The 72,089-nt window shown below is 47.0% G+C and overlaps 3 protein-coding genes across 3 annotated transcripts in view; all 3 read left to right on the plus strand.

Moving 5' to 3' along the window:
* The first annotated feature begins 695 nt into the window (after positions 1-695).
* On the plus strand, positions 696-4,250 carry LOC149456008 (oocyte zinc finger protein XlCOF29-like). Its single transcript, XM_089685636.1, has 2 exons — positions 696-990; positions 3,987-4,250. Exons 1-2 carry the CDS (start codon positions 913-915, stop codon positions 4,248-4,250), a joined length of 342 nt encoding a protein of 113 aa, XP_089541762.1. The 5' UTR covers positions 696-912.
* Positions 4,251-4,276: 26 nt separating this feature from the next.
* Positions 4,277-24,626, plus strand: LOC149456009 (uncharacterized). The gene is made up of 5 exons (XM_089685653.1): positions 4,277-4,364; positions 4,481-4,782; positions 4,890-5,042; positions 5,167-6,426; positions 22,217-24,626. Exons 1-5 carry the CDS (start codon positions 4,280-4,282, stop codon positions 22,994-22,996), a joined length of 2,580 nt encoding a protein of 859 aa, XP_089541779.1. The 5' UTR covers positions 4,277-4,279; the 3' UTR covers positions 22,997-24,626.
* Positions 24,627-51,563: 26,937 nt separating this feature from the next.
* The window catches only part of LOC149456010 (uncharacterized), a 31,957-nt gene continuing 11,431 nt past the window's right edge, over positions 51,564-72,089 (plus strand). The window contains exons 1-11 of the mRNA XM_089685655.1: positions 51,564-51,628; positions 52,389-52,493; positions 54,986-55,135; positions 55,222-55,395; positions 57,749-57,981; positions 58,132-58,335; positions 60,196-60,226; positions 65,193-65,409; positions 65,526-65,623; positions 65,712-65,915; positions 65,998-66,198. Of these exons, the coding sequence (XP_089541781.1) occupies positions 52,416-52,493; positions 54,986-55,135; positions 55,222-55,395; positions 57,749-57,981; positions 58,132-58,335; positions 60,196-60,226; positions 65,193-65,409; positions 65,526-65,623; positions 65,712-65,915; positions 65,998-66,198 (1,590 nt within the window). The 5' untranslated portion in view covers positions 51,564-51,628; positions 52,389-52,415. The remainder of the gene's footprint in view (positions 51,629-52,388; positions 52,494-54,985; positions 55,136-55,221; positions 55,396-57,748; positions 57,982-58,131; positions 58,336-60,195; positions 60,227-65,192; positions 65,410-65,525; positions 65,624-65,711; positions 65,916-65,997; positions 66,199-72,089) is intronic.

The raw sequence follows: 72,089 nt of genomic DNA on the forward strand, positions 1-72,089 counted from the left end.
GTGCAAGACAGGAAGTGATGTCAGCAACAAACAGGAAGTGATGTCAGCAACAAACAGGAAGTGATGTCAGCCACAGACAGGAGGTTTTTTGTAGTACAAAGTATAGAGGAGACATTGCTGGAAGTGGCAGCAGAGGAGGTAATAAGATCTGATTTTTATATTTACACCCAGTAACCCCCATCATGTCCGTCCTCTTCCTCCACCGTCTTGCCCGTCCTCTCCCTCCACCGTCACGTCCGTCCTCTCCCTCCACCGTCACGCCCGTCCTCTCCCTCCACCGTCTCGCCCGTCCTCTCCCTCCACCGTCTCGCCCGTCCTCTCCCTCCACCGTCTCGCCCGTCCTCTCCCTCCACCGTCTCGCCCGTCCTCTCCCTCCACCGTCACGTCCGTCCTCTCCCTCCACCGTCTCGCCCGTCCTCTCCCTCCACCGTCTCGCCCGTCCTCTCCCTCCACCGTCTCGCCCGTCCTCTCCCTCCACCGTCACGTCTGTACTCTCCCTCCACCATCCTGTCCGTCCTCTTCCTCCACCGTCGCGCCCGTCCTCTTCCTCCACCGTCGCGCCCGTCCTCTTCCTCCACCGTCGCGCCCGTCCTCTTCCTCCACCGTCGCGCCCGTCCTCTCCCTCCACCGTCGCGCCCGTCCTCTCCCTCCACCGTCGCGCCCGTCCTCTTCCATAGTTACTGTGACGTCTTTTATCTCCAGCAGATGATGATACACACATATATAGTGTGGGAACCCAGATTAACCCCTTCAGGGGCAGAACATTCTCCTCATTGTGGAGATGTCACCTTTCCCACCAATCACCTCAGCTCCTCAGTCTATACTGACCCATTATATGACTTGTATCATCACTACTTATAGTTACCTGTCGAGGCCGAAACCTGTATAGACCACATAGCTGCCCAGAGGAGGATGGAGGAGGACCGGAGTCACATGACTGAGAAGATACTAAACCTCACCCTGGAGATCATCTACCTGCTGACCGGAGAGGTGAGGAGCATTCTGTGAGGTCACATGACATCACACAGACCTGACCGGAGAGGTGAGGGGGATTCTGGGAGGTCACATGACATCACTCTCATCTCTATTACTAAAACACAGACCTGACCGGAGAGGTGAGGAGGATTCTGGGAGGTCACATGACGTCACTCTCATCTCTATTAATAAAACACAGACCTGACCGGAGAGGCGAGGAGGATTCTGGGAGGTCACATGATGTCACTCTCATCTCTATTAATAAAACACAGACCTGACCGGAGAGTTGAGGAGGATTCTGGGAGGTCACATGACATCATACAGACCTGACCGGAGAGGTGAAGGGGATTCAGGGAAATCACATGACATCATTCTTATCTCTATTAATAAAACACAGATCTGACCGGAGAGGCAAGGAGGATTCTGGGAGGTCACATGACATCACTCATCTCTATTAACCACTTCCAGTCCGGACACTTTTACCCCCTTCCCGACCAGGGCAATTTTCAGCTTTCAGCGCTATCACACTTTGAATGACAATTGCGCGGTCATGCAACACTGTACCCATATGAATTTTTTACCATTTTTTTGAGACAGATAAAACTTTATTTTGGTGGTATTTATTCACCGCTGGGATTTTTATTTTTTTTGCTATGTAAATGAAAATGTCCAAAAAATTTGAATTGAATTTTGAAATTTTGCAAATAAATACCGTATTTTTCGTTCCATAAGACGCACCAGACCATAAGACGCACCTAGGTTTTAGAGGAGAAAAACAAGAAAAAAAATATTCTGAACCAATGGACTGCAGACACAGTACAGGAGATCACCAGAGACTGCAGACACAGTACAGGAGATGACAAGCGACTGCGGACATAGTACAGGAGATGACCAGAGACTGCGGACACAGTACAAAAGATGACCAGAGACTGCAGACACAGTACAGGGAATGACCAGAGACTGAGGACACAGTACAAGGAATGACCAGAGACTGCAGACAGTACAGGAGTTGACCAGAGACTGCAGACATAGTACAGGAGATGACCAGTGACTGCGGACACAGTACAGGGGATGACCAGAGACTGCAGACATAGTACAAGGAATGACCAGAGACTGCGGACACAGTACAGGGGATGACCAGAGACTGCGGACACAGTACAGGGGATGACCAGAGACTGCGGACACAGTACAGGGGATGACCAGAGACTGCGGACACAGTACAGGGGATGACCAAAGACTGCGGACACAGTACAGGGGATGACCAGAGACTGCGGACACAGTACAGGGGATGACCAGAGACTGCGGACACAGTACAGGGGATGACCAGAGACTGCGCACACAGTACAGGGGATGACCAGAGACTGCGGACACAGTACAGGGGATGACCAGAGACTGCGGACACAGTACAGGGGATGACCAGAGACTGCGGACACAGTACAGGAGATGACCAGAGACTGCGGACACAGTACAGGAGATGACCAGAGACTGCGGACACAGTACAGGAGATGACCAGAGACTGCGGACACAGTACAGGGAATGACCAGAGACTGCAGACACAGTACAGGAGATGACCAGAGACTGCAGATACAGTACAGGGATGACCAGAGACTGCGGACACAGTACAGGGGATGACCAGAGACTGGGGACACAGTACAGGAGATGACCAGAGACTGCGGACACAGTACAGGGATGACCAGAGACTGCGGACACAGTACAGGGGATGACCAGAGACTGCGGACACAGTACAGGGAATGACTAGAGACTGCGGACAGTGCAGAGGATGAGCAGAGACTGCAGACAGTAAAGGAGATTACCAGAGACTGCAGACCTTTGGGGAGGGAGGGGGAACGGGTACCTGAATTTAACAGGTACCCCCTCCCACTTCCGCAGTATTGTCCTTCCTTCTTCCCGCGGTGGCTTCTGTGACAGCTGGGTGCCCACTGCGCATGCGTGAGAAGCGCTGCACTTTGTGAATGGCCCGGAGCCTTCTGGGACCTGTCATGCGCAATGGGCACCCGGCTGTCACAGAAGCCGCTGCGGGAAGACTGCAGCGCTGGAGCGAGGAACAGGTAAGGTCCTGTAGGAGAGAAGAATTGAGCGGCCGGCCTGGTATTCTGACATGGTGGTGGTAGAAATACCGGACCTTTTTTGGGGGGAAAAAAGTGCGTCTTATGGAGCGAAAAATACGGTAATATTTCATCATAAATCATGGCCAAAATTTAATCCGTTATCTTTTTAGTTAAAAAAAAAAAAAAAAAAAGCAAAATTAGTTTATAACCAAAAATTATAATTTTTAAATTGTACTACTGTTGGGGGGTGATGAAGATTTTTTTTTTTTTTTTTTTTTTTTTTTACACTGATTGCTTTTACGCCCATATAGGATGTAAAAGCAAACATTTCTTTTTCTCTCTGTCTGCATTCTTGCAGCCATTGTGAAATACTGACTGAGCTGTGATTGGTCACAGCTTGTCACATGGTACAAGGCTGTTGTGACCTTTGTGATCATTCACAGATTTCACACGTAGTAAGCAATGATGTCACAAGTGACATCTTGCTTACTACTTTGCATGTGATCACTGATTGGCCAATCAGTGATCACATGATTGGGACCTCGTACAGAGGTCCCGTCCGACGATCGGTGTTTCACTGTGTCCGGAGGAAACAGTGGGCACCGGTTCGCGGTGCTGCGTGCTCCGGGGGAGCGCGCACAAGCAGGGTGCGGGGAGGCCGTTTATAAACGGCCATCCGACCCTGCAGTGCCACCGTCCGGCCGTTTATATACAACGGACGGTCGGGAAGTGGTTAATAAAACACAGACCTGACCGGAGAGGTGAGGAGGATCCTGGGAGGTCACATGACATCACACAGACCTGATTGGAGAGGTGAGGAGGATTCTGGGAGGTCACATGACATTACTCTGGTCTAGTCTGGCCAATAGACCATGTTCTTCTTGTAGACATGTAGATGATGTCAGATGATTGATATCGGTTTCTCTTTCTCCTGATCTGTAGGATTATGTTGTAGTGAAGAAGTCTAGTGGGGAGCCAATCTCAGGAGGATGGAGCAGGACCCAGAGCCCCACCATGGTGCCTCCCCCTCGTTCTCCCATACCTGAGAGGAACAAAGAGCAGAAAATCCTGGAACTGACCACCATGATGGTCCATCTGCTGACAGGAGAGGTGAGCGGTGCCGGGAATTCTGGGACATTCTCCAGTAACAGACAAGGGATGTGTCTGGATGGTGACTGTATCATTGTGTGTGTCAGGTTCCTATAAGGTGTCAGGGTGTCACTGTCTATTTCTCCATGGAGGAGTGGGAGTATTTAGAAGGACACAAGGACCTCTACAAGGACGTCATGATGGACAATCAGCCGCCCCTCACATCACCGGGTAAGAGGAGACTTTATTGGAAAGGAGAGAGCAGTACGGAGGCTCCACCTAGATCCCCCATCATCTGATAAGCACATAGAAACAATGGATTCAGTCAGTGTGTGTGTTTCCTACAGATGGATCCAGTCATGGGAACCCACCAGAGAGATGTCCCCGTCCTCTGTATTCCCGGGATTCCACACAGGAAGGTCACACCATCCCTAACCATCATCAGGCAGATGGATCCAGTCATGGGAACCCAACAGAGAGATGTCCCCGTCCTCTGTATTCCTGGGATTCCACACAGGAAGGTCACACCATCCCTCACCATCATCAGGCAGATGGATCCAGTTATGGGAACCCACCAGAGAGATGTCCCCATCCTCTGTATTCCCGGGATTCCACGCAGGAAGGTTACACCATCCCTCACCATCATCAGGTAGGTGGGACATCTAGAACATGGACTTGTGGAAGTGATGTGTTGGCTCTCACATTATTGTAGCTTCTACTTTACAGATGATATTTTTTCTCCTTCTCTTGATGTAGAGTGGAAATCCAATCGATATAGAAATCAGATGGTCAGAAATCGAGGTGAAATCAGAAGAAGAAGAAGAGGCGTATGTGAGGGATGATCAGCAGTCTATGGAGGAGGATGGAATAACGGGGACATTTATAGAGGAGGACACTCCTACAGAGATCAGCACAGGTGGGTCATGAACACTAAATCCATTCCTCCTCCCATACTGCTCACTGATTGGTCCAGATGATAAAGTTCTCATTGGATCTCTCTCTGTCTTTCTGGTTTGGGGGAACCAATCAGCTCCTGTCTAGTAATCCTCTTTGTCTTTGTATTTTAGTCCATGGCCGGGAGATGAGGAAAACCTCAGAGGATTGTCTCACTTTGTCTCCAGACTGGAAAGTAGAAGATGAGGACATCACACAGTATAGTCCAGGAGAAAACCCGGCTCCCTCCGTTGTCCATCCCGCACCACCCAGTGTAGATAGACCATCGGATTCCTCGTATCCTGAGGAACCTCAGACTGTGTGGGACCGGGCCGGCCTTCCAACATATAGGAGGTTCTCCTGTCCTGAGTGCGGGAAGAGTTTTTCAAATAAGTCCAATCTTTCCATACATCAGAAATCTCACATAATTGAGAAGCCATGTTTCTGTGGTGAGTGTGGGAAACGTTTTTGTGTGAAGTCCAACCTTTCTGTACATGAGATATGCCACAAAGCCAAGAAGTCGTATTCCTGTTCTGAGTGCGGGAAATATTATTCACAAAAATCAGAACTTGTCATACATCAAAAAACTCACACGGGGGAGAAGCCGTATTCCTGTGCTGAGTGCGGGAAATGTTTTTCAGCTAAGTCACATCTTTGTAGACATCAGAGATTACACACTGGTGAGAAGCCGCATTCCTGTCCTGAGTGCGGGAAGTGTTTTTCTCGGAAGTCCCATCTTACTGGACATCAAATGTGCCACACCGGTGAGAAGCCGCATGCCTGCCCTGAGTGCGGGAAATGTTATCAACGGAAAGCAGACCTTGTTACACATCAACGCTATCACACGGGGGAAAAGCCATATTCCTGCCCTGAGTGCGGACAATGTTTTGTACGTAAACCGATTCTTGATAGACATCGAGGTTGTCATGTTGGTCAGAAGCCATATTCCTGTCCTGAGTGCGGGAAATGTTTTATACGTAAACCACTTCTTGATTTACACCTCAGATGTCACACAGGGGAGAGGCCGTATTCCTGTTCTGAGTGCGGGAAATGTTTTTCACGGAAGTCCCATCTTAGTGGACATCAAATATGTCACAGGGGCGAGAAGCCGCATTCCTGCCCCGAGTGCGGGAAATGTTATCAACGGAAATCAGACCTTGTAATACATTGCAGATCTCACACGGGAGAGAAGCCATATCCCTGTCCTGAGTGCGGGAGATGTTTTGTACGTAAACCACATCTTGATGCACATCGAAGATGCCACACGGGGGAGAAGCCGTATTCCTGCCCAGAGTGCGGAAAATGTTTTTCACAGAAGTCCAATCTTTCCAGACATCAGAGATCTCACACAACCCTTGAGGTGCATTAGTCTCCCGAGTGCGGGAAATGTCTTCAGTATGAATCACATTTTGCCGTACATCAGAGATCTCACACTGGGAAGAAGCACACCTTGATATACACCTCAGGGAACACACACCTCAGTTAGGAGGCTTTAACCTCCATGTGGAGAAGATTACCAGGGGGCCCCCCACTCACCCATTGTGTGTGCCACCATAGGACCTGTAGAGAGCGAAGGTCAGTCCCCCAACTCATGGAATCTTTTAGCTTTAAGAACAAGAAGTCAGTCCCAGGATGACCCCTGTGTCTCTTCGCCAGAGTCGCCAGGTGGACAGGTCCCAAAACTTTATAGGCAAAAGAGAGGAGCGGGTCCAGGCAAGGAACCCTAGAGGGGCCACATTATTATTATTATTATTATACAGGACTTATGGCGCTGACAGTTTGCTCAGCGCTGTACATTATAGTGGGAGACAATACAGTAACAATACAGTTCAATACAAGAGGGTTAGGAGGGCCTGATCTTGGGAGCTTACAATCTAGGAGGGAGGGGCTAGTGGTACAAAAGGTAATAACTGTGGGGGATGGAGTGGTAGGAGGAATAGAAGATTCCATTATTAGCTGAGGGCAGGATAGGCTTCCCTGAAGAGAGAGGTTTTCAGTGATCGCTAAAGGTAAGCAGAGTAGGCGATAGTCTGATAGACGGGTAGGGAGTTCCAGAGGATTGGGGAAGCTCTTGAGAAATCCTGGAGACGAGCATGGGAGGAGGAGACAAGGGAGCTAGAGAGCAGGAGGTCGAGGGAGGAGCGGAGAGGACGGTTTGAGTGATATTTAGAGACAAGATCAGTGTTGTAATTTGGGGCAGTGTTATGAACGGCTTTATACGTCAGTGTTAGTGTTTCGAATTTTATCCGTCGGGCAATTGGGAGCCAGTAGAGGGATTGGCAGAGAGGGGTGGAGGACACTGAGTGGAGGCTAGTGGAGAGATTGGCAGAGAGGGGTGGAGGACACTGAATGGAGGCCAGTGGAGTGATTGGCAGAGAGGGGTGGAGGACACTGAGTGGAGGCCAGTGGAGGGATTGGCAGAGAGGGGTGGAGGACACTAAGTGGAAGTCAGTGGAAGGATTAGCAGAGAGGGGTGGAGGACACTAAATGGAGGCCAGTGGAGGGATTGGCAGAGAGGGGTGGAGGACACTGAGTGGAGGCCAGTGTTGGGATTGGCAGAGAGAGATGTAGGGCACTGAATGGAGGCCAGTGGAGGTATGGGCAGAGAGGGATGGAGGGCACTGAATGGAGGTCAGTGGAGGAATTGGCAGAGAGGGGTGGAGGACACTGAATGGAGGCCAGTGGAGTGATTGGCAGAGAGGGGTGGAGGACACTGAGTGGAGGCCAGTGGAGGGATTGGCAGAGAGGGGTGGAGGACACTGAGTGGAAGTCAGTGGAAGGATTAGCAGAGAGGGGTGGAGGACACTGAATGGAGGCCAGTGGAGGGATTGGCAGAGAGGGGTGGAGGACACTGAGTGGAGGCCAGTGGAGGGATTGGCAGAGAGGGGTGGAGGACACTGAGTGGAGGCCAGTGGAGGGATTGACAGAGAGGGGTGGAGGACACTGAGTGGAGGCCAGTGGAGGGATTGGCAGAGAGGGGTGGAGGACACTGAGTGGAGGCCAGTGTTGGGATTGGCAGAGAGAGATGGAGGGCACTGAATGGAGGTATGGGCAGAGAGGGATGGAGGGCACTGAATGGAGGCCAGTGGAGGGATTGGCAGAGAGAGATGGAGGACGCTGAATGGAGGTCAGTGGAGGAATTGGCAGAGAGGGGTGGAGGACACTGAATGGAGGCCAGTGGAGTGATTGGCAGAGAGGGGTGGAGGACACTGAGTGGAGGCCAGTGGAGGGATTGGCAGAGTGGGGTGGAGGACACTGAATGGAATCCAGTGGAGGGATTGGCAGAGAGGGGTGGCAGAACGGTTAGTAAGGTGGATGAGTCTGGCAGCAGCATTCATGATGGACTGTAGTGGGGATAGCCTGTGATGTCAGCCAGTGAGGAGGGAGTTACAATAGTTGAGGCGTGATATAATAAGGGAGTGCATGAGTTGTTTAGTAGTTTCTGGGGTTAGGAACGGACGTATCTTGGAGATGTTGCGGAGGTGAAGTCTACATGAGTTTGTCAGTGATTGGATCTGGGGCTGGAAGGAAATACTGGAGTCCAGGATTACACCTAGTACCCTGGCGTGAGGGGTGGGACTGATGGTAGTGTTGTTGATCGTGATGAAGAAGTCAGGGAAGGGGGCACAGACTGGGGGGAATACTAGGAGCTCAGTTTTGGAAAGGTTGAGTTTGAGGAAGTGGAATGACATCCAAGCCGATATGTCACTTAGTAGTCAGGTGATGTGATTGGAGACTGAAGGGGTGAGGTGAAGAGGAGACTGAAGGGGTGAGGTGAGGGGTAGAGAGGTAGATTTGTGTGTCGTCAGCATAGAGATGGTAGTTGAAGCCGTGGGAGTTTATCAATTGGCCAAGGGAGGAGGCGTAGATGGAGAAGAGAAGGGGTCCAAGAACCTTGAGGGACCCCAACAGAGAGAAGGAGTGGAGAGGAGGCGGCAGCATTGTAGGTAACACTGAAGGAGCGCTGTGATAGATAGGAGGAGAACCAGGAGAGAGCGGAGTCTCTGAGGCCAAGAGAGTGGCGTTTTTTGAGGAGGAGGGGGTGGTCAACCGTGTCAAAAGCCGCAGAGAGGTCGAGTAGTAGGAGTAGAGTATAGTGGCCATTGGTTTTGGCGGTTAGCAGGTCGTTGGTGAGTTTGAGTAGGGCAGTTTCGGTGGAGTGTAGGGGGCGAAAGCCAGACTGTAAAGGGTGAAGAAGGTTGTTGTCGGTGAGGTGGGAGCTCAGGCAATTGTAGAATAAGTGTTCTAGGAGTTTAGAGGTAAATTGCAGCAGGGAGATGGGTCTTAAGTTATTCAGGTTGGTGGGGTCCAGGGAGGGTTTCTTAAGTATGGGAGTGATGTGTGCATGCTTTAGAGGAGAGGGGAAGGTAGCAGTGGTGAGGGAAAGATTGAAGATGTGAGTGAGGGAGCATAGGATGGAAGAGGAGGGGGACCGCAGGAGTTGTGAGGGGGCAGGTGGTGATGCAGGCTTCGGAGATAATCATCCATATGTGGCACATCTCAACTGCTGGCCATTCCATACAACCTCTCCCAGATGGACCAGGGTGCCCCCCAACTGACAAGAATGTAGAACATGGAGCTGGCGTCATGAAGTCCATCATACCGCTAACACTGGGGCCACAGGCTTGAGGTCTTCCCCATTCCTGAAGGCATCTGAGCAGCAGATTGTAAAGCCATTAAATGAGATATGAACCGCCTCCAGCCGCCCTGACTACACATTCAAAAAGAGGGCCGCATAGCAGAAGGGGCATCCCGTGGGGGTGGGTGACTGTGTGGCCGGAAAGGTTGCCAACTGGCCGGGTAGACTTAGTAGGTCAGGCGTGTCTGGATATTGAAAGAGTCAGTGGGTCAGGAAATGGGAGCCCTGAGGGAGGCATTCAGACCGGGCAGGGTGGCTTCACTGTATTGTCAACTCAATGGTAACCTATGGATCACTAGGTAACATTCTAGGGTCCATTGGACTACAGGATGATTGAAGCCTCGGACTCGAGTTTCTTTCTAGTAGATGCAGCCGGTCAGGAAAAGAGACTTCTTCCATATGGAGAAAGGCAAAAAGATCTGAGAGATTGGCAGGGTTTTGCAACATGAAAGAAGTAGAATTCTTCTGAACCATCAAGTGGAAGGGAAGTTGCAACCTGTAGGCCATCCCAGCTTGAAGTAGCCTGCCCTGGTAGCAGCCTCCATAGTGCTGTCCTCTGCAGTGTAGGCAAATTGGGCAGCAGACCAGAATCATGTCCCTGAGATCCAACTTTTCTACGTAAGTTTTTTTTTTTCTAGCATAGCATTGGACGCTGCAGATAACTGCCCATGGTCTGGCTGGGTCTGATGACTTGGGGCCTAGAGCTCTGTGGGAGGGCCTCAGAGCCACAACTTGTCGTGGTGGCTCCAATCTTCAAGATTCTCCATGTGAAGTTGGAGAGAGATGACACGAGAGGCTTGCTCTGTCTGTGCCCAATCCAAAGCTGTAAGGTGTGAGTCTGAAGCCTAGGTGGTGGACTCCTCTTTCTTGATGTACTCCATCATCTGCTGTAGGTTGGTCAGCATCCCCCTGTAGCTCTTGTTGGTGTTTTTTATCAGGGCCGCTATGCCAGTCTTAGTTGGAAGGGCATGGAAAAGACCCTTAGGTCTTCGAGTTCGTCCTCCATGTTGTGTACTGAGCTGCACCACCTTAGCAGGTCCAAGCTGTGGGAACGCTGAAGCCTTCATCAGTGTAGACCGAACTCCGAACATGGTGGAGGGGACAAACATGGAGGATGGTTCATGAGTCTCCATTGTGGCCAGTGAGTGGGAGTCAGCCATCTTAGGTCAACTGAGAGCCAGGACAGCTCATAAAGATGCTGAAAAAAGATCATCTTCGTTATAGTAGCCAGTTTCTGTGATTGGCGTTTAAGCACTTGGTAATGGGACAAACATGGAGGATGGTTCATGAGTCTCCATTGTGGCCAGTGAGCAGGAGTCAGCCATCTTAGGTCAACTGAGAGCCAGGACAGCTCATAAAGATGCTGAAAAAAGATCTTCATCTCCGTTATAGTAGCTAGTTTCTGTGATTGGCGTGTAAGCACCCGGTAATGGGACAAACATGGAGGATGGTTCATGAGTCCCCGTTGTGTGCAGTAGTCAGCCATCTTAGGTCAACTGAGAGCCAGGACAGCTCATAAAGATGCTGAAAAAAGATCTTAATCTCCGTTATAGTAGCCAGTTTCTGTGATTGGCGTGTAAGCACCCGGTAACGGGCAGAAGTACGGGAGCTAAGAATAGGTCTTCACTATGCCAGGTCTAGACCATGCCCATCCTACAGGAAATATTTGTAAGCAGGACGTTGGATATACATCCTAAAAACATTATCTGTGTCTCTGGACATACGTCGTACGCTCTGGTGCTCCTTCCCTGCCTTCACCATCCTTCCGCTATCATGGGTGACATCCGTCTGTCCTTTGTGTACACGATGCCCATACACCATATTTCCCCTGGGGTTGGATAGCACTTGCCCTTGTACATACCAGCAACCTGGAGGGCTCCACTCCAAAGTACCTCCCGAATCCGCTGCCTGAGCTCCAGGTACTGATCCGCAGACACTGTCCTGGGGTATGTTGCAAGAACGATTCGCAGTAGCCCTGGGAACTCTGATGCCAGGTCCATATCTCCACTGGGGTGACCGACAGCTCCTTTCCTGATCTTGAATCCCGGTGGTGGTTTGGACGTGTTCACAGCTTGGAAGCACAATCCCACTGCTTGCCACCAATGTAACAGAACCGGACCCTGACTGCACTTGGGTATTTCCGTTAGACTCTCGCTTCCCTGTCCGAACACCGACCATGGAGAAGTCCAAAGAAAACTATTGCTGTAATGTATTTACCCTCCTTCTTTGGTGTTCAGGTCAAAAGACTTCCATGTGAACTGCATATGGTGTCAATTAAAGATGTTTCATACGGGTGGGGGGATATTTTTATTCAAAATTGTGTCCACTTACCTAACCCCTTGTTCTAATAAACCTTCAATTATGAGAAAGTTGTGTTTATAGTTTTATTACATATTACTATTGATTGTGTCAATAATAAAATATGTTTTCTGGACAGTGCTACCATAATAAAGCTGTGTCTGCCTGAAAATAAATAAATATATAACATTGAAGAACATAGACGCAGTGGTCGGGTAATGTTGAGGAGTGTAGACGCAGTGGTCGGGTAATGTTGAGGAGTGTAGACGCAGTAGTTGGATAACGTTGAGAACTATAGACGCAGTGGTTGGATAATGTTGAGAACCATAGACGCAGTGGTTGGGTAACGTTGAGAACCATAGACGCAGTGGTCAGATAACGTTGAGAACCATAGACGCAGTGGTCGGATAACGTTGAGAACCATAGACGCAGTGGTCGGATACCGTTGAGAACCATAGACGCAGTGGTCAGATAATGTTGAGAACCATAGACGCAGTGGTCGGGTAAGGTTGAGAACCATAGACGCAGTGGTCGGGTAAGGCTGAGAACCATAGACGCAGTGGTCAGATAACGTTGAGAACCATAGACGCAGTGGTTGGATAAGGTTGAGAACCGTAGATGCAGTGGTCAGATAACATTGAGAACCATAGACGCAGTGGTCGGATAATGTTGAGAACCATAGACGCAGTGGTCGGGTAAGGTTGAGAACCATAGACGCAGTGGTCGGGTAAGGTTGAGAACCATAGACGCAGTGGTCAGATAACGTTGAGAACCATAGACGCAGTGGTCGGATAACGTTGAGAACCTTAGACGCAGTGGTTGGGTAACATTGAGAATCATAGACGCAGTGGTCGGGTAAGGTTGAGAACCATAGACGCAGTGGTTGGGTAAGGTTGAGAACCATAGATGCAGTGGTCGGATAAGGTTGAGAAACATAGACGCAGTGGTCAAATAACGTTGAGAACCATAGGTGCATTTGTTAAGTAACGTTGAGCATATGTAGTTGTCGGGTAATGTTGAGAGTAGATGTAGTTGTCGAGTACCGTTGAGCGTAGATGTAGTTGTCGGGTAACGTTGAGAAGCATAGAGGCAGTGGTCGGCCAAGAAAACAATGCAGCAGATGAAAGACACACCATGCTTACTTCCCTTCCACATCGGAAGATGTCCAGCAGTGCCATCAGAATGACAGAAACCAGTGGGACCCAGGTACACCCTTCTACTGTCCGGAGAAGTCTGGCCAGAAGTGGTCTTCATGAAAGATTTGCACCCAAAAAGCCATACCTCCGACATGAAAACAAGGCTAAGTGACTCAACTATGCAGGAAAACCTTGGAACTGGGGTGCAGGGTCTAGCAGACCATATTAAGGATGAACTAGCTGGAAGAACCATACCCACCACCCTGGGTGACTTGATTGCTCTTAGCATCCAGATCGATATCCACTTCCAGGAGCAAGATCTGGAAAGGGTTTATCCACTTCGCCCTCCAGTGGGTTCTTTTGCTCCTGTTTTCCAGAAAGTCCCTGATCAACTTTACTCTGCAACCGTACTGACATCTGAAGAGCCCTTGCAGTTAGGCCGAACACACCTTACTCCACAAGAGCGATCGCGTCGCCTAAGATTTGGTCTATGCCTTTACTGTGGGGCTGAAGGTCATCTAATTAAGTCATGTTCTGTCCGCCCACCTCGCACTGTACCCGTGGCTGAGGCCACCACCTCTTCGATGCTCCTTCAACATTGCCAGACCTTACAAGATGTTTCTTGTGGTAAAGCTTCTCCCCTGCCTACTCCTTCCAGTGCTGTCCGCCTCTAGTTCCTTACCCTCTTTGCTGCCCAAATCTTCGGTCCCTTTACATACTTTGCAGCTCAGAGCTCCTATGTCGCTACCTTCTGGGTGGGTGGAGGTCCCAACATCTGTGACCTCTGTACCTTCTGAGTTCCCAGATTCATGTGCCCTGCATGCTGAGACCCCAAAACACCCTTCAGCTGCTTTGGACCCAGCCGTGGTTTCCACATTAGTAGCTACTGTACCCTCTGGCCCCTGTCCTGCCCCCCTACACCCTACAGTGCCTTCTGTCCCCTGTCCTGCCCCCCTACAACCTACAGTGCCCTCTGTTCCTTGTATTACCCCAGGTTCCTGTTCTGCACAGCCTGTTTTGCCCACTGTACAAATCAAAGCCTTCACACCTACTCCTGTGTCCTCCCTGGCAGCCTCCTCACCAGACCCTTCATCCTGGTTATTGGGGTCTGCTCCAGCCCAGCGTCCTGTCGTATGTTCTCCTAGTCTTACTCCTTCTGAGGCAAATATTTCCAAGAGCTTACATCTGTCAGCTTCTAAGTACAAAGTAGCTGCAGATTGTCATCACCAGGTGAGTCCCAAATATTTCCCGGGTGACAAGGTTTGGCTCCCTACCAAAAGTATCCGTCTACTGGTACCCTTTATGAAATTTGCTCCTCAGTTCATTGGTCCCTTTACCATCCTTCGCCAGGTCAATCCTGTTGCTTTTAAACTTCGCCTCCCTTCACATCTGAGAATCCCTAATGTTTTCCATGTTTCTCTTCTGAGACCGTATATCATCAACAGATTTTCCCATCCTCATCGTCACCCTTCCCCAATAGCGAGTACCTCAGATCAGTATGAAGTCAAACAAATCTTGGATTCATCAGAAGGAAGCTCTTGTATCTTATTGACTGGAAGGGATATGGTCCTGAGGAGAGGTGTTGAATTCCTTCTACTGATGTTTCTGCACCCCGTCTGGTGGAATTATTTCATCAGAAGTTTCCCTTTAAGCCTGGTCCTAAAAAAGTGGGGAGACCTCATAAGAGGGGGAGATGTACTGTCACAAGTTAGCCTGCAGCCTCTTGTGTGTTTACTCTTACCTCCTTGCTGCTCCTGATTCCTTCACATGGGTTTGTCTGTGCTCTTCTATGGGTGTCGTCTGCTGTCTTCTGGGTTTTATGTCCTTCCCTTCCATCACTTCCTGTCCCGCCTCATTGTCTGCCTGTCTATATAAGATGTGCTCAGACTAGGCCACATGGCCTGAGCAACTTTGTGTTGTTGGAGTGCCTGTGTGGTTTTGTGTGACCTGGTCCCAGCCTGCTGCAAGTCCATCCCCAACATCAGGGGCCCTGGTGAACAAGCAGGCTGGGGCTTAGACTCTGCGCCCTGGGGAACCCCAAGCTGTGGATCTATAGAGCTCACTACCATAGGTGTTGACACTTCCTATGATGTTTGCACAGTAATATATCTACAGTGTATGTCCTAAATGGGTGGGTGGCTCAATGGTCACCTGCTGAAGGTTCCTCCCACCAGTCCCTCTGTCATTACTGTGTACAGTGGGGGAGGTAACCATCAATTACCTTTCTTGCAGGGGACACGTGTTTGAGCATTATTATTTGACCAGAAGTCATGTATCTGGTGGAGACCAAGCTGATGAGGGGTGTGACGGGAGTGGCTTTTGGTGGGGGGTCCATGGAACACAGCTCACTTTGGAGAGGTGGGGAGACCCCTGTCTCAGCTCCCCATATCCCTCTTATGTGTAAGTCACCCTGTGCCTGTTCGGGGTACAGAGTAAAATGTCCTAATATTGGGGTGGTGTGGTGTAGTCTTGTTTGGTCGGGTGTGGTGTCCGTGGATCTGTGTTCGGACGGGGAAGCAGGAGTCTAACGGAAGTACCCAATCACAGTCTGGGGTCGGTTCTGCTACATTGGTGGCAAGCGGTGTGATTGTGCTTCCTGGCTGTGAACACATCCAAACCGTCACCGGGATTCAAGATGAGGAAAGGAGCCATCGGTCACCCCAGTGGAGATATGGACCTGGCATCAGAATTCCCAGGGCTGCTGCGGATCGTTCTTGCAACATGCCTCGGGACTGTCTATAGATGAGTACCTGGAGCTCAGGCAGCAGATTCAGGAGGTGCTTTGGAGTGGAGCCCTCCAGGTTGCTGGTATGTACAAGGGCAAGTGCTATCCAACCCCAAGGGAATGGGCCAGGGACCATCGGAAGTTTCGGATGCCATTCCTAGGAGAGCGACCCCAGGAGCAATGGGTGACTGAGTTGGACAGGCTGGTCCAGCAGGAGATAGAGCTGGACAACCGATATCGGGCTCTGCAATGGTACGCAGAGCAGAAATATTTCGGGGTGATAACAGAATGCTCTCCAGAGGGACATGACTTTGGTGGCCCTGGATTGCTGTGGGAGAGCCTTACAGATCATTTTGTGTTTGGCGATGAAGGAGAACCTACCCTGGAGGACCTGCAAGAAGGCAGAGAGGCTATGTTCGGTCTCACAGGGGTCTCAGAGCTTGAACCAGATCTGGAATACCTGCTGATGAAAGAACTGCATCTGGAAAGGGCATACAGGCAACTGCTAAAACATGTTCAGCAGCGTGCCCAAGAATTGGCAGTGGAAATTCCAGAGATTGTCGTCCCCAAACCTGAAGTGCTGACAAAAGGGCTGAGCTCTGCTAGCCTCTGCCTAGCACTGGTAACATCTTCTGGGTTCCACGGACAGGAGATGGTGAACCCCTATCCCCAGACACCAGTTCCAGAGACTGGGGATTTGATAGACTTCTCTGCTGAGGAAAAACAACCTGGTGAGCCTCCAGCAGAAGACCTGGCAACAGGGCCAAACATTGCTGAACTCTTCCCAGCACTGGTAACATCTTCTGGGTTCCACAGACAGGAGATGGTGAACCCCTATCCCCAGACATCAGTTCCAGAGACTGGGGATTTGATTGACTTTTCTGCTGAGGAGGAACCAGCCGGCGAGCCTCCAGCAGAAGAGCTGGCATAAGGGCATGGCGTGGTTGACCTCTGCCCACAACAATCAGCACCACAGGAGCAACAGGAAGAGGATGCAATCGGCACCTCACAACGGCAGCTTGAGCTGATGTCCGTGGATGGGACTTCGGTCTCCACTGACACAACCCCAGAAAAGGGCCTGGCATTGGGACAGGAGGATGTCAGCCTTACTTTTCAAACACTGGGGGATGTCCATCAAGTCAAAGTGGAGGAGACTACAGTCACCACCTGGATACCCCAGGGATGCTGGGCAGTCGGCCCAGATCCCCCACCGCATGATGGAGTCGGCCCAGCCACCCTGTCTTCTCTCCAGCGGCGGGTATGTTCTACGAGAGAGGCAGAGGTTGGCTGGGTGAGTAATGCTTTGTTTGGGACAATTTGGGGTACTGTGTTGGTGCTGGCATTGGGGGACTGGAAGTACAGACTAACTTCGGAGTCCACCCGTCTGGGGATTCCTCCTGCGTTAGTCTCCTGCCGAAAAGGGAGATATGTGATGGGAGTGACTTTGGGTGGGGGGCCCATGGAACACAGCTCACTTTGGGTGGGGGGCCCATGGAACACAGCTCACTTTGGAGGGGTGGGGAGACCCGTCTCAGCTCCCAATATCCCTCTTATGTGTAAGTCACCCTGTTAGGGGTGCAGGGTGATCTGCCCTAATATTGGGGTGGGGGGTTGTGGGTTGTTTGGTGTCATGTGGTTGCATCCCATTGCTCAATTGTGTGTCTGGCTTGGGAGCAAACTATTATGGGATGTATGTGTTTGTGTATTGGCTTGGTGGGGGGTGTCTCCAGCAGCCCTCCCTCCTGATGGGACTGTCTGCTGGTGTGAAGTTTGAATACCTGTGTGTCTCTTGTTATTAAATGTAGATTGCCCCGCCCTGTGTCATTATGCAGGGAGGGGAGATTGCCCCGCCTTGTGTCATTATGCAGGGAGGGGGGATTGCCCCGCTCTGTGTCATTATGCAGGGAGGGGGGATTGTCCTCTGAATGTATATATCTTGTATCTGTGTTCAAATAAACTAGTCTACCTCCTGGCTTACTTCCAAGACTGGTGTCGTCTAGTCTTGTATGGTCGGCTGTGGTGTCGGTTGTCGGTGTTCGGACGGGGAAGCGAGAGTCTAACGGAAATACCCAAGTGCAGTCGGGTCCGGTTCCCTTATAAGGGGGCTTCTCTTACACCTCCTATCCAACAACCCAAGAAGTGGTGACAGGGAAGGTGAGGGCACAGAGTGGCACCAGTTCTGCAGACAGAACTGAATCTGTTGTGACTTTCAGGTGCCATGGGCCTGACAACTAAAGAACAGCGGACAAGAAATAGATGCAAGAGAACCATGGTACCGGAGCAGGTGACAGGAAAAATGATTGGTCCAAACCAAGGTCCGGAACAGCTGGGCAGTAAGGTACCAATTCAGGAGACAGGAACAGTCACGGATCAAAGGTTAGGTCGGTAACGGCTGGCCAGCTGGGTACCAATTCAGGAGACAGGAACGGTCATGGATCGAAGGTTAGGTCGGTAATGGCTGGCCAGCTGGGTACCAATTCAGGAGACAGGAACGGTCACGGATCGAAGGTTAGGTCGGTAACGGCTGGCCAGCTGGGTACCAATTCAGGAGACAGGAACGGTCACGGATCAAAGGTTAGGTCGGTAATGGCTGGCCAGCTGGGTACCAATTTAGACTGGAACATTCATGGATCGAAGGTTAGGTCGGTAATGACGGGCCAGCTGGGTACCAATTCAGACAGGAACAAAGTGGAGATTACAAGCTGAGGGTGGTAAGAGTTGGGCATCTTAGGAAAAAGGCCAGTAAAAGGAAACTGCTAGGCAGAAGATGTCCGAGGCACAAGGCAGTAAGTGTCAAATAGCGCAGATCCAGAGTTGAGTAGGCAGGCCGGGTAGACCAATGTCCGGAGGCAGGTCACAAGGCCAGCCGGGCTATATGTGGGACAGTAGAACTAGCAGGTCAGGGACTAGCTGAAGGTCTCTCAGCAATGCCCGCATCCAGTTTAGAAAGGCCATGGGGATGGAGCTGTTGTATGGTGTGTGCAGTAGACACCTCCTTAGCTTGGCCCCTAGGTGTTTTATTTAGGAATGGAGAGGGGCCATTATACAGCATCTAATGTCCATCTCAACCAGTATGTCGTGGATTCCCCCACCCACGTCCAGGTTTACCTTCACCAGGGGAGATTTTGAACACCACCACCTTCAGAACGCTCACATGAGATTCAGTAGGACAATTTGCAGCATTAAGAAGCATTAGCACATCCACCAGCATTATTACCAGAAATCCCCGCACCTTCTACAGGAACAACCATTGAATGGGGGCTAGAAGGCCACCCGGGGGATGGAAGAAACATGGGAAGGTTTCGAAAACGAGATAATTTTGCAAGGAATGTCCATCTTAGCCGCTTTGTGTAGGAATTAAAGGACAATATTGGGTGCAATTGGTAACTTAGTCGCAAAATCAGTTGCCTTTAAACCCCTCCGCTCATCTCAATCAGTAATCTATTTGTGTCCCCCTTGGTGGAGTGGAGGTGACCCCTCTATGAGGACATACAGTCCACCCAGCACAAGGCCGGGGTCACACTACCAGACGGTTCTCGGGGCTGCAGTTCCTCTGAGCTCCACAAGGTGGGGATCTCACTTCTACCTAGACAGGAAGTCTCTATGGAAGACAGGAAGTGATGTCAGCTACAGACAAAAAGTTCTGTTTGTGAGGCAATTCAAGAGGATACATTGTTGGAAGTGGAAGCAGAGGAGGTAATAAGATCTGATTTTATATTTACACCCAGTAACCCCCCCATCATGTCCGTCCTCTCCCTCCATTGTCACGCCCGTCCTCGCCCTCCACCGTCGCGCCCGTCCTCTTCCTCCACCGTCACGTCCGTCCTCTTCCTCCATAGTCACTGTGACGTCTTTTATCTACAGCAGATGATGATACACACATATATAGTGTGGAAACCCAGATTAACCCCTTCAGGGGCAGAACATTCCCCAACTTCATTATTAATTATCATCCTTACCTGTATAGATCACATGACCAATGAGGATGGAGGAGGACCGGAGTCACATGACTGAGAGGATACTAAACCTCACCCTGGAGATCATCTACCTGCTGACCAGAGAGGTGAGGAGGTTTCTGGGAGGTCACATGACATCACACAGACCTGAACAGAGGTGAGGAGGATTCTGGGAGGTCACATGACATCACACAGACCTAACGGAGAGGTGAGGAGGATTCTGGGAGGTCACATGACATCACTCTCATCTCTATTAATAAAACACAGACCTGACCGGAGAAGTGAGGAGGATTCTGGGAGGTCACATGACATCACACAGACCTAACGGAGAGGTGAGGAGGATTCTGGTAGGTCACATGATATCACACAGACCTGACCGGAGAGGTGAGGAGGATTCTGGGAGGTCACATGACATCACACAGACCTGACCGGAGAGGTGAGGAGGATTCTGGGAGGTCACATGACATCACTCTGGCCTAGTCTGGGCAATAGACCATGTTCTTCTTGTAGACATGTAGATGATGTCAGATGATTGATATCGGTTTCTCTTTCTCCTGATCTGTAGGATTATTTTGTAGTGAAGAAGTCTAGTGGGGAGCCAATTTCAGGAGGATGGAGCAGGACCCAGAGCCCCACCATGGTGCCTCCCCCTCGTTCTCCGATACCTGAGAGGAACAAAGAGCAGAAGATCCTGGAACTGACCACCATGATGGTCCATCTGCTGACAGGAGAGGTGAGCGGTGCCGGGAATTCTGGGACATTCTCCAGTAACAGACAAGGGATGTGTCTGGATGGTGACTGTATCATTGTGTGTGTCAGGTTCCTATAAGGTGTCAGGGTGTCACTGTCTATTTCTCCATGGAGTTACAATACATTGAATGTCCTTTTGAATGTTCAGAGTGGAATCCTCGGGGATGATAATATTGTCGTAAAAGAAGAGTATAAAGAGGAGGATGAGGAGTATGGAGTGATGGAGGAGTTTCCAGAAGGACACAAGGATATGATGGAGCCACCTAATACCAGGAACCCACCAGAGAGATGTCCCCGTCCTCTGTATTCCCGGGACTCCACACAGGAAGGTCACACTATCCCTCACCATCATCAGGTAGATGGATCCAGTCATGGAAACCCCCCAGAGAGATGTCCCCATCCTCTGTATTCCCGGGATTCCACACAGGAAGGTCACACCATCCCTCACCATCAGGTAGGTGGAGTTGAGGGTCGGGAACATAAAGTGATGGAACACTCTGACATGTGGAGACGATATGTGGACTCCACAAGATGAGATGCTCTATTTGATCTCACATCATAAATCCTTCTATGTTACAGATGTTATTTTCTGCCATTCTGTTGGTTTAGGGTGAAGATCTGATGAACATGAAAGTTGAGGGTGAAGTAGAAGAAACGTATGTGAGGGATGATCAGCAATATACGGAGGAGGCTGGAATGAGGAGGACATTCATAGAGGAGGACACTCCTACAGAGATCAGCACAGGTGACCAGAATATATTCTTCTCTTATCTCTGCTCTGTTACCGCCCCCCCATTGGTTCCTGCTCCTCTGACAAGGCGGTGTAAATGTAGAAGTGATCTGGGGGGAGGATCAAAGGTTCTTTGACTGAAGAGAGGAGTCGTCCCAGCTGGTTGGGACATCCACAGAGAACATCTGCTCCCTCCTATCTCCCTGATCCAGATGGAATCTTGATGGAAGTGTACTAACCCTCTCCTATCTATTGATGATGTTTTTCTATTTTTCTAGGACCCACCATGGAGAAACCCTCAAAGGATCGTCTCACTTTATCTCCAGGTTGTAAAATGGAAGATGAGCACATCCCAGAAGATTGTGCCGGAGAAAAGACAATGAGCTCCACTATGGATGGTGGACTTCCCAGTGTGGAGAGACCATGGGATCCTTCTGACCCTGAACACCCTTGTACTGGGGGGGATGGGGATGGGGCCGGGATCCGGGGGGAGGAGACGGTTCCCTGTCCCGAATATGGAGATCCTTTCAGTTCTGAATTGAGTCTTCGAGGACGTCAGCTATCTCACTCGGGGGAAGAGCGGTTTTCCTGCCCTATGTGCGGAGAATGTTTTCTACACAAGTATCATCTTATTGTACATCAGAGATCTCACACGGGGGAGAAGCTTTATTCCTGTTCTGAGTGCGGGAAATGTTTTATAAGTAGAACAGATCTTCTTGTACACCAGAGATCTCACACGGGGGAGAAACCATATTCCTGCCCTGAGTGCGGGAAATGTTTTTCAAAGGGGTGCAACCTCATCAGACATCGAAGATTGCACACAGGGGGGAAACCGTATGCCTGTGCAGAGTGCGGGAAATGTTATGCACAGAAAATAGGACTTGTTATCCATCAGAGATCTCACACGGGGACGAAGCCTCATTCCTGTTCTGAGTGTGGGAAATGTTTTGTAAGTAAATTCGAACTTGTCACACACCAAATGTCTCACACGGGGGAAAAACCTTTTTCTTGTCCTGAGTGCGGGAAATGTTTTGTACGTAAAACCGAGCTTATTGTACATCAGAGGTCTCACACGGGGGAGAAACCATATTCCTGCCCTGAGTGCGGGAAATGTTTTTCAAAGGCGTACAATCTTTCCAGACACCAGAAAATGCACACAGGGGAGAGGCCGTATTCCTGTGCAGAGTGCGGGAAGTGTTATGCACAGAAATCAGAACTTGTTATACATCAAAGGTCTCATTCAGGGGAGAGGCCTTATTCCTGCCCTGAGTGTGGGAAATGTTTTTATATGAAGTGCCATCTTTACAGCCATCAGCGGTTGCACACGGATGTGAAGCCATACCCCTGTCCTGAGTGCGGGGAATGTTTTAAACGCAACTCACAACTTGTTGTTCATCTACGATCCCACACAGGGGAGAGGCCCTATTCCTGCGCCGAGTGCGGGAAATGTTTTACACGGAACGGAGACCTGGTTACTCATCAAAGAATCCACACAGGGGAGAGGCCGTATTCCTGCCCTGAGTGCGGGAAATGTTTTTCAGTGAAGACCCATCTTAACAGACATCAGATGAGGCACACGGGTGAGAAACCACATTGCTGTCCTGAGTGCGGGAAATGTTTTTCACGAAAGTTTTGCCTTACCCAACATCAGAAAAGGCACACAACCCCCCGAGTGCGGGAAATGTCTTTGATATGAAGCATATCGGGGATCTTACACCTTGATCTACTCTTCAGAAAACACTTCCTCTACCAGGAGGGTGAAGATAGGTGGGAGTGACACAAGGAGTAGAGAGCCGACTGGTTTCGGGAGTCGGCATTCCCCTTCGTTGGGACTGGAGCAGACCACCCCATCACAGAAATCCAGAATTCATAAATAGACCGGTAGATTGTATCGAATGAAACATGAGAAGTCACAAATAATAAAATGTAAATACTGAAGGATAAAGTATTCACTATGGGGGAGGGGCGTGTCTCTGCTGGTTTAGTCCCTCCCGCCTATCATTAGAGGCCTTACGGGAGAGCGGGAAACAAGGAGCTTTCTTAGGTTGGCCCCTCCTAGATGTCAGGACTCCTTCCGCCTTGTGCTGCATTCATGTCCATCTTTTTGGTGGCCTCGCTTTCATCTTCCTGGTGGCCTTGCTTCCATCTTCCTGGTGGCCTCGCTTCCATCTTCCTGGTGGCTTCGCTTCCATCTTCCTCGTGGCTTCGCTTCCATCTTCCTGGTGTCCGCACTTCCATCTTTCTGGTGGCCTTACTTCCATCTTCCTGGTGGCCTCACTTTCATCTTCCTGGTGGCCTCGCTTCCATCTTTCTGGTGGCTTCGCTTCCATCTTCCTGGTGGCTGGGTACAAAAATATACTTTATTCGGGATGTTGGAGATAACGTACGTCATCTAAGATGGACATACTGCATACGCCCTGCTGCTCTTTCCCTTTCTCAGCCATTCTGCTTCTATCATTGGTGTCACCCAGGTCTTACTGCCCATCTGCTCTGGTAAGCTCAGCACTCCCATCTCCATGGCCGAGTACAGAAAATACTTTAGTCAGGACGTTGGAGTTACGTCATCTAAGACATACCTCACATGCCCTTCCACTGGCTCAGCCATTCTTCTTCAATCATTGGTGACACCCAAGTCTTACCCCCATCTGCTCTGGTAATCTCATTGCCCTCTTCTTGATGGTTGGGTACAGAAAATACTTTCATCAGGACATTAGACCTTCAGAATTTCAATGGGCATACCCTTACGCCTTGGTGCGCTTTCCCTGGCTGTACAGTTCTGCTTCTATCATTGGTGACACCCAGGTCTTACTCCCCATCTGCTCTGGTAACCTCAGCACTCCCGTCCCCATGGAGTACAGAAAATACTTTAGTCAGGACGTTGGACTTACATCATCCAAGTTCCCTGGACATACCTCACATGCCCTACTGCTCTTCCACTGGCTCAGCCATTCTCCTATGATTGGTGACACACATTGGTCATTCTGTAATCGGCCCCTGAGGCAGTGACACCCGTACACCACGCTCTCAGGAATCATGGATGGACACATTGGGGTTTATTTACTAAAGCTGGAGAGTCCAAAATCAGACTCCCTTCTGCATAGAAACCAATCAGCTTCCAGGTTTCATTGCCAAAGCTTCATTGAACAAGCTGAGGTTAGAAGCTGATTGGTTTCTATGCAGAAGGGAGTCTGATTTTGGACTCTCCAGCTTTAGTAAATAAACCCCATTGTAACAAAATGGTTGTTCCATTGTATTCACACATGTCACTCGGTATGCAGGTCACGGGACTTTATACTGTGCATGGCGCCACTTACAGGAGTTTCATATGGGGGGGGGGGGGGGGTGTGATTTTTCTTTTAATGAAAAATTCTTCCTTTATTGAGACACATGGAAGAAAAATATATTTGAAATGCTACAATTTTGGCCGTATTCAATATATTTCAATAAATTACAAAATATATGAAAAATATTTTTAAAAATACATTTTCAAATATATTGTACATCTTTAAAAATACAAACCTACATTTTTGGAACGCATTTACAAATATATGTAAAAATATATCTTAAAATAAAATTTTTATTTGTTAAAAAAAATATTTTTCATATATCTTAAAATTACTTTTTTTAAGTGTTAAAAAAAAATCTTAATATATTTTGAAAATAATTTTTTTTTTAAAATATATTTTTTATATGTTTTGTAATAATATAAAAACACATTTCAACATGGTATGTGTGTGTGTATACAGTTGCAAGAAAAAGTATGTGAACCCCTTGGGATTACGTGGAGTTTTGCATGAATTGGGCATAAAATGTGCTCTGAACGTCATCTAAGTCACAACAATAGAAGAACACAGTCTGCTGAACATAATACTACACAAACATTAGTTGTTGCCATGGTTTAATTGCACATAACATGTAAACATTCACAGTGCAGGGAGGAAAAAGTATGTGAACCCTTGGACTTAATAACTGGTTGACCCTCCTTTGGCAGCAATAACCTCAACCAAACGTTTCCTGTAGTTGCAGATCAGACCTGCACAACGATCTGGAGTCATTTTGGACCACTCCTCTTCACAAAACTGTTTCAGTGTAGCAATATTCTTGGGATGTCTGGTGTGAATCGCTCTCTTAAGGTCATGCCACAGCATTTCAATCGGGTTGAGGTCAGGACTCTGACTGGGCCACTCCAGAAGGCGTATTCTGTGCTGTTGCAGCCATTGTTTTGTTGAATGACTTGTATGCTTTGGGTCATTGTCCTGTTGCCTCACCCATCCTCTGCAGAGCTTCAGTTGGCGGACAGATGGTCGTACGTTTTCCTGCAAAATGTCTTGATAAACTCTGGAATTCATTTTCCCATCAATGACAACAATCCGTCCAGGCCCTGAGGCAGCAAAGCAGCCCCAAACCATGATGCTCCCTCCGCCATGTTTTACAGTGGGGATGAGGTTTTGATGTTGGTGTGCTGTGCCTTTTTTTCCCCACACATAGTGTTGTGTGTTCTTCCCAAACAACTCAATCTTGGTTTCATCTGTCCACAGTATATTTTGCCAGTAGTGCTGTGGAACATCCAGGTGCTCTTTTGCAAACTTCAAACGTGCTGCAATATTCTTTTTGGACAGCAATGGCTTCCCCCGTGGTGTCCTCCCATGTACTCCATTCTTGTTTAATGTTTTCCTTATTGTAGATGTGTCAACAAAAATGTCAGCATGTGCCAGAGATTTCTGTAGGTCTTTAGCTGACACTCTGGGATTCTTCTTTACCTCATGCAGCATTCTGCGCTGTGCTCTTGCAGTCATTTTTACAGGATGACCACGCCTAGGGAGAGTAGCAACAGTGCTAAACTTTCTCCATTTGTAGACAGTCTGTCTTACCGTGGACACATGAACATCAAGGCCTTTGGAGATATTTTTGTAACCCTTTCCAGCTTCATGCAAGTCAACAATTCTTGACCGTAGGTCTTCTGAGAGCTCTTTTCTGCGAGGCATGGTTCACATCAGACAGTGCTTCTTGAAACCAGTAAACCCAAAACAGGTGTATGTTTTTTAAGGACAGGACAGCTGTCAGCAACACATCCAATATCATCACACTGATTGGAGTCAAGGTTGGCTCACTCCTGGAAACAATTAGCTCTGGGAGAAGTCATTAAGCTAGGGCCTCACATACTTTTTCCTCCCTGCACTGTGAATATTTACATGTTATGTGCAATTAAACCATGGCAACATCTAATGTTTGTGTAGTATTATGTTCAGCAGACTGTGTTCTTCTATTGTTGTGACTTAGATGACGTTCAGACCACATTTTATGCCCAATTCATGCAAAACTCCACGTAATCCCAAGGGGTTCACATACTTTTTCTTGCAACTGTATGTGTATGTGTATATATATATATATATATATATATATATATATATATATATATATATAATGTGTGTGTGTGTATATACATATGTATATGTGTGTGTGTGTGTATGTGTATATATATATATATATATATATATATATATATATATATATACTGCATGTTGAAATGCGTTTTTTTATATTACAAAATATATGAAAATTTTTTTTTAACATATAAAAATTTAATTTTAAGATATATTTTTGCATATATTGGTAAATGCGTTCCAAAAATGTAGATGTGTATTTTTAAAGACATTCAGTGTATTTGAAAATGTATTTTTTAAAATATTTTTCAGATATATTTTGTAATAAAGACACATTTCAACATAGAGTGTGTGTTTATGTATTGACTATGGGCAAAAGTTTAGTATTTCAAATATCTATTTCTTCCATGTGGGTAATCATTCCTAATACGCCAACTCCTCCTCCTTTCTTTTTTTTTTTTTTTTTTTACCTTTTTTGTTGCCTTTTTGCAGCATTGTAATAGAAATGCTGTCGATTTATATGATGACATGGCCTTGATTTTGATGCAGATGTTTGTTCTCCTTTGTGCCCGACCCGCCATTGTCATGTCATTATAAATTTTTGGAGAAAAAAAAGAAATGTGCACTTTTTCCTGCGCTGCCATTGGACAGATTAGGAGAAAAGTCTATTTTTTTAAATTTGTTATTTTTTTCCTCTTGATTATATGGATAATAAAATCTTTGTTTTCGGGGCACTAAATAAAGTTGTGGTGTTTGTTTTTTTGTGGATTTTTTTCTTTGTTTTTTTTTTTTTGTGTTTTTTTTTGTCTTTGTTTTGTTTTTTGTGGTTTTTTGTGTTTGTTTGTTTTTTTGGAGACATATAAATCTATTCCTATATAGCCGTTTTGGCTGCCTCTTGAAGACTCTTCAGAATCGGAACTCTTGGTGGTGTCAGATTTGTTTTCTGCCACGTGCCGTGGTTCTTCTCACCAGCCGTACGGCTGTTCTTGCATCGTGTGTGGCTAGCAGGAGAGAGAAGTCTTAATAGTGAAGTGTAATGTATGCATAAAATACCTTCCCGTGTCTCCCCACCCCCTCCCTCCGCTCACCATGCCATTCAAAATTTTCAAGCAAATAATTTCATTTACAGAAAATGCCTTTTTTTTTTTAGACTCATTGACATCATCGTTGGGAGTCCGCTCCCACATTGATGGAAGGGGCCAGTAGGCTCACATAAATGGCACAGCGCCCCCCCCCCCCAATAACTTTTATTAAAGACATGTGAAAGAACACATCACCAGCATCCCTTTACTGGTGCATGCTCTTTGCTGCTGGCCACTGGGTGCTTCTGACTTTACCTGTGTAATGTGCTGATCAGTTGCTTGATCTGTTAGCAACTGATCAGCAGATTGCACAGCCACAGCGTAAGGTCACCATCGCCTAGGATCCTGCAGAGCAGACGTGATCAGATATTTGAAGCACCCTGAACTCAAAACTAAGAGAAAATGCAACTTCTGAAGAAGATGGCAGGAGTTCCATGCCACGCGAACACAGGAATCATAGACACCAAATACAACAATACTACCTCAGCTAACTAAAGCTAGACACAAAGAAGTGTAGAGCAGAGCAGGATCGGGCTAGAGGAGCAAGGAACAGCAGGTTAGATGGGTAAGGAACGGGCCAGAATGGGGGGCAGGCAGGATCATTAGATTCAGAGGGCAAATAGGCGCACAAAATGCTCAGGCTCTCAGAGATAAGGAAGGCGGCGCTAAAAAACTTGGTAACCAGCACCAGGTGCAGACTACATCCTATGCCCTGCAGTCCTGAACAACAGTGCCAACAGCAGGTGATCCGGCTCCTTACACTCTGCACCATCCAGAGAGCATACACGCCTAAAGGGATGCTGGGGATGTGTTCTTTCACATAATACTCAGGAACAAAACCATTGACGGAGGAGAAAGCAGAGATGGCAATCCAACAGGAACTGAGGGGTGTCGATGATGGGTGACGTCACATCGGGAACTGAGGGGTATTGATGATGGGTGACTTCACATCGGGAACTGAGGGGTATTGATGATGGGTGACGTCACATCGGGAACTGACGGGTATTAATGATGGGTGATGTCACATTGGGAACTGAGGGGTAATGATATGTGATGTCACATCGGGAACTGAGGGGTATTGATGATGGGTGACGTCACATCGGGAACCGAGGGGTATTGATGGGTGAAGTCACATCGGGAACTGAGGGGTAGTGATGGGTGATGTCACATCGGGAACTGAGGGGTATAGATGATGGCTGATGTCACATCGGGAACTGAGGGGTATTGATGATGGGTGACGTCACATCGGGAACTGAGGGGTATTGATGATGGGTGACGTCACATTGGGAACTGAGGGGTAATGATAGGTGATGTCACATCGGGAACTAAGGGGTATAGATGATGGGTGATGTCACATCGGGAACTGAGGGGTATTGATGATGGGTGACGTCACATCAGGAACTGAGGGGTATTAATGATGAGTGAAGTCACATCGGGAACTGAGGGGTATCGATGGTGGCTGACGTCACATCAGGAACTGAGAGGTATCGATGGTGGGTGATGTCACATCGGGAACTGAGGGGTATTGATGGGTGACGTCACATCGGGAACTGAGGGGTATTGATGATGGGTGAAATCACATCGGGAACTGAGGGGTATTGATGATGGGTGAAATCACATTGGGAACTGAGGGGTATCGATGATGGGTGACGTCACATCGGGAACTGAGGGGTATTGATGGGTGAAGTCACATCGGGATCTGAGGGGTATTGATGAGGGGTGACGTCACATCGGGAACTGAGGGGTATTGATGGGTGACGTCACATCGGGAACTGAGGGGTATTGATGGGGGACGTCACATTGGGAACTGAGGGGTATTGATGGGTGACCTCACATTGGGAACTGAGGGGTATTGATGACGAGTGACGTCACATCGGGAACTGAGGGGTATTGATGATGGGTGAAGTCACATCGGGAACCGAGGGGTATTGATGGGTGAAGTCACATCGGGAACTGAGGGGTAGTGATGGGTGATGTCACATCGGGAACTGAGGGGTATAGATGATGGCTGATGTCACATCGGGAACTGAGGGGTATTGATGATGGGTGACGTCACATCGGGAACTGAGGGGTATTGATGATGGGTGACGTCACATTGGGAACTGAGGGGTAATGATAGGTGATGTCACATCGGGAACTAAGGGGTATAGATGATGGGTGATGTCACATCGGGAACTGAGGGGTATTGATGATGGGTGACGTCACATCAGGAACTGAGGGGTATTAATGATGAGTGAAGTCACATCGGGAACTGAGGGGTATCGATGGTGGGTGACGTCACATCAGGAACTGAGAGGTATCGATGGTGGGTGATGTCACATCGGGAACTGAGGGGTATTGATGGGTGACGTCACATCGGGAACTGAGGGGTATTGATGATGGGTGAAATCACATCGGGAACTGAGGGGTATTGATGATGGGTGAAATCACATTGGGAACTGAGGGGTATCGATGATGGGTGACGTCACATCGGGAACTGAGGGGTATTGATGGGTGAAGTCACATCGGGATCTGAGGGGTATTGATGAGGGGTGACGTCACATCGGGAACTGAGGGGTATTGATGGGTGACGTCACATCGGGAACTGAGGGGTATTGATGGGGGACGTCACATTGGGAACTGAGGGGTATTGATGGGTGACCTCACATTGGGAACTGAGGGGTATTGATGACGAGTGACGTCACATCGGGAACTGAGGGGTATTGATGATGGGTGAAATCACATCGGGAACTGAGGGGTATCGATGATGGGTGATGTCACATCGGGAACTGAGGGGTATCGATGATGGGTGATGTCACACCGGGAACTGAGGGGTATCGATGATGGGTGACATCACATCGGGAACTGAGGGGTATCGATGGGTGACGTCCCATCGAGAACTGAGGAGTATTGATGATGGGTGACGTCCCATCGGGAACTGAGGGGTATTGAGGATGGGTGACGTCACATCGGGAACTGAGGGGTATTGATGATGGGTGAAGTCCCATCGGGAACCGAGGGGTATTGATGATGGGTGAAGTCACATCGGGAACTGAGGGGTAGTGATGGGTGATGTCACATCGGGAACTGAGGGGTAGTGATGGGTGATGTCACATCGGGAACTGAGAGGTATAGATGATGGGTGATGTCACATCGGGAACTGAGGGGTATTGATGATGGGTGACGTCACATCGGGAACTGAGAGGTATTGATGATGGGTGATGGCACATTGGGAACTGAGGGGTAATGATAGGTGATGTCACATCGGGAACTGAGGGGTATAGATGATGGGTGACGTCAACATCGGGAACTGAGGGGTATTGATGGGTGACGTCACATCGGGAACTGAGGGGTATTGATGATGGGTGATGTCACATTGGGAACTGAGGGGTAATGATAGGTGATTTCACATCGGGAACTGACGGGTATTGATGATGGGTGACGTCACATCGGGAACAGAGGGGTATTGATGATGGGTGACGTCACATCGGGAACTGAGGGGTATTGATGATGGGTGACGTCACATCAGGAACTGAGGGGTATTGATGATGGGTGATGTCACATTGGGAACTGAGGGGTAATGATAGGTGATGTCACATCGGGAACTGAGGGGTATAGATGATGGGTGATGTCACATCGGGAACTGAGGGGTATTGATGATGGGTGACGTCACATCAGGAACTGAGGGGTATTAATGATGGGTGAAGTCACATCGGGAACTGAGGGGTATCGATGGTGGGTGACGTCACATCAGGAACTGAGAGGTATCGATGGTGGGTGATGTCACATCGGGAACTGAGGGGTATTGATTGGTGACGTCACTACGGGAACTGAGGGGTATTGATGATGGGTGAAATCACATCGGGAACTGAGGGGTATCGATGATGGGTGACGTCACATCGGGAACTGAGCGGTATTGATGGGTGAAGTCACATCGGGATCTGAGGGGTATTGATGAGGGGTGACGTCACATCGGGAACTGAGGGGTATTGATGGGTGACGTCACATCGGGAACTGAGGGGTATTGATGGGTGACCTCACATTGGGAACTGAGGGGTATTGATGACGAGTGACGTTGTGATGGATTTGGTAAAATGCCTATTTCGTTTCCTATTGAATATATATATATATATATACGCTATTTCTATAAGTTTTATAAATATTTACTTTTATACTTTAATACATATGTTGTGTGAATATTTTCTGCCTGCTGGGCTTTGTGGTACTTTAAGAAATCCTTGCTTAAGAAATATTTGCTCACAGGAACAGACCCCCTCCCATCGTGTGATTTGGAAGACAAAAGAATGTTTTTCTCTTTTTAAGATAAGACTGAAGAAGATCACACCTATACCATGACGGAGATTGTTTTCGTGTAAAGTGACCAATCAAAGACTAATATAATGCTTATGCTGTTATCACGTGATGTTCGCATCATTTTTCATATATAAGCTCACGGTTTCATTTCAATAAATTAGAGAGAAGTTTTCACAGACCAAAGGTGTCAGTGTGAGTTTCTTTATGTGCGCACATTCCACAAGCTGGCCAGCGTCATAAATTTTGGACAGGAACAGATAAGCACTGGATGATTAAGTCCATGACTAAAACAACGTCACATCGGGAACTGAGGGGTATTGATGATGGGTGAAATCACATCGGGAACTGAGGGGTATTGATGATGGGTGATGTCACATTGGGAACTGAGGGGAAATGATAGGTGATGTCACATCGGGAACTGAGGGGTATAGATGATGGGTGATGTCACATCGGGAACTGAGGGGTATTGATGATGGGTGACGTCACATTGGGAACTGAGGGGTAATGATAGGTGATGTCACATCGGGAACTGAGGGGTATAGATGATGGGTGATGTCACATCGGGAACTGAGGGGTATTGATGATGGGTGACGTCACATCAGGAACTGAGGGGTATTAATGATGGGTGAAGTCACATCGGGAACTGAGGGGTATTGATGATGGGTGACGTCACATCGGGAACTGAGGGGTATTGATGATGGGTGACGTCACATCGGGAACTGAGGGGTATTGATGATGGGTGACGTCACATCGGGAACTGAGGGGTATTGATGATGGGTGATGTCACATTGGGAACTGAGGGGTAATGATAGGTGATGTCACATCGGGAACTGATGGGTATTGATGATGGGTGACGTCACATCGGGAACTGAGGGGTAGTGATGGGTGATGTCACATCGGGAACTAAGGGGTATAGATGATGGGTAACGTCACATCGGGAACTGAGGGGTATTGATGATGGGTGACGTCACATCGGGAACTGAGCGGTATTGATGATGGGTGATGTCACATTGGGAACTGAGGGGTAATGATAGGTGATGTCACATCGGGAACTGAGGAGTATTGATGATGGGTGAAATCACATCGGGAACTGAGGGGTATCGTTTGATGGGTGACGTCACATCGGGAACTGAGGGGTATCGATGATGGGTGACGTCACATCGGGAACTGAGGGGTATTGATGGGTGAAGTCACATCGGGATCTGAGGGGTATTGATGAGGGGTGACGTCACATCGGGAACTGAGGGGTATTGATGGGTGACGTCACATCGGGAACTGAGGGGTATTGATGGGGGACGTCACATCGAGAACTGAGGGGTATTGATGGGTGACCTCACATTGGGAACTGAGGGGTATTGATGACGAGTGACGTCACATCGGGAACTGAGGGGTATTGATGATAGGTGAAATCACATCGGGAACTGAGGGGTATCGATGATGGGTGATGTCACATCGGGAACTGAGGGGTATCGATGATGTGTGATGTCACACCGGGAACTGAGGGGTATCGATGATGGGTGACATCACATTGGGAACTGAGGGGTATCGATGGGTGACGTCCCATCGAGAACTGAGGAGTATTGATGATGGGTGACGTCCCATCGGGAACTGAGGGGTATTGAGGATGGGTGACGTCACATCGGGAACTGAGGGGTATTGATGATGGGTGAAGTCACATCGGAAACTGAGGGGTAGTGATGGGTGATGTCACATCGGGAACTGAGGGGTATTGATGATGGGTGACGTCACATCGGGAACCGAGGGGTATTGATGATGGGTGAAGTCACATCGGGAACTGAGGGGTAGTGATGGGTGATGTCACATCGGGAACTGAGGGGTAGTGATGGGTGATGTCACATCGGGAACTGAGAGGTATAGATGATGGGTGATGTCACATCGGGAACTGAGGGGTATTGATGATGGGTGACGTCACATCGGGAACTGAGAGGTATTGATGATGGGTGATGTCACATTGGGAACTGAGGGGTAATGATAGGTGATGTCACATCGGGAACTGAGGGGTATAGATGATGGGTGATGTCACATCGGGAACTGAGGGGTATTAATGATGGGTGAAGTCACATCGGGAACTTAGGGGTATTGATGATGGGTGAAGTCACATCGGGAACTGAGGGGTATTGATGGGTGACGTCACATCGGGAACTGAGGGTTATTGATGATGGGGGACTTCACATCGGGAACTGAGGGGTATTGATCATGGGTGACGTCACATCGGGAACTGAGGGGTAATGATGATGGGTGACGTCACATCGGGAACTGATGAGTATTGATGATGGGTGAAATCACATCGGGAACTGAGGGGTAGTAATGAGTGATGTCACATCAGGAACTGAGGGGTATTAATGATGGGTGAAGTCACATCGGGAACTGAGGGGTATTGATGATAGGTGACGTCACATCGGGAACTGAGGGGTATTGATGATGGGTGACGTCACATCGGGAACTAAGGGGTATTGATGATGGGTGATGTCACATTGGGAACTGAGGGGTAATGATAGGTGACGTCACATCGGGAACTGAGGGGTATCGATGATGGGTGACGTCACATCGGGAACTGAAGGGTATCGATGATGGGTGACGTCACATCGGGAACTGAGGGGTATCGATGATGGGTGACGTCCCATCGGGAACTGAGGGGTATCGATGATGGGTGACGTCACATCGGGAACTGAGGGTGACGTCAAATCGGGAACTGAGGGGTATCGATGATGGGGGACGTCACATCGGGAACTGAGGGGTATTGATGATGGGTGACGTCACATTGGGAATTGAGGGGTAATGATAGGTGATGTCACATTGGGAACTGAGGGATATTGATGATGGGTGACGTCACATCAGGAACTGAGGTGTATTGATGATGGGTGAAGTCACATCGGGAACTGAGGGGTATTGTTGGGTGACGTCACATTGGGAACTGAGGGGTAATGATAGGTGATGTCACATTGGGAACTGAGGGGTAATGATGATGGGTGACGTCACATCAGGAACTGAGGTGTATTGATGATGGGTGAAGTCACATCGGGAACTTAGGGGTATTGATGGGTGATGTCACATCGGGAACTGAGGGGTATTGATGATGGGTGACGTCACATCGGGAACTGAGGGGTATTGATGAGTGACGTCACATCGGGAACTGAGGGGTATTGATGATGGGTGATGTCACATCGGGAACTGAGGGGTATTGATGATGGGTGACGTCACATTGGGAACTGAGGCGTAATGATAGGTGATGTCACATCGGGAACTGACGGGTATTGATGATGGGTGAAGTCTGAGCGGGAACTGAGGGGTAGTGATGGGTGATGTCACATCGGGAACTAAGGGGTATTGATGATGGGTGAAGTCTGAGCGGGAACTGAGGGGTAGTGATGGGTGATGTCACATCGGGAACTAAGGGGTATTGATGATGGGTGATGTCACATCGGGAACTGAGAGGTATTGATGATGGGTGACGTCACATCGGGAACTGAGGGGTATTGATGATGGGTGACGTCACATCGGGAACTAAGGGGTATTGATGATGGGTGATGGCACATTGGGAACTGAGGGGTAATGATAGGTGATGTCACATCGGGAACTGAGGGGTAGTGATGGGTGATGTCACATCGGGAACTGAGGGGTAGTGATGGGTGATATCATATCGGGAACTGAGGGGTATAGATGATGGTTGACGTCACATCGGGAACTGAGGGGTATTGATGATGGGTGACGTCACATCAGGAACTGAGGGGTATCGATGGGTGAAGTTACATCAGGAACTGAGGGGTATTGATGATGGGTGACGTCCCATCGGGAACTGAGGGGTATTGATGATGGGTGACATCACATCGGGAACTGAGGGGTATTGATGGGTGAAGTCACATCGGGATCTGAGGGGTATTGATGAGGGGTGACGTCACATCGGGAACTGAGGGGTATTGATGGGTGACGTCACATCGGGAACTCAGGGGTATTGATGGGGGATGTCACATCGGGAACTGAGGGGTATTGATGGGTGACCTCACATTGGGAACTGAGGGGTATTGATGACCAGTGACGTCACATCGGGAAATGAGGGGTATTGATGATGGGCGAAATCACATCGGGAACTGAGGGGTATCGATGATGGGTGATGTCACGTCGGGAACTGAGGGGTATCGATGATGGGTGATGTCACATCGGGAACTGAGGGGTATCGATGGGTGACGTCCCATCGAGAACTGAGGAGTATTGATGATGGGTGATGTCCCATCGGGAACTGAGGGGTATTGAGGATGGGTGATGTCACATCGGGAACTGAGGGGTATTGATGATGGGTGACGTCACATCGGGAACCGAGGGGTATTGATGATGGGTGAAGTCACATCGGGAACTGAGGGGTAGTGATGGGTGATGTCACATCGGGAACTGAGGGGTATAGATGATGGGTGATGTCACATCGGGAACTGAGGGGTATTGATGATGGAATGATAACAGAGTGCAGCGCTGAGAAATAAGTGCAAAAAGCAAATAGTCCGTGGTTATTAACTGAATATAAATATATAGTCCCAAGAAATAGCTAATGAAGACCAGGAAGCAATGGCAAGAGTGCCCCCTCACCGGACGCGCATGGAAAATGCGCATAAATGAATATCTCCTGGAATCCTAGAGTAGATGAAGAGAGTAAACTCCAATCTGTGGATCAATCAGCCTGGGAGGATATATCAGAGATCCGGAGGTCCCCTTAAAGGTGGTATAGTTATCAGCCAGAATCCAAAAGCTCCGTCCCTCTGGTGGTGATAGGTGAGCACTACAGGGATCCTGCAAATGGATTTAGCTCCCAATAGGAACCAAAAAACAGGTGCCCATAGTGTAGTATTTAAAACAGATTTATTGGATAAAACTGAAGTGACAAACAGGGTAGTAAGGCTGTGTACAGTACATGTATTATAGCAGAGTACGCAGCAATGGTACTGACCCTTATTTAAAATGGCCGCGGGGCTGTCTCGTGGCTCCGGGCGGAAGATGACGTCATGCTCTGTCGGTTCCTCCTAAGTCAATTCATGAGGATTAGGAGAAATTGTACAGATCTAGAGGTATACCATTCTCGGGCCAATATTTTGAAAAATCGATTCCTTGAAAAAGGATATGATAATAATATTCTGGTAAACACTCTTAACAATGTAGCTAATACTGATAGGAATGTAATGCTACAGAATAGTACTAGACCTATACAAGCAAAAGTTTGCCCATTCGTTACAACATTTTCAATACAGCATAGATCTATTAGCAGAATAATAAAAAAGAATTGGGATATTCTTAAAACTGATCCAATTTTGAGTAATATTCTGCCAGACAAACCAGAAATTGTGTTTAGGAGAGCGTTTTCTATGAGACACAGTTTGGCACCTAATGTTATTGAGCCCCCTAAAAATGTAAAATTATTTGCCGACCTAATTGGTTTTCACCCATGTAACAGGTGCGTTATTTGTAAATGTGATAATACCAGGAAACGCAGGGTAAATACATTTAATTCGCATGTTACAGGTAAAACATATACTATAAGGCATTTTATTTCTTGTAATAGTAGGTACATAGTGTACTTACTACAATGCCCCTGTTTAAAACAGTATGTGGGTCGCACCACTAGGAGATTACGTGATCGTTTACGCGAGCATGTATCCAACATTAAGAAAGGATACAGGGCCATGCCCTATCAAATCATTATAGGATCTATCACAATCAAGATCCCACCTCGCTTAAGTTCACGGCTATTGATATCATCACCCCACACTGGAGAGGCATGAACAAAACGCGTGCAGTGTCACAAGCAGAAACCAAGTGGGTATATGAACTGGGTACTTTACACCCATTAGGACACAATATAGAAATTGATGTCAATTGCTTTATTGCAAACAATTGACCAATAATAAGCTATGCATCTTTCGCCCTATATGGTCATTTAGATATTCTAAGATTCCTGGTATTCTTCCTTCCTTTTTTTCCTTTTTTTTTTTTTTTCCCCATTTCTCTTTTATACAATTTTAATTTTTTATTTTTTATTAATTTTATATTGAGTCTTATCATGATTTTTAGGGTACTGTATAACATATTCTGATATTGGTAATCTATGTTTCATTATATATTATGAAATATTTATGTACCTATTTTTTACAACTACTAAATAGGTTGTTTTTCTCTACAGTATATTCTAACATTAGTGCTTTATTCCTATGGGAGTTAGCACCCCCTTGTGCCCTTTTGCCGTAATGCAGAGTACAGTTAATCCTGGTTATTATTTGGATATTGGATTTCATTTTCATGGGTCTTTTATCTCACCCATCTATTATATGTAGCATTAGTCTGTTATCCTTGTCTTTATTTGACTCCTGATGTAATGATATCAGTTTTTTGGTTGTACCACTCAATGCTGGTAACAACCGTTTTTTATCAGGAACTGCATGGATTTCATCCTACGGCAAAATGGCGTCTATGGAGCCGCGCATGCGCACTCCATGAACTTCGGCAAAATGGCGGCGCCGTACTGCGCATGCGCGAGCGCCGCTATTCGGAATAAATCAGATGGACGTCTGTCATGCTCTGGTTGGTATCCCCTCTGATGATGTGCTTGGGCACGTAAGGCCTTAGGAGGAACCGACAGAGCATGACGTCATCTTCCGCCCGGAGCCACGAGACAGCCCCGCGGCCATTTTAAATAAGGGTCAGTACCATTGCTGCGTACTCTGCTATAATACATGTACTGTACACAGCCTTACTACCCTGTTTGTCACTTCAGTTTTATACAATAAATCTGTTTTAAATACTACACTATGGGCACCTGTTTTTTGGTTCCTATTGGGAGCTAAATCCATTTGCAGGATCCCTGTAGTGCTCACCTATCACCACCAGAGGGACGGAGCTTTTGGATTCTGGCTGATAACTATACCACCTTTAAGGGGACCTCCGGATCTCTGACATATCCTCCCAGGCTGATTGATCCACAGATTGGAGTTTACTCTCTTCATCTACTCTAGGATTCCAGGAGATATTCATTTATGCGCATTTTCCAAGCGCGTCCGGTGAGTGCGCACTCTTGCCATTGCTTCCTGGTCTTCATTAGCTATTTCTTGGGACTATATATTTAAATTCAGTTAATAACCACGGACTATTTGCTTTTTGCACTTATTTCTCAGCGCTGCACTCTGTTATTATTCTGTTTTTTATGGGTACACTGTGATTACCTTTAGTGCTATAGCTGCTTGGTCAGGAGCGCTCACTTTATACCATTTTTATCGGTATTGATGATGGGTGACGTCACATCGGGAACTGAAAGGTATTGATGATGGGTGATGTCACATTGGGAACTGAGGGGTAATGATAGGTGATGTCACATCGGGAACTGAGGGGTATAGATGATGGCTGATGTCACATCAGGAACTGAGGGGTATTGATGATGGGTGACGTCACATCGGGAACTGAGGGGTATTGATGATGGGTGACATCACATCGGGAACTGAGGGGTATTGATGATGGGTGAAGTCACATCGGGAACTGAGGAGTATTGATGATGGGTGACGTCACATCGGGAACTGAGGGGTATTGATGATGGGTGACGTCACATCGGAAACTGAGGGGTATTGATGATGGGTGATGTCACATTGGGAACTGAGGGGTAATGATGATGGGTGACGTCACATCAGGAAATGAGGGGTATTGATGATGGGTGAAGTCACATCGGGACTGAGGGGTAGTGATGGGTGATGTCACATCGGGAACTGAGGTGTATAGATGATGGGTAACGTCACATCGGGAACTGAGGGGTATTGATGATGGGTGACGTCACATCGGGAACTGAGCGGTATTGATGATGGGTGATGTCACATTGGGAACTGAGGGGTAATGATAGGTGATGTCACATCGGGAACTGAGGGGTATTGATGATGGGTGAAGTCACATCGGGAACTGAGGGGTAGTGATGGGTGATGTCACATCGGGAACTGAGGGGTAGTGATGGGTGATGTCATATCGGGAACTGAGGGGTATAGATGATGGTGGACGTCACATCGGGAACTGAGGGGTATTGATGATGGGTGAAGTCACATCGGGAACTGAGGGGTAGTGATGGGTGATGTCACATCGGGAACTGAGGGGTATAGATGATGGGTGATGTCACATCGGGAACTGAGGGATATTGATGATGGGTGACGTCACATCGGGAACTGAGGGGTATTGATGATGGGTGATGTCACATTGGGAACTTAGGGGTAATGATAGGTGATGTCACATCGGGAACTGAGGGGTATAGATGATGGGTGATGTCACATCGGGAACTGAGGGGTATTGATGATGGGTGACGTCCCATCGGGAACTGAGGGGTATTGATGATGGGTGACGTCACATTGGGAACTGAGGGGTATTGATGATGGGTGATGTCACATTGGGAACTGAGGGGTAATGATAGGTGATGTCACATCGGGAACTGACGGGTAATGATGATGGGTGACGTCACATCAGGAAATGAGGGGTATTGATGATGGGTGAAGTCACATCGGGACTGAGGGGTAGTGATGGGTGATGTCACATCGGGAACTGAGGTGTATAGATGATGGGTAACGTCACATCGGGAACTGAGGGGTATTGATGATGGGTGACGTCACATCGGGAACTGAGCGGTATTGATGATGGGTGATGTCACATTGGGAACTGAGAGGTAATGATAGGTGATGTCACATCGGGAACTGAGGGGTATTGATGATGGGTGACGTCACATTGGGAACTGAGGGGTATTGATGATGGGTGAAGTCACATTGGGAACTGAGGGGTAGTGATGGGTGATGTCACATCGGGAACTGAGGGGTAGTGATGGGTGATGTCATATCGGGAACTGAGGGGTATAGATGATGGTGGACGTCACATCGGGAACTGAGGGGTATTGATGATGGGTGAAGTCACATCGGGAACTGAGGGGTAGTGATGGGTGATGTCACATCGGGAACTGAGGGGTATAGATGATGGGTGATGTCACATCGGGAACTGAGGGGTATTGATGATGGGTGATGTCACATTGGGAACTTAGGGGTAATGATAGGTGATGTCACATCGGGAACTGAGGGGTATAGATGATGGGTGATGTCACATCGGGAACTGAGGGGTATTGATGATGGGTGACGTCCCATCAGGAACTGAGGGGTATTGATGATGGGTGACGTCACATTGGGAACTGAGGGGTATTGATGATGGGTGATGTCACATTGGGAACTGAGGGGTAATGATAGGTGATGTCACATCGGGAACTGACGGGTATTGATGATGGGTGACGTCACATCGGGAACAGAGGGGTATTGATGATGGGTGAAGTCACATCGGGACTGAGGGGTAGTGATGATGGGTGACGTCACATCGGGAACTGAGGGGTATCGATGATGGGTGACGTCACATCGGGAACTGAGGGGTATTGACGATGGGTGATGTCACATTGGGAACTGAGGGGTAATGATAGGTGATGTCACATCGGGAACTGATGGGTATTGATGATGGGTGACATCACATCGGGAACTGAGGGGTATTGATGATGGGTGAAGTCACATCGGAACTGAGGGGTAGTGATGGGTGATGTCACATCGGGAACTGAGGGGTAATGATAGGTGATGTCACATCGGGAACTGAGGGGTATTGATGATGGGTGACGTCACATTGGGAACTGAGGGGTATTGATCATGGGTGAAGTCACATCGGGAACTGAGGGGTAGTGATGGGTGATGTCACATCGGGAACTGAGGGGTAGTGATGGGTGATGTCATATCGGGAACTGAGGGGTATAGATGATGGTTGACGTCACATCGGGAACTGAGGGGTATTGATGATGGGTGACGTCACATCAGGAACTGAGGGGTATCGATGGGTGAAGTTACATCGGGAACTGAGGGGTATCGATGATGGGTGACGTCCCATCGGGAACTGAGGGGTATTGATGATGGGTGACATCACATCGGGAACTGAGGGGTATTGATGGGTGAAGTCACATCGGGATCTGAGGGGTATTGATGGGTGAAGTCACATCGGGAACTGAGGGGTATTGATGGGTGACGTCACATCGGGAACTGAGGGGTATTGATGGGGGACGTCACATCGGGAACTGAGGGGTATTGATGGGTGACATCACATTGGGAATTGAGGGGTATTGATGACGAGTGACGTCACATCGGGAACTGAGGGGTATTGATGATGGGTGAAATCACATCGGGAACTGAGGGGTTTCGATGATGGTTGATGTCACATCGGGAACTGAGGGGTATCGATGATGGGTGATGTCACATCGGGAACTGAGGGGTATCGATGATGCGTGACATCACATCGGGAACTGAGGAGTATTGATGATGGGTGACGTCCCATCGGGAACTGAGGGGTATTGAGGATGGGTGACGTCCCATCGGGAACTGAGGGGTATTGAGGATGGGTGACGTCACATCGGGAACTGAGGGGTATCGATGATGCGTGACATCACATCGGGAACTGAGGAGTATCGATGGGTGACGTCACATCGGGAACTGAGGAGTATTGATGATGGGTGACGTCCCATCGGGAACTGAGGGGTATTGAGGATGGGTGACGTCACATCGGGAACTGAGGGGTATTGATGATGGGTGATGTCACATCGGGAACTGAGGGGTAGTGATGGGTGATGTCACATCGGGAACTGAGGGGTATAGATGATGTGTGACGTCACATCGGGAACTGAGGGGTTTTGATGATGGGTGACGTCACATCAGGAACTGAGGGGTATTAATGATGGGTGAAGTCACATCAGGAACTGAGGGGTATCGATGGTGGGTGACGTCACATCGGGAACTGAGAGGTATCGATGGTGGGTGACGTCAGATCGGGAACTGAGGGGTATCGATGATGGGTGACATCACATCGGGAACTGAGGGGTATCAATGATGGGTGAAGTCACATCGGGAACTGAGGGGTATTGATGGGTGACGTCACATCGGGAACTGAGGGGTATTGATGATGGGTGAAATCACATCGGGAACTGAGGGGTATAGATGGGTGACGTCACATCCGGAACTGAGGGGTATTGATGATGGGTGACGTCATATCAGGAACTGAGGGGTATTAATGATGGGTGAAGTCACATCAGGAACTGAGGGGTATCGATGGTGGGTGACGTCACATCGGGAACTGAGGGGTATCGATGATGGGTGACGTCCCATCGGGAACTGAGGGGTATTGATGATGGGTGACATCACATTGGGAACTGAGGGGTATTGATGGGTGACGTCACATCGGGAACTGAGGGGTATCGATGATGGGTGATTTCACATTGGGAACTGAGGGGTATCGATGATGGGTGACGTCACATCGGGAACTGAGGGGTATTGATGATGGGGGACGTCACATCGGGAACTGAGGGGTATTGATGATGGGTGACGTCACATCGGGAACTGAGGAGTATTGATGGGTGACGTCACATCGGGAACTGAGGGGTATTGATGATGGGGGACGTCACATCGGGAACTGAGGGGTATTGATGATGGGTGACGTCACATCAGGAACTGAGGGGTAATGATAGGTGATGTCACATCGGGAACTGAGGGGTATTGATGATGGGTGATGTCACATCGGGAACTGAGGGGTATTGCTGATGGGTGAAGTCACATCGGGAACTGAGGGGTAGTGATGGGTGATGTCACATCGGGAACTGAGGGGTATAGATGATGAGTGATGTCACATCGGGAACTGAGGGGTATTGATGATGGGTGATGTCTCATCAGGTACTGAGGGGTATTAATGATGGGTGAAGTCACATCGGGAACTTAGGGGTATTGATGATGGGTGACGTCACATCGGGAACTGAGGGGTATTGATGGGTGACGTCACATCGGGAACTGAGGGTTATTGATCATGGGTGACGTCACATCAGGAACTGAGGGGTAATGATAGGTGATGTCACATCGGGAACTGAGGGGTATTGATGATGGGTGATGTCACATCGGGAACTGAGGGGTATTGCTGATGGGTGAAGTCACATCGGGAACTGAGGGGTAGTGATGGGTGATGTCACATCGGGAACTGAGGGGTATAGATGATGAGTGATGTCACATCGGGAACTGAGGGGTATTGATGATGGGTGATGTCTCATCAGGTACTGAGGGGTATTAATGATGGGTGAAGTCACATCGGGAACTTAGGGGTATTGATGATGGGTGACGTCACATCGGGAACTGAGGGGTATTGATGGGTGACGTCACATCGGGAACTGAGGGTTATTGATCATGGGTGTCGTCACATCGGGAACTGAGGGGTAATGATGATGGGTGACGTCACATCGGGAACTGAGGAGTATTGATGATGGGTGAAGTCACATCGGGAACTGAGGGGTAGTAATGGGTGATGTCACATCAGGAATTGAGGGGTATAGATGATGAGTGATGTCACATCAGGAACTGAGGGGTATTAATGATGGGTGAAGTCACATCAGGAACTGAGGGGTATTGATGATATGTTACATCACATCGGGAACTGAGGGGTATCGATGATGGGTAAAGTCTTATCGGGAACTGAGGGGTATTGATGGGTGACTTCACATCGGGAACTGAGGGGTATTGATGATGAGTGACGTCACATCGGGAACTGAGGGGTATTGATGATGGGTGAAATCACATCGGGAACTGAGGGGTATCGATGATGGGTGATTTCACATTGGGAACTGAGGGGTATCGATGATGGGTGACGTCACATCGGGAACTGAGGGGTATCGATGGGTGACGTCCCATCAGGAATTGAGGAGTATTGATGATGGGTGACGTCCCATCGGGAACTGAGGGGTATTGATGATGGGTGAAGTCACATCGGGAACTGAGGGGTATTGATGGGTGACGTTACATCGGGAACTGAGGGGTATTGATGATGGGTGAAGTCACATCGGGAACTGAGGGGTAGTGATGGGTGATGTCACATCGGGAACTGAGGGGTATTGATGATGGGTGATGTCACATCAGGAACTGAGGGGTATTAATGATGGGTGAAGTCACATCGGGAACTTAGGGGTATTGATTATGGGTGACGTCACATCGGGACCTGAGGGGTATTGATGGGTGACGTCACATCGGGAACTGAGGGTTATTGATGATGGGGGACTTCACATCGGGAACTGTAGGGTATTGATCATGGGTGACGTCACATCGGGAACTGAGGGGTAATGATGATGGGTGACGTCACATCGGGAACTGAGGAGTATTGATGATGGGTGAAGTCACATCGATAACTGAGGGGTAGTAATGGGTGATGTCACATCGGGAATTGAGGGGTATAGATGATGAGTGATGTCACATCAGGAACTGAGGGGTATTAATGATGGGTGAAGTCACATCGGGAACTGAGGGGTATTGATGATATGTGACATCACATCGGGAACTGAGGGGTATCGATGATGGGTAAAGTCACATCGGGATCTGAGGGGTATTGATGGGTGACGTCACATCAGGAACTGAGGGGTATTGATGATGAGTGACGTCACATCGGGAACTGAGGGGTATTGATGATGGGTGAAATCACATCGGGAACTGAGGGGTATCGATGATGGGTGATTTCACATTGGGAACTGAGGGGTATCGATGATGGGTGACGTCACATCGGGAACTGAGGGGTATCGATGGGTGACGTCCCATCGGGAACTGAGGAGTATTGATGATGGGTGACGTCCCATCGGGAACTGAGGGGTATTGATGATGGGTGACGTCACATCGGGAACTGAGGGGTATTGATGGGCGACGTCACATCGGGAACTGAGGGGTATTGATTATGGGGGACGTCACATCGGGAACTGAGGGGTATTGATGATGGGTGACGTCACATCGGGAACTGAGGGGTATTGATGATGGGTGAAGTCACATCGGGAACTGAGGGGTAGTGATGGGTGATGTCACATCGGGAACTGAGGGGTATAGATGATGAGTGATGTCACATCAGGAAATGAGGGGTATTAATGATGGGTGAAGTCACATCGGGAACTTAGGGGTATTGATGATGTGTGACATCACATCGGGAACTGAGGGGTATTGATGATGGGTGAAATCACATCGGGAACTGAGGGGTATCGATGATGGGTGACGTCACATCGGGAACTGAGGGGTATCGATGATGGGTGACGTCACATCGGGAACTGAGGGGTATCGATGATGGGTGACGTCCCATCGGGAACTGAGGAGTATTGATGATGGGTGACGTCCCATCAGGAACTGAGGGGTATTGATGGTGGGTGATGTCACATCGGGAACTGAGAGGTATCGATGGTGGGTGATGTCACATCGGGAACTGAGGGGTATTGATGATGTGTGACATCACATCGGTAACTGAGGGGTATCAATGATGGGTGAAGTCACATCGGGAACTGAGGGGTATTGATGGGTGACGTCACATCGGGAACTGCGGGCTATTGATGATGTGTGAAATCACATCAGGAACTGAGGGGTATAGATGATGGGTGATGTCACATCAGGAACTGAGGGGTATTAATGATGGGTGAAGTCACATCAGGAAATGAGGGGTATCGATGGTGGGTGACGTCACATCGGGAACTGAGAGGTATCGATGGTGGGTGAAATCAGATCGGGAACTGAGGGGTATCGATGGGTGACGTCACATCGGAACTGAGGGGTATCGATGGTGGGTGACGTCACATCAGGAACTGAGGGGTATCGATGATGGGTGACGTCACATCGGGAACTGAAGGGTATCGATGGGTGACGTCACATCGGGAACTGAGGGGTATCGATGATGGGTGACGTCACATCGGGAACTGAGGGGTATCGATGATGGGTGACGTCACATCAGGAACTGAGGGGTAGCGATGATGGGTGAAATTAGATCGGGAAGTGAGGGGTATCGATGATGGGTGAAGTCACATCGGGAACTGAGGGGTATTGATGGGTGACGTCACATCGGGAACTGCGGGCTATTGATGATGTGTGAAATCACATCAGGAACTGAGGGGTATAGATGATGGGTGATGTCACATCAGGAACTGAGTGGTATTAATGATGGGTGAAGTCACATCAGGAAATGAGGGGTATCGATGGTGGGTGACGTCACATCGGGAACTGAGAGGTATCGATGGTGGGTGAAATCAGATCGGGAACTGAGGGGTATCGATGGGTGACGTCACATCGGAACTGAGGGGTATCGATGGTGGGTGACGTCACATCAGGAACTGAGGGGTATCGATGATGGGTGACGTCACATCGGGAACTGAAGGGTATCGATGGGTGACGTCACATCGGGAACTGAGGGGTATCGATGATGGGTGACGTCACATCGGGAACTGAGGGGTATCGATGATGGGTGACGTCACATCAGGAACTGAGGGGTAGCGATGATGGGTGAAATCAGATCGGGAAGTGAGGGGTATCGATGATGGGTGACGTCACATCGGAACTGAGGGGTATCGATGATGGGTGACGTCACATCAGGAACTGAGGGGTATCGATGATGGGTGACGTCACATCGGGAACTGAAGGGTATCGATGGGTGACGTCACATCAGGAACTGAGGGGTATCGATGATGGGTGATGTCACATCGGAACTGAGGGGTATCGATGATGGGTGACGTCACATCGGGAACTGACTGGTATCGATGACGGGTGACGTCATATCGCGAACTGAGGGCTATCGATGATGGGTGATGTCACATCGGGAACTGAGGGGTATCTGTAATGGGTGACGTCACATCAGGAACTGAGGGGTATTGATGATGGGTGAAGTTGCTCAGGCAGCGTGTCCTGGTTGGGGGATTTCATAATCAACCGCTTGTGTGGCTGGAGGAACATCTTCGTTTCCTTCTTCGTTCATCCAAAACACGATCCGTCTGTGGCCTTCTTTAATGAAGGGATGCAGAGGTCTCCTGAAGGTTAGAGAAGGTCCTTTCAGCTACCTCGATCTACCAAAAAAAAAAAAAGATGGGTCCTTTCATACATAAGGATGGAGATGGGGCTTTCATATATAATGATGGAGGATGGAGATGGGACTTTCATACATAATGATGGAGATAGGACTTTCATACATAATGATGGAGGATGGAGATGGGACTTTCATACATAATGATGGAGGATGGAGATGGGACTTTCATACATAATGATGGAGAATAGAGATGGGACTTTCATACATAATGATGGAGATGGAGGTGTTCGGTGTCGGTGCAGTTTATGCTCCACCTTAGTTGGGTTCCTGGTCGTGTCATTCAGGACTGGAGATGGGACTTTCATACATAATCATGGAGGATGTATAGGAGGATGGAGATGGAGGTGTTCGGTGTCGGTGCAGTTTATGCTCCGCCTTAGTTGGGTCCCTGGTCCTGTCATTCAGGACTGGAGATGGGACTTTCATACATAATGATGGAGATGGAGGTGTTCGGGGTCGGTGCAGTTTATGCTCCACCTTAGTTGGATCCCGGCTTGTTTCATTCAGGACTGGAGATGGGTCCTTTCATACATAATGATGGAGGATGGAGGTGTTTGATGTCGGTGCAGTTTATGCTCCGCCTTAGTTGGGTCCCTGGTTGTGTCATTCAGGACTGGAGATGGGACTTTAATACATAATGATGGAGGATGTGTAGGAGGATGGAGGTGTTCAGTGTCGGTGCAGTTTATGCTCCGCCTTAGTTGGGTCCCTGGTCGTGTCATTCAGGACTAGAAATGGGAGTTTCATGCATAATGACGGAGGATGGAGGTATTCGGTGTCTGTGAAGTTTATGCTCCACCTTAGTTGGGTCCCTGGTCGTTTCATTCAGGACTGGAGATGGGTCCTTTCATACATAATGATGGAGGAGGATGGAGATGGAGGTGTTTGGGGTCGGTGCAGTTTATGCTCCACCTTAGTTGGGTCCCTGGTCGTGTCATTCAGGACTGGAGATGGGACTTTCATACATAATGATGGAGGATGGAGATAGAGCTGTTCGGTGTTGGTGCAGTTTATGCTCTGCCTTAGTTGGGTCCCTGGTCGTGTCATTCAGGACTGGAGATGGGACTTTCATACATAATGATGGAGGATGGAGATGGAGGTGTTCGGTGTCGGTGCAATTTATGCTCCGCCTTAGTTGGGTCCCTGGTCGTGTCATTCAGGACTGGAGATGGGACTTTCATACATAATAATGGAACATGGAGGTGTTCGGTGTTGGTGCAGTTTATGCTCCGCCTTAGTTGGGTCGCTAGTTGTGTCATTCAGGACTAGAGATTGGGCTTTCATACATAATGATGGAGGATGTAAAGGAGGATGGAGATGGAGGAGTTCGGTGTCGGTGTAGTTTATGCTCCGCCTTAGTTGGGTCCCTGGTCGTGTCATTCAGGACTGGAGATGGGACTTTCATGTAGCATCTATTTCCTACCTCAACTGCTATGTCCTGGAACCCCCACCCAGGTTTAACCTCACCAGTGGCCATCGTATCTGCCTTACAGCTCTGGGGTCCTCAGTTTAATCCCACCCAGGACACAGTCTGCATGGAGCTTGTATATTCTCTCTGTCCTCGCACTGGTTTCCTCCGGGTGCTCAGGTTTCCTCCGTCACTGCTGATAGCTTCATTGGTTTCTGTCTAGTATATGCATGCATGTGGGATAGGGAGTTTCCATTGCAAACTCCTTGAGGGTAGGGATTGATGTGAATGAACAGCTATGAAGAATTGACAGCGCCATCAAAATGAATCAGTTCAGACTGGAGACACCACCATCCAGGATCCTCACATGAGATCCAATGGAAGTGGCAGCAGGAAGAGGCAAACATGCATCCAAGGCTGGGTCAGGGGGTGGGCAGGAGAGACAGCTGCTCTTGGTGCAGTGCCGTCACATGCCTGATGAAGGGGTCCTGCGGGGCTCCCAAACGTTGCTGTTGCTGTATTGATATGATCGGTTAATAAAGCTTTGGACCCAGTTTGGAGATCCGCGGTGTGCTGGAGATCCGCGGTGTGCTGGAGACATTCTTCTTCTCTCACCACTCTCAGTTCCAGCCGATGGTCACTGCAGCACCCACTCACATACACAGCTAACTTTATCCGCAGGAACGCGTGCGTTGGGATCGTGCTTACAAGGCAATCCATGGACCCATGCTTCTCTCACCATTGGTCCTCTCCAGATCAGGCTTCATATCTGCTCTAGCTATCACACCCAACACCCAAGCTAGGTCCCCGGGGTGATGATGTGGAACTGCGACTCCCTTCTCTGCTGCTTATGCAGGCAGCAGGATTGGCATACCACCCTACAATCGTTCTCGGCTGCCTTGCTTGGTGGCCTATCGTTGGCATAAAGTGTGCACATGAGTGGCCAACCACTTGTTTCTCAACAACTCCTAATTGGTTGCGTAGTCATGACGTGTTCTTTTGTGTGGGCTTGAGACGACTGGGGCAGAGTGGGTGCAAAGAGTAGGCAGAAGGCCTGGGCACAGTGCTGTAGCCATGCATTAAGTCACATTCCCCTCACCACAAGCACTCTCTAGTTCAGTGGTTGGCAACCGGTAGATGCGACTTCATATCTGCTCTGCTTCTCCTCTCGCACTGTGCTCCAGCACACCCATTTTCCACCCCAGTTGTCCACAGCTGACACAATAGCACACTGCACACGCATTACCACCTCGGAGTTGTTGGAGGACCCATGACTGGCCAGTGCACATTTCATACCCACTATGGGCAGCCAAAACAAGGCATCAGAGAGGGAGCACAGGGCGGTATGTCCATTCTACATCATGCATTAGCAGTGGGGCAGGAGGGGTGGACTTCCATATCATTGCCCTGGGCACTGGATGAACTTGTCCCGGTACTACACCCAGCAGCACTACCCCCCGGAAGATTGGGCCCCACAGCCTACACTGGAAAATAATGCATAAGCCATCGGCAGAAGGTAGAAAGACAGACTGGAAAGGGGCAATGACAGCACCTCTACATGACCACCAACCGCCATCTTCCCCGCTCTCTAGAACACCCCAATAACCAGGGGAATGGCCATTATGAGACTAAGACCCTATATTTACACCCTATGCAGGTTACATATGTGTTGTGGTGCCCCCTGTGAGGTATTAAAGGGTAGAGCCTCCAAAAAAAGCACCAATGCCTCCACCCAATTGGGTCTTGTGGATAGCACTGCCGTCCCAATGGTCAAATCCCAGACGGTGATCCTAGTGGTGTTGTGTTCGAAAATCCACACATTGAACGGCGGGAACAATGAACATCTGATGATCTCAGGGGCTAACCCAAAAATTTCCTGCAGTAGGCGGGTCACACTTGATGACCTCATCACAAAGCACAGAGGGCAGAGAAGACGTAAATGGAAAAAAGAACAAATATACGACATCCCGGGTCAGTAGATACATCTTGTATATCCAGAGGCCGAACCGAATGTTGTCACATCACCAGACGGTTCTGGGGGCTGCAGTTCCTCTGAGCTCCAAAAGGTGAGAATCTCTACTTAGACAGGAAGTCTCTATGGAAGACAGGAAGTGATGTCAGGGACAGACAGGAAGTGATGTCAGGTATAAATAAGAAGTTCCGGGTGAGGTGAGTCAGGAGGAAGTAGAGAGGAGACATTGCTGCAAGTGGCAGCAGAGGAGGTAATAAGATCTTATTTTATATTTACACCCAGTAACCCCCCCCCTTCATGTCCGTCCTCTTCCTCCACCGCCGCGTCCGTCCTCGTCCTCCACCGTCGTGTCCGTCTTCTTCCTCCATCGTCGCGTCCGTCCTCTCCCTCCACCGTCGCGTCCGTCCTCTCCCTCCCCCGTCGCGTCCGTCCTCTCCCTCCACCGCCGCGTCCGTCCTCTCCCTCCACCGCCGCGCCCGTCCTCTCCCTCCACCGCCGCGCCCGTCCTCTCCCTCCACCGCCGCGCCCGTCCTCTCCCTCCACCGTCGCGCCCGTCCTCGTCCTCCACCGTCGCGCCCGTCCTCGTCCTCCACCGTCGCGCCCGTCCTCGTCCTCCACCGTCGCGCCCGTCCTCGTCCTCCACCGTCGCGCCCGTCCTCGTCCTCCACCGTCGCGCCCGTCCTCGTCCTCCACCGTCGCGCCCGTCCTCGTCCTCCATCGCCGCGCCCGTCCTCGTCCTCCACCGCCGCGCCCGTCCTCGTCCACCGCCGCGTCCGTCCTCGTCCACCGCCGCGTCCGTCCTCTTCCTCCACCGCCGCGTCCGTCCTCTTCCTCCACCGTCGCGTCCTTCCTCTTCCTCCATCGTCACTGTGACGTCTTTTATCTCCAGCAGATGATGAAACACACATATATAGTGTGGGAACCCAGATTAACCCCTTCAGGGGCAGAACATTCCCCACTTATGTAATATACAATGTCTTCATTATCAGTTATCATTCCTACTTTTATAGGTAAAAACCTGTATAGATCAAAAGCAGATGGAAGAGGACCGGAGTCACATGACTGAGAAGATACTAAACCTCACCTTGGAGATCATCTACCTGCTGACCGGAGAGGTGAGGAGGATTCTGGGAGGTCACATTACAACACTCTTATCTCTATTAACCACTTGCCTACCAGGCACTTATACCCCCTTCCTTACCAGGCCAATTTTCAGCTTTCAGCGCTGCCGCACTTTGATTGACAATTGCGCGGTCATGCAACATTGTACCCATATGAAATTTTGATCATTTTTTTCTCACAAATAGAGCTTTCTTTTGGTGGTATTTAATCGCCACTGGGCGCTTTACTTTTTGCGCTATAAATAAAAAAATTGCAAAAAATTTGAAAAAAAAAAGTTTCTTTGTTTCTATTATAAAATTTTTCAAACAGGTATTTTTTCTCCTTCACTGATGTGCGTTGATGAGCCAGCACTGATGGGCACTGATAGGCGGCACTGATAGGCAGCACTAAAGGGCACTTATAGGCAGTACTAATGAGGTGGCACGGATAGGCGGCACTGATAGACAGCACTAATGAGGTGTCACGGATAGGCGGCACTAATATGCAGCACTGATAGGCGGCACTGATAGGTGACACTGATGATGGGTACTGATAGACGGCACTGACTGGCATCACTGCTGGGCACTGACTGGCGGCACTGACTGGCACAACCCCTGGGCACTGACTGGCGGCACTGACTGGCAGCACTGGTGGGCAGCACTGGTGGGCAGGCACAGGTGGGTGGCACTGGTGGGCACAGGTGGGTGGGCACAGGTGGGTGGCACTGCTGGGCACAGGTAGGTGGCACTTCTGGGCACAGGTGTGTGACACTGCAGAGTGGCACAGGTGGGTGCACTGCTGGGCACAGGTGGGTGCACTGCTGGGCACAGGTGGGTGATCTGCTGGGCACAGGTGGGCGGAGCTAGTGGGCGCACTGCTGGGCACAGGTGGGCAGAACTTGCGGGTGGCACTGCTGGGCACCGATCATCAGGGCACTGATCATCAGTGCCCTGATGATCGGTGCCGATCCCCGCTCTGACAACTGCCAGTTCTCGGCAGTACTTTCCTCACGATCTGACAGCGTGAGGAAAGTGCAGCCGAGAACCGGCACTTGCATTTCCCTCTGATCAGCGTGTCATTGGACACCGCTGATCAGGTGGTAAAAGGCCACTGTGATTGGCCTTTTACCACATCACGTGATCAGCTGTGTCCGTAGGACACAGCGATCACGGAGATCGCCGGGTGCACGCCCCCTGGGGCGCGCAGGAGAGCGTGTTCTGGGAGGACGTCATATGACGTCCACTCAGAACTGGCCGGCCGCAGTGTAGCCGTCATTCGGCTATCTGCGGTCGGAAACTAGTTAATAAAACACAGACCTGATCGGAGAGGTGAGAAGGATCTTGGGAGGTCACATGACATCACTCTGGTCTAGTCTGGGCAATAGACCATGTTGTTCTTGTAGACATGTAGATGATGTCAGATGATTGATATCTATATAAAATAGTGCAGCGCTCAAAATAAATCAATATTAGTACAACAAAAAAAACCCAGTGCACACAGGGGTTAAACTATTACACAGTGCAACATGTGAATTCCCACCGGGAATAACTTAGTGTGAAAGTGACCAGTGTCCTGACACTCAAGCAAACTCCTACAACGTAATACATACAAAAATCACCATGATTACAAATACAATACAATAAATTGAATTAAATAAATGTCCAAAGTGCTCAAATTAAGATATTCATGCAGGTGCTGGTATGTGTTCACTCCGTGCAAATCTTTAGTGGCCAAAGTGTCCCCTCACCTCCTTAAATTGACCCTGCAGGGTCAGCTCGCTCTGGGTGTGAACCACTCTGGATGGCAACAGGTTACTTTTCAAATCCACTCCCAAGTACTCCGATCCTTCCATACACAGCCCTGTCAGCAGTATCCCCTCTAGCTGCACCCGTTTTATGACTCTAGTCTGTTTCCTGAGAAACGAGGAAACAGACTACAGTCATAAAACGGGTGCAGCTAAAGGGGATGGGAGTGGATTTGAAAAGTAACCTGTTGCCATCCAGAGTGGTTTACACCCAGAACGAGCTGACCCTGCAGGGTCAATTTAAGGAGGTGAGGGGGCACTTTGGCCACTAAGGATTTGCATGGAGTGAACACATACCAGCACCTGCATGAATATCTTAATTTGAGCACTTTGGACATTTATTTAATTAAATTTATTGTATTTGTCATCATGGTGATTTTTGTATGTATTACGTTGTAGGAGTTTGCTTGAGTGTCAGTTACGACACTGGTCACTTTCACACTAAGTTATTCCCGGTGGGAATTCACATGTTGCACTGTGTCTGTGTAATAGTTTAACCCCTGTGTGCACTTTTGTTTTTTTTGTTATACTAATATTGATTTATTTTGAGCGCTGCACTGTTTTATATAGATATAATTTCACTAATTTAGGTAAGAGGTTAGTGTCAGCAGCTTGAGTGTTAGGGCCCCATTTTTAGCGCAGGAGGATTTTCTGTCATTTCCTAAATAATTGATATCAGTTTCTCTTTCTCCTGATCTGTAGGATTATGTTGTAGTGAAGAAATCTAGTGGGGAGCCAATCTCAGGAGGATGGAGCAGGACCCAGAGCCCCACCATGGTGCCTCCCCCTCGTTCTCCGGAGCAGAAGATCCTGGAACTGACCACCCTGATGGTCCATCTGCTGACAGGAGAGGTGAGCGGTGCCAGGAATTCTGGGACATTCTCCAGTAACAGACAAGGGATGTGTCTGGATGGTGACTGTATCATTGTGTGTGTCAGGTTCCTATAAGGTGTCAGGGTGTCACTGTCTATTTCTCCATGGAGGAGTGGGAGTATTTAGAAGGACACAAGGACCTCTACAAGGACGTCATGATGGACAATCAGCCGCCCCTCACATCACCAGGTAAGAGGAGACTTTATTGGAAAGGAGAGAGCAGTACAGAGGATCCACCTAGATCCCCCATCATCTGATAAACACATAGAAACAATGGATTCAGTCAGTGTGTGTGTGTGCTATATAATAACCCCTCCTTCCTCCTTTGTAAAGGTTCTTCTAGAGATCCTTCCTTTATAAAAAGTTATTTTAGAGATCCCTCCTTCGTAAAGGTTCTTCTATAAGAGATCCCTCCTTTGTAAAGGTTCTTCTAGAGATCCCTCCTTTGTAAAGGTTCTTCTAGAGATCCCTCCTTTGTAAAGGTTCTTCTAGAGATCCCTCCTTTGTAAAGGTTCTTCTAGAGATCCCTCCTTCGTAAAGGTTCTTCTATAAGAGATCCCTCCTTCGTAAAGGTTCTTCTATAAGAGATCCCTCCTTTGTAAAGGTTCTTCTAGAGATCCCTCCTTCGTAAAGGTTCTTCTATAAGAGATCCCTCCTTTTGTAAAGGTTTTTCTAGAGATCCTTCCTTTATAAAAAGTTATTTTAGAGATCCCTCCTTCGTAAAGGTTCTTCTATAAGAGATCCCTCCTTTTGTAAAGGTTCTTCTAGAGATCCTTCCTTTATAAAAAGTTATTTTAGAGATCCCTCCTTCGTAAAGGTTCTTCTATAAGAGATCCCTCCTTTGTAAAGGTTCTTCTAGAGATCCCTCCTTTGTAAAGGTTCTTCTAGAGATCCCTCCTTCGTAAAGGTTCTTCTATAAGAGATCCCTCCTTCGTAAAGGTTCTTCTATAAGAGATCCCTCCTTTGTAAAGGTTCTTCTAGAGATCCCTCCTTCGTAAAGGTTCTTCTATAAGAGATCCCTCCTTTTGTAAAGGTTTTTCTAGAGATCCCTCCTTTGTAAAGGTTCTTCTAGAGATCCCTCCTTTGTAAAGGTTCTTCTAGAGATCCCTCCTTTGTAAAGGTTCTTCTAGAGATCCCTCCTTTGTAAAGGTTCTTCTATAAGGGATCCCTCCTTTGTAAAGGTTCTTCTATAAGGGATCCCTCCTTTGTAAAGGTTCTTCTATAAGGGATCCCTCCTTTGTAAAGGTTCTTCTATAAGGGATCCCTCCTTTGTAAAGGTTCTTCTATAAGGGATCCCTCCTTTGTAAAGGTTCTTCTATAAGGGATCCCTCCTTTGTAAAGGTTCTTCTATAAGGGATCCCTCCTTTGTAAAGGTTCTTCTATAAGGGATCCCTCCTTTGTAAAGGTTCTTCTATAAGGGATCCCTCCTTTGTAAAGGTTCTTCTATAAGGGATCCCTCCTTTGTAAAGGTTCTTCTATAAGGGATCCCTCCTTTGTAAAGGTTCTTCTATAAGGGATCCCTCCTTTGTAAAGGTTCTTCTATAAGGGATCCCTCCTTTGTAAAGGTTCTTCTATAAGGGATCCCTCCTTTGTAAAGGTTCTTCTATAAGGGATCCCTCCTTTGTAAAGGTTCTTCTATAAGGGATCCCTCCTTTGTAAAGGTTCTTCTATAAGGGATCCCTCCTTTGTAAAGGTTCTTCTATAAGGGATCCCTCCTTTGTAAAGGTTCTTCTATAAGGGATCCCTCCTTCGTAAAGGTTCTTCTATAAGGGATCCCTCCTTTACCAGCTACTTTGGGCTTTTTAGGACCCAGAAAGCCAAGGAGCCACCTGGGAAGCAGAGCCAGTGATAGACTTTTCATACACTTTCATACGTTCCTCTGTTCATACTGCTCACCCATTGGTCCAGAGTAGGGCGGGAACTGGGTGATATACTTGAAGTCACTGACCTGGAACAGGGAGGAGGGCGGGAAATACAAAGTTTTAAATGCTTTAATCCTTCAATTGCCCTCTGCAGTATATAAACATAATATTATGGTGGTCTTCAGGATGGGGGAGGAGCCAATACCCCAATGATGGTGGTCTTCAGGATGAGTCCAGTCTTCCTCTTGGTCCCCCTCCCCCCATCCTCACTCTCTGACCTCTGGTGGGGCTCTTGTCTAGTAATCCTCTTTGTCTTTGTATTTTAGTCCATGGCCGGGAGATGAGGAAAACCTCCGAGGATTGTCTCACTTTGTCTCCAGACTGGAAAGTAGAAGATGAGGAAATCACACAGTATAGTCCAGGAGAAAACCCGGCTCCCTCCAATGTCCATCCGGCACCACCCAGTGTAGATGGACCATCGGATTCCTCATATCCTGAGGAATTTCAGACTGTACGGGACCGGGCCGGCCTTCCAACAGGGAAGAGGTTCTCCTGTCCTGAGTGCGGGAAACGTTTCTGTTATAAATCTCATCTGAATTTACATCAAAGATCTCACACAGGGGAGAAGGTGTGTTCATGTCCTGAGTGCGGGAAATGTTTTTCACAGAAGTCTTCTCTTTCCATACACATGAGGTCTCACACGGGGGAAAAACCACATTCCTGTTCTGAGTGCGGAAAATGTTTTGTTATAAAATCAGATTTAGATAAACACCTGCCATCTCACACGGGTGAAAAGCCCTATTCCTGCCCTGAGTGCGGAAAATGCTTTTCACATAAGTCCACTCTTGTCAAGCATCAGAGGTTACACACGGGTGAGAATCTAAATTTCTGCCCCGAGTGCGGGAAATGTTTTGCCGCTAAATCAGAATTAGATGAACACCAGACAACTCACACGGGCGAAAAGCCATATTCCTGTCCTGATTGCGGAAAATGTTTTTCACGGAAATTCACTCTTTCTATACATCAGAGACTGCACACGGGAGAGAAGCCGTATTCCTGCTCTGAGTGCGGGAAATGTTTTTCACGTAAGTTCAGCCTTTCCATACATCAAAGACTGCACACAGGAGAAAAGTTGCATTTCTGTCCTGAGTGTGGGAAAGGTTTTTCACAGAAGTCCTCCCTTTCCGCACATCAGAGAATGCACACAGGAGAGAAGCTGTATTGCTGCCCCGAGTGTGAGAAATGTTTTTTTAAGAAATCTTCTCTTTCCGCACATCAGAGCTTACACACGGGCGAGAAGCCGTTTTCCTGTCCTGAGTGCGGGAAATGTTTTTCACAGAAGTCCTATCTGTCCGCACATCAAAGATTGCATGCAAGTGAGAGGTTGTATTCCTGCCCCGAGTGTGGGAAATGTTTTTTAAAGCAGTCCATTCTTTCCGCACATCTGAGATTGCACACGGGGGAGAAGCCATATTCCTGTCCTGAGTGCGGGAAGCGCGTTTCACACAAGTCCTCTCTTACCGCACATCAGAAACTGCACACGGGTGAGAAGTTGTATTCCTGTCCTGAGTGCGGGAAAAGTTTTGCACAGAAATCCTATCTTTCCAGACATCAAAAATCTCACTCGAGCGAGAAGCCACGTTCCTGACCTGAGTGCAGAAGTTCTCCGTGTAGATCAAATATTCGCCAACATCATTACACACGGGAGAAAAGTCATATTCCTGTCCTGAGTGTGGGAAATGTTCTCAAAGTTCTGTCTGGGTGCCACCTGCTGGCTGAAAGTGGCAAATATAATATTTTCAGATGAAACATTGCATAGGTACCCGATAAACGTACAAATATATTAACGATTTTTATTGTTTTTGCCGTCACAAATATTAATAAAATATGTCTACGTCATTGGATGATATTCTTTGTAGGCTGATTGATTAAAGTGTGACCTCAGATTTTAGGTTTGTTTGATTTCTTGTGTCTCGGGGGCTTTATTTGTCCGCCATGTCCTTGTTGGAACAGCCGACTCTCCCCCTTTCCATAGAGCTCAGGACGTCTGTAGTATACTCCAATGATAAGTCCATCAGTCCATAGACCCATCTATCATTCCATCCGTAATTCCTCCTCCGCACGATCACCACCTCCAACCACAAGGTCATTCTTGTCTTCTTTTCCCTACTGCTCCAGTCTCCTTCTCCATTCTCCTTCTCCTGTCTCCTTCTCCTCCAGTCTTATTCTCCATTTCCTAACACTACAAGTACGGCCCATCCTGTAGGTTTTAGTCTTCATCTTGTGTCTTAGTAGTTTGGTGTTCCCAGCTTGTCCTTGTTGGAACAGCCGACTCTCCCCCTTCTCATAGACCTCAGGACGTCTGTAGTATACTCCAATGATAAGTCCATCAGTCCATAGACCCATCTATCATTCCTCCTGTAATTCCTCCTCCGCACCATCACCTTGTTGGAACATCCGACTCTCCCCCTTCTCATAGACCTCAGGACGTCTGTAGTATACTCCAATGATAAGTCCATCAGGCCATAGACCCATCTATCATTCCTCCCGTAATTCCTCCTCCACACCATCACCTTGTTGGAACAGCCGACTCTCCCCTTTCTCATAGACCTCAGGACGTCTGTAGTATACTCCAATGATAAGTCCATCAGTCCATAGACCCATCTATCATTCCTCCCGTAATTCCTCCTCCGCACCATCACCACCTCCAACCACGATCATCTTTCTTCCTCACTTTCACATCACATCTAACTTAGAGAAACCCCCCTCCATCTTTTCTATGTCCCGTGTCCTAAACAAGAGGATCAGCATGAATACAAACAGCCCAGTCTTGGGAGGAGCCAAGCCATGTTTCTGGAACACCAACTCCATTCTCATCACTGAAATCATCAACATCTCCCATTCTGCTCGGCAGGTCACTGGATTTTGCATATTTAGTTACAATATTATTTTGTTAAACATTTTTGTTGTATTTTTATATGTTTAGATTCAGGTTTGGAATCAACCCAAACCCAACTGTTTTCTATTCAACAAACTGGAGAGCTAAATAGCTAGATTGCGTTAGTTTGCCAGCTGAACCTTCGACTTCAACATCACTACTGCCACTGAATAACTTCCCCCTTAGGATGCCATTGGTTGATTTTTTCTGCATTCTTTATAAGTTTGTCTGTAATGTAGATGTCCCCTCAATGAATGTGAAGGTGTGACTGTTTGTTAGGTGCAGTATGTGGATCCATCAACATGTGCAGTCACTATTTAGTAACACTCTTCTATAGGAGATACTCTTTCATAAATGTTCTTTTACAGGAGAACCCTCTTTCAAAAATGTTCTTCTATAGGTTTCTTCATAAAGGTTCCCTATATAGGAAATCCCTCCTTCATAAAAGGTTCTTATATAGGAGATGCGCCCTTCATAAAGGCTCTTCTATAAGAGATCTTTCTTTTGTCAAGGTTCTTCTACAGGAGATCCCTCTTTAAAAAATGTTCTATAGGAGATGCACCCTTCATAAAGGCTCTTCTATAAGAGCTCTCCTTCATAAAGGTACTTCTATAGGAGATCCCTCCTTCGTAAAGGTTTTCTATAGGAGATCCCTCCTTCGTAAAGGTTCTTCTATAGGAGATCCCTCCTTCATAAAGGTTCTTCTATAGGAGATCCCTCCTACGTAAAGGTTCTTCTATAGGAGATCCCTCCTTTGTAAAGGTTCTTCTATAGGAGATCCCTCCTTCATAAAAGTTCTATAGTTCACCCCTTAATAACGGTTCTCTTATGGAAGATCCCTCCTTCATAACATTTCTTCTATATAAGATCTCTCCTTCATAAAGTTTCTTCTACAGGTCACTCCTTCATAACAGTTCTTCTATATAAGATCTCTCCTTCATAATGGTTCTTCTATGTGAGATGGTTTCTTCATAAATGCTCTTCTATAAGAGATCCCTCCTTCATAAAGGGTCTTTTATAGGAGATCCCTCCTTCATAAAGGATCTTTATAGGAGGTGGTTCCTTCATAATGGTTCTTCTATAGAAGATCCCTCCATCAAAAAGGTTCTTCTATAAAAGTTGCATCCTTCATAAAGGCTCTTCTATAGGAGATCCCTCCTCCATAAAGGTTCTTCTACAGGAGATCCCTCTTTCAAAAATGTTCTTCTAGAAGAGATGCACCCTTCATAAAGGCTCTTCTAGAATAGATCTCTCCTTCGTAAAGGTTCTTCTATAGGAGATCCCTCCTTCATAAAGGTTCTGCTATAGATCCCTCCTTTGTAAAGGTTCTACTATAGGAGATCCCTCCTTCATAAAAGTTCTACTATAGGTGATCCCTCCTTCGTAAAGGTTCTTCTATAGGAGATCCCTCCTTCATACAGGTTCTGCTATAGGAGATCCCTCCGTTGTAAAGGTTCTTCTATAGGAGATCCCTCCTTCGTAAAGGTTCTACTATAGGAGATCCCTCCTTCATAAAAGGTCTATAGTTCACCCCTTAATAACGGTTCTCTTATGGAAGATCCCTCCTTCATAACATTTCTTCTATATAAGATCTCTCCTTCATAAAGTTTCTTCTACAGGTCACTCCTTCATAACAGTTCTTCTATATAAGATCTCTCCTTCATAATGGTTCTTCTATGTGAGATGGTTTCTTCATAAATGCTCTTCTATAAGAGATCCCTCCTTCATAAAGGGTCTTTTATAGGAGATCCCTCCTTCATAAAGTATCTTTATAGGAGGTGGTTCCTTCATAATGGTTCTTCTATAGAAGATCCCTCCATCAAAAAGGTTCTTCTATAAAAGTTGCATCCTTCATAAAGGCTCTTCTATAGGAGATCCCTCCTCCATAAAGGTTCTTCTACAGGAGATCCCTCTTTCAAAAATGTTCTTCTAGAAGAGATGCACCCTTCATAAAGGCTCTTCTAGAATAGATCTCTCCTTCGTAAAGTTTCTTCTATAGGAGATCTCTCCTTCATAAAGGTTCTGCTATAGGAGATCCCTCCTTTGTAAAGGTTCTACTATAGGAGATCCCTCCTTCATAAAAGTTCTACTATAGGTGATCCCTCCTTCGTAAAGGTTCTTCTATAGGAGATCCCTCCTTCATACAGGTTCTGCTATAGGAGATCCCTCCGTTGTAAAGGTTCTTCTATAGGAGATCCCTCCTTCGTAAAGGTTCTACTATAGGAGATCCCTCCTTCATAAAAGGTCTATAGATCACCCCTTAATAACGGTTCTTTTATGGAAGATCCGTCCTTCATAACGTTTCTTCCATATAGGATCTCTCCTTTAAAAGGTTCTTCTATAAATAATGAGTCCTTTGTGGAGGCTCTTCTATAGGGGATCCAGCCTTCATAAAAGTTCTTATGTAAGAGGTCCCTCTTATATAAAATCATTCCAGGGTAGACATTATTTCTCTTGGTGTATTCATGGCTCCTTGATAAAACTAAAAGATCTCCAGAACGTGTCTGTCTGTGTGTGTGTGTGTGTGTGTGTGTGGGGGGGGGGGGGGGGGGTGTCAGAGGTATAGTTAGAAACAACACAATTACAAAAGCTGTGACAGACCCAACCCAGACAGGGGCTATTGGAGAGGACTGCAGGCTAGCTTCTTGCCTACTGGCCATGGCCCTGGCACCAGAGGGGGCTCTATTCTTTGGTATGTGCCTGGGGGGACCTTTGGACTTGAATCCGAAGTATACTGCTCCAAAGGCCCCTCCAGGCACACACCAAAGAACAGAGTCCCCTCAGATGCCAGGGCCCATGGTCAGTAGGCAAGAAGCTAGCCTGCAGTTTCCTCCAAAAGCCCCCGTCCAGGCTGAGTCTGTCACAACAGCCATTACTCCCTTACACATATGCACCCCCCTCACCAGGGCCGCACTGACCATTTGGAAACTCGGGCACTGCCCGAGGGTATGGAGTCAGTAGGGGGCCCCATGAGATGGCCCTGGTACCTGTTTCATAGGCTTTTTTGAGTTTGGGCAAGGACACAGGGGCCCCATGATCCCTTATTGCCTGGGGGCCCCATGAGTTGTCAGTCCGCCCCTGCCCCTCACTCATATTGATCATTTTCCCAGGAGGCAAGTGGGTTATATCCACCTTATACTGCTATCCGAGTCATCTTCACCTTCCAGAGAAAACACCTCAGATGGTTCAAAAGGAAAATCACAGTTTAGAGGGACTTTCTCCCCCCAGCAGCTACCCTGTGCAAGTGTGGCCCATCTTTGGCCATGGTCCTCTTCATCAAATTGAACACTAAATGTTATGTGACACCCATATATACCCCACACAATCTTTCCTAGGGTTCCACCCAGCTGATCTAGAGGTTGTCCCTCTGAGATTTCAGGAGCTGTACAGCACTCCAACTTTCTGTTTCATCTATGGCGACAAAAACTAGCAGCCCAACCTTTAACCCCATCATCGCTCACATGCCTGTTGTTTCTCCTCTCTGCCTTATCTCCTCCAAAAACATTTACAAACTTCAGTCATCAGGGCGTGTTCAATCCTACCCTCAAATTGGTGTTCTCTGTAGTCCCCATTGGCCCAGCTATCTGTATAGTAAATGGGATACTTGGTCCTATTTCGCACAATACTTTGAGTTCCGCCCTTGACCTTCCCATTTGCCCCCTATACATACATTTTGTAGAATTACTGACTGCTTCAGTGCCTTCTGTTTACTCATTTTAACACCTGTATATGCAGTTCATTGACTAGATGTCATCTTGCAACGCCAAAATGGAAAAATAACCCCAATAAAAACCAAAAAATGGTGGCAACCTCTTGGATTCCCATTGGGACTCCTTTCAAAGCATCTCCTCAATGTTCAAGGACTTGATGGCCGGTATAATTATGGTGGAGGATACATGCTTGTTGTGGTGGGTTGGTGGCATACGGAAGTGGTGGGTTTTCCCCAACTCTACTTTGAATACTATGCTACCAAACCGTTCTCTGGGCTTCAGATCTTCTGAGCTCCACAAGCTAGTGGTCTCACTTCTACCCAGACAGGAAGTCTTTATGGAAGACAGGAAGTGATGTCAGGGACAGACAGGAAGTGATGTCAGGTATAAGTAGGAAGTTCCGGTGAAAGGTGAGTCGGGGAGGAAGTAGAGAGGAGACATTGCTGGAAGTGGCAGTAGAGGAGGTAATAAGATCTTATTTTCTATTAACACCCAGTAACCCCCATCATGTCCGTCCTCTTCCTCCACCGTGGCGCCCGTCTTCTTCCTCCACTGTCACGTTCGTCCTCTTCCTCCACCGTCGCGCCCGTCCTCTTCCTCCATCATCACGTCCGTCCTCTTCCTCCACCGTCGCGCCCGTCCTCTTCCTCCATCGTCGCGCCCATCCTCTTCCTCCACCGTCACATCCGTCCTCCATCGTCACGTCCGTCCTCTTTCTCCACCGTCACGTCCGTCCTCTTCCTCCACCGTCACGTCCGTCCTCTTCCTCCATTGTCACATCCGTCCTCTTCCTCCATTGTCACGTCCGTCCTCTTCCTCCATTGTCACGTCCGTCCTCTTCCTCCATCGTCACGTCCGTCCTCTCCCTCCACCGTCACATCCGTCCTCTCCCTCCATTGTCACATCTGTCCTCTTCCTCCATTGTCACGTCCGTCCTCTTCCTCCATGGTCACGTCCGTCCTCTTCCTCCATGGTCACGTTCGTCCTCTTCCTCCATGGTCACGTCCGTCCTCTTCCTCCATCGTCACGTCCGTCCTCTTCCTCCATCGTCACGTCCGTCCTCTTCCTCCATCATCACGTCCGTCCTCTTCCTCCATCGTCACTGTGACGTCTTTTATCTCCAGCAGATGATGATACACACATATATAGTGTGGGAACCCAGATTAACCCCTTCAGGGGCAGAACATTCCCTCTCTTCCGGGGCCGGAACATTCTCCTCATTGTGGAGATGTCCCCTTTCCCACCAATCACCTTCTCACCTTCTCAGTCTATATTAATGGATTATACCACTTCTATCAGGGGATGGGGGTTCATTTAGGGGGGGATTTTACTGGCGAATAGGCAAGGAGGTGTCAAAAAACAGCATGGAGGGGTGAGTACTGCCCCGGGGAATATGTACCAATGCAAAAAATCCAAAATTTTGAAATTGTATTTGGCCAGGAGCAATTCATTTTTGAATACTTATATTTACAAAGGAAAACTGCCAGCAAATGATATTTCCTTGTCGGCTTCTTTGCTTTTAAAAGGAGGACCACCAGAGAGGACACAAGGATCTCTACAAGGATGTCATGATGGAGGACCACCAGAGAGGACACAAGGATCTCTACAAGGATGTCATGATGGAGGACCACCAGAGAGGACACAAGGATCTCTACAAGGACGTCATGATGGAGGACCACCAGGGAGGACACAAGGACCTCTACAAGGACATGATGGACAATCAGCCGCCCCTCACATCACCGGGTAAGAGGAGACTTTATTGGAAAGGAGAGAGCAGTACGGAGGATCCACCTAGATCCCCCATCATCTGATAAACACATAGAAACAATGGATTTAGTCAGTGTGTGTGCTTCCTACAGATGGATCCAGTCATGGGAACCCACCAGAGAGATGTCCCCGTCCTCTGTATTCCCGGGATTCCACACAGGAAGGTCACACTATCCCTCCCCATCATCAGGTAGATGAGGAACAATCACTGATAGTATCATTAGGATCTGTACATTATCTGCATTGTTACCATTTATGTAATTTTATTATATTTTCAGAGTGGAATCCTTGGGGATGATAATATTGTTGTCAAAGAAGAGTATAAAGAGGAGGATGAGGAGTATGGAGTGATGGAGGAGTTTTCAGAAGGACACAAGGATATGATGGAGCCACCTAATACCAGGAACCCACCAGAGAGATGTCCCCGTCCTCTGTATTCCCGGGATTCCACACAAGAAGGTCACACCATCCCTCTCCATCAGGTAGATGAGGAACAATCACTGATAGTATCATTAGGATCTGTACATTATCTGCACTGTTACCCTTTTTTTATTATATCTACAGAGTGGACATCTGAATGATTTAGAAATTATTGTTAAAGAAGAGATAAAAGAGGAGGAGGATGAGGATGGGGTAGTGGAGGAGTCTGAATTTACAAAAGGATGCAAAAACCTGTACCAGGACAACCCACCAGAAAGATTTCCCCATCCTCTGTATTCCCGGGATTCCACACAAGAAGGTCACAAAATCCCTCTCCATCATCAGGTTGGTAGACAATGTAGAACATAAAACCGACCACTCTAAGACGTGGAGACGATGAGGCTGCTTTAGGAGATGATAAAACAAAAGTCGGGGTAAAACATTGGGGTACAACTGGATCGCCTGTCCACCTGTGAGCAACCAATTGTGATCCAAGAGACAAGCTAGCCGATGGTGTACATCCTCCTCCAGAGCTCCAGAACCAAATCTGGAATTTTTGCTGTCAGTATAAATTTTAGTGGCAGAAGTCCAGGCACTCGCCAGTCACCTCTGTTTTTTTTCCTCATGCTGGGCTTTGGCTTTCAGGGAGGCATGCCAGAGTAGAGATTGTATCTGATGGGCCGCCCACAACTCGCCAACGGCCAGGTTGGTAGTAAATAATAAAGTGTACTTGTGAGCTACTACAGTGGTATGTGCAAAATTTATAAGTGACTGACAACTAAAAATATTAATAATTAACTAACAACTAAATTAATAATGGTGCCTCAACACAAATACACATACTCATAATACTGTGTGGTAATAGACAAATAAATAATTGGTTGTGTCGCGCTCCACCTCCTAAAAATGTTTAAAGTATTTTAACCATGCATTTCATGCACTACTGTATTAAATAATAAATGATATAAATAAGTATTATTCCATAATTATATATAAAAAAATATATAAAATAGAATACAAATAAAAACTAATGTGCTATAATTAATTATTAAACAATATCTTTTAAAAACAATAATGTAAAAAACTTTAATAAATATAGAGTGCTGTATCGCTGATATTAGATAAACCCACCATTTAAAGTGACATATATGTGCAAAACGCAATGTGTATGTGCAAAAGATGCTAAATAAATAAATAATAATTAATAATAAATAATAGATAATATTAAATGAGCATAAAGATGCATGTGAAATATGATATTAAGTGACAAGTGATTAATAATAAATAATCAATAACAATTCTATATAATCTGACAGTGCAAATGATATTGTATGTGCACCTCAGCTTGTACAACCCAAAGTTCTAAATGGGGCTAGGTATTTATTGTCCTAAGCTAGACACAATGCGAATGTCCCAATTACGACCTTTATATATTGTAAACAATATATATATTTTGCTGATAAGGTGGAAATATTACTGTCCTTCCTCTGGGTGGCCTTCCAGATACTTCTGAGCTGTAAGGGCTAGGTGGATAGATGCGGATATCCCTCTCGTTCTGGAGGGGTCAGACTCCTATCTCCTCTTCTCCCCTTTTGCTCCTCCAGTTTATGCCATGTAAAAGAAGAATTCCCACATAGTGCTTTATCTCTCAAATAAGACTTTAATGTGTCTCCGATAAAATGCGCACTTACATTCTTTAAAACAATACAGAGCGTGTTTCAAATGTGTGCCCGTGCACAAAAACAGTACTCGCCGTTCCGCTGACTGATGGCGTTGTGACGTCAGAGCCCCTCCCCTACGCGTTACGCCACAGGGTCACGTGGCTTCCTCAGGGGGATTCAATAGGACGCCATAACGCTACTAACTTTATATAGGGTATTCCGGCGCCATTTTCTCGAAGTCCGCATGGAAGCGGCCATTTCAATGGGGCCAGATATAACTTATACATATGCAATGTGTTCCCAGATTAAATACATTGCTCATATTATTTGCATAGGGCTTATTAAAGTGCACCCTTACATTACTCTGACTTAACACCATTAGTACTGTGACTGAGCTAGGCACCATTGAATACAATTTTTTTAAAATGTACAAAGCCTCCATTAAAATACTATGAAAATATTTATTAATTATCAATATAAAATTATTTAAGCAGATAAATCAGACTCAAATAAAATATGAAAAAGGTTAAATGTAAATATAAACAATAAAAATAATAATAATATTAAAAAATATGAAAAAATAATAAAAATAAAAATAAACATAATAATAAAAATAAAAATAAATATAAATATAAAAATAAAAATAAAAAATAAAGTATGAAAAATTAAAATAAAAAATAAAAATTAATATAAAAATAAAAATAATAAGAATAAAAATAAATATAAAATAAGAATAAATAAAGAAAATAAATGTAAAAATAAAAAATCACTAAAACGTTAAAAATGTTATTTTTATCCCCTTGCTATTTCATTATTCTATCCTGAGATCATACACAAATCAGTATTCTACTTGTCATACATGCTCTTATAATTTCCATTATTTTACCCTCTATATTTAAATATATGAAAAAAAGTTATAAGAAATGTTATTAACTGTTGTCTATGCTAATACACTACCCTTACATGAAACCTATACTAGAACCTCAGTCTATATATATATATATATATGTATGTCCACATCCACCCTATCTGCATACGTCTAATAAATACACGTGGACATATACAATATAATATTCTATGTGACTATTAACTAAAAACACTATTGGTTAAAAACTCATAAGGTGATATGCCCTTCTCTAGTAATTACTAATAAAACAGGATAAATCAAATTCCTTATTCAGGCCTTTAGGGGCTAAGCATCCCATTTCACATATCCATTTTGATTCCTTCTTACTAATCTCTCTAATCATGTTATCCCCTCTCCAATGCTTGATATGCCTCTCTATTCCCCAAAATTGTAAATTGGAAGCATCCGAATTGTGAAATTGGCGAAAGTGTTGCGATACATGATGGTACTTGTAACCTCTATTTATGTTATACACATGTTCTTTGATCCTTTCTTTTAGAGCTCTTTTAGTTCTACCTATATATAAGAGGTTACACACGTTTGTTAACACTCACAACAATAAAGAATATAAAATCAAACAATTTATTTCGTGTGATACGAGAGGAGTGGTTTATGCTTTAAAATGTCCCTGTAACCTCTTATATATAGGTAGAACTAAAAGAGCTCTAAAAGAAAGGATCAAAGAACATGTGTATAACATAAATAGAGGTTACAAGTACCATCATGTATCGCAACACTTTCGCCAATTTCACAATTCGGATGCTTCCAATTTACAATTTTGGGGAATAGAGAGGCATATCAAGCATTGGAGAGGGGATAACATGATTAGAGAGATTAGTAAGAAGGAATCAAATGGATATATGAAATGGGATGCTTAGCCCCTAAAGGCCTGAATAAGGAATTTGATTTATCCTGTTTTATTAGTAATTACTAGAGAAGGGCATATCACCTTATGAGTTTTTAACCAATAGTGTTTTTAGTTAATAGTCACATAGAATATTATATTGTATATGTCCACGTGTATTTATTAGACGTATGCAGATAGGGTGGATGTGGACATACATATATATATATATATATATATATATATATATATATATATATATATATATATATAGACTGAGGTTCTAGTATAGATTTCATGTAAAGGTAGTGTATTAGCATAGACAACAGTTAATAACATTTCTTATAACTTTTTTTCATATATTTAAATATAGAGGGTAAAATAATGGAAATTATAAGAGCATGTATGACAAGTAGAATACTGATTTGTGTATGATCTCAGGATATAATAATGAAATAGCAAGGGGATAAAAATAACATTTTTAACATTTTAGTGATTTTTTATTTTTACATTTATTTTCTTTATTTATTCTTATTTTATATTTATTTTTATTATTATTATTTTTATATTAATTTTTATTTTTTATTTTAATTTTTCATACTTTATTTTTTATTTTTTATTTTTATATTTATATTTATTTTTATTTTTATTATGTTTATTTTTATTTTTATTATTTTTTCATATTTTTTTATATTATTATTATTTTTATTGTTTATATTTACATTTAACCTTTTCATATTTTATTTGAGTCTGATTTATCTGCTTAAATAATTTTATATTGATAATTAATAAATATTTTCATAGTATTTTAATGGAGGCTTTGTACATTTTAAAAAAAATTGTATTCAATGGTGCCTAGCTCAGTCACAGTACTAATGGTGTTAAGTCAGAGTAATGTAAGGGTGCTCTCTAATAAGCCCTATGCAAATAATATGAGCAATGTATTTAATCTGGGAACACATTGCATATGTATAAGTTATATCTGGCCCCATTGAAATGGCCGCTTCCATGCGGACTTCGAGAAAATGGCGCCGGAATACCCTATATAAAGTTAGTAGCGTTATGGCGTCCTATTGAATCCCCCTGAGGAAGCCACGTGACCCTGTGGCGTAACGCGTAGGGGAGGGGCTCTGACGTCACAACGCCATCAGTCACCGGAACGGCGAGTACTGTTTTTGTGCACGGGCACACATTTGAAACACGCTCTGTATTGTTTTAAAGAATGTAAGTGCGCATTTTATCGGAGACACATTAAAGTCTTATTTGAGAGATAAAGCACTATGTGGGAATTCTTCTTTTACATGGCATAAACTGGAGGAGCAAAAGGGGAGAAGAGGAGATAGGAGTCTGACCCCTCCAGAACGAGAGGGATATCCGCATCTATCCACCTAGCCCTTACAGCTCAGAAGTATCTGGGAGGCCACCCAGAGGAAGGACAGTAATATTTCCACCTTATCAGCAAAATATATATATTGTTCACAATATACAGTTGCAAGAAAAAGTATGTGAACCCCTTGGGATTACGTGGAGTTTTGCATGAATTGGGCATAAAATGTGCTCTGAACGTCATCTAAGTCACAACAATAGAAGAACACAGTCTGCTGAACATAATACTACACAAACTTTAGATGTTGCCATGGTTTAATTGCACATAATATGTAAACATTCACAGTGCAGGGAGGAAAAAGTATGTGAGGCCCTAGCTTAATGACTTCTCCCAGAGCTAATTGGAGCCAGGAGTGAGCCAACCTTGACTCCAATCAGTGTGATGATATTGGATGTGTTGCTGACAGCTGTCCTGCCCTTAAAAAACACACACCTGTTTTTGGTTTACTGGTTTCAAGAAGCACTGTCTGATGTGAACCATGCCTCGCAGAAAAGAGCTCTCAGAAGACCTACGATCAAGAATTGTTGACTTGCATGAAGCTGGAAAGGGTTACAAAAGTACCCCCAAAAGCCTTGGTGTTCATGTATCCACGGTAATACAGACTGTCTACAAATGGAGAAAGTTTAGCACTGTTGCTACTCTCCCTAGGCGTGGTCGTCCTGTAAAAATGACTGAAAGAGCACAGCGCAGAATGCTGCATGAGGTAAAGAAGAATCCCAGAGTGCTAGCTAAAGACCTACAGAAATCTCTGGCACATGCTAACATTTTTGTTGACACATCTACAATAAGGAAAACATTAAACAAGAATGGAGTACATGGGAGGACACCACGGAGGAAGCCATTGCTGTCCAAAAAGAATATTGCAGCACGTTTGAAGTTTGCAAAAGAGCACCTGGATGTTCCACAGCACTACTGGCAAAATATACTGTGGACAGATGAAACCAAGATTGAGTTGTTTGGGAAGAACACACAACACTATGTGTGGAGAAAAAAAGGCACAGCACACCAACATCAAACCCTCATCCCCACTGTGAAACATGGCGGAGGGAGCATCATGGTTTGGGGCTGCTTTGCTGCCTCAGGGCCTGGATGGATTGTTGTCATTGATGGGAAAATGAATTCCAGAGTTTATCAAGACATTTTGCAGGAAAACGTACGACCATCTGTCCGCCAACTGAAGCTCCGCAGAGGATGGGTGGTGCAACAGGACAATGACCCAAAGCATACAAGTAATTCAACAAAACAATGGCTGCAACAGCACAGAATACGCCTTCTGGAGTGGCCCAGTCAGAGTCCTGACCTCAACCCCATTGAAATGCTGTGGCATGACCTTAAGAGAGCGATTCACACCAGACATCCCAAGAATATTGCTACACTGAAACAGTTTTGTGAAGAGGAGTGGTCCAAAATTACTCCAGATCGTTGTACAGGTCTGAT

This window comes from Staurois parvus, unplaced genomic scaffold (genome assembly GCF_062004578.1).
Source record: "Staurois parvus isolate SC_StPar_1 unplaced genomic scaffold, SC_StPar_1.0 ptg000380l, whole genome shotgun sequence".
Taxonomy (NCBI): Eukaryota; Metazoa; Chordata; class Amphibia; order Anura; family Ranidae; genus Staurois; species Staurois parvus.

Excerpts from the sequence above, each read along its gene's own strand:
- LOC149456009 (XM_089685653.1), top strand. The coding sequence starts at position 4,280 with ATGGAGGAGTGGGAGTATTTAGAAGGACACAAGGACCTCTACAAGGAC. Across the intron at positions 4,783-4,889 it reads CCATCCCTCACCATCATCAG|AGTGGAAATCCAATCGATAT; the intron begins GTAGGTGGGACA and ends CTCTTGATGTAG. Across the intron at positions 6,427-22,216 it reads GATCTCACACAACCCTTGAG|CCTCATTCCTGTTCTGAGTG; the intron begins GTGCATTAGTCT and ends ACGGGGACGAAG.
- LOC149456008 (XM_089685636.1), top strand. The coding sequence starts at position 913 with ATGGAGGAGGACCGGAGTCACATGACTGAGAAGATACTAAACCTCACC. Across the intron at positions 991-3,986 it reads TCTACCTGCTGACCGGAGAG|GATTATGTTGTAGTGAAGAA; the intron begins GTGAGGAGCATT and ends CCTGATCTGTAG.